At 36.3% G+C, this 72,089-nt stretch overlaps 2 protein-coding genes across 5 annotated transcripts; one reads left to right on the top strand and one right to left on the bottom strand.

Moving 5' to 3' along the window:
• The first annotated feature begins 23,677 nt into the window (after window positions 1-23,677).
• Window positions 23,678-42,258, top strand: LOC129279358 (2-acylglycerol O-acyltransferase 2-like). Of its 4 annotated transcripts, none has more exons than XM_064111137.1 (6): window positions 23,678-23,933; window positions 31,177-31,348; window positions 33,138-33,478; window positions 35,174-35,348; window positions 36,092-36,291; window positions 37,006-42,258. In XM_064111137.1, exons 2-6 carry the CDS (start codon window positions 31,206-31,208, stop codon window positions 37,158-37,160), a joined length of 1,014 nt encoding a protein of 337 aa, XP_063967207.1. In that variant the 5' UTR covers window positions 23,678-23,933; window positions 31,177-31,205; the 3' UTR covers window positions 37,161-42,258. The 4 variants fall into 4 exon arrangements, with proteins under 4 accessions (XP_063967207.1, XP_063967209.1, XP_063967205.1 ...); XM_064111139.1 differs by lacking the exon at window positions 23,678-23,933 and adding an exon at window positions 26,626-26,917; XM_064111135.1 differs by lacking the exon at window positions 23,678-23,933 and adding an exon at window positions 26,628-26,799.
• A 4,331-nt stretch (window positions 42,259-46,589) lies between these two features.
• LOC129278588 (cytoplasmic protein NCK2-like) lies at window positions 46,590-55,232 on the bottom strand. The gene is made up of 2 exons (XM_054914729.2): window positions 54,236-55,232; window positions 46,590-53,697 (listed from the first exon to the last, which is right to left on the bottom strand). The coding sequence occupies exons 1-2, from the start codon at window positions 55,223-55,225 to the stop codon at window positions 53,494-53,496; spliced, it is 1,194 nt and encodes a 397-aa protein (XP_054770704.2). The 5' UTR covers window positions 55,226-55,232; the 3' UTR covers window positions 46,590-53,493.
• Window positions 55,233-72,089: the final 16,857 nt, after the last annotated feature.

Below are 72,089 nucleotides of genomic sequence, written 5' to 3'. Positions count from 1 at the left end.
GTATACAGTAAATATATCAATGTAAATGTATAGTATCTGCATCGTACATTGTGAAGGACAAAAAGCAAATATAGACCCACTCTGACACGTACAATTGTCAAATAAGTGTTGTGGTTTTACTTAGTCATTTATCAGCAATTTGCATTGTTATTGACCACTATGAATAGAAAAGAGAAGACAGTTTCCTTTTGCAGAAAAATTATACTCGAAGTTTATAGGAATTTTCATTGTGACATCTGTACCTTGCATACAGTTCACTGAAAATATTTTTTGTTTGATTTAGTCAGCAATAATACATTGTTGTATTGTTGTGTAAAGCTGTTTTCAGCTTTAACTTTTTGTTCAAGGCTGGTGGTGATGTGACAAACAATAATTCAAAATTGTAAAAAAAAATAATAACAATGTAAAACGGTAAGCAGATTAAAAAACAGAATATGCAGTATTTTATGACGGACATTTTTTTATATATACATGTAAGGTTAGTGCCAAGTTTGTGGTTTGCACTCCATGTACATGTAGGCAAGTTCAAGATTATTTTATTCTGATAATTTTGTCAAGCAACGGTAAATAAATACAAACAAACAAGAAACAGAGTTAATATTAAGCAATTAATAATGGGGAGGCAAAAATGAAAATTTAGGGTGCCTGAGTTTTCTTTGTGCAATTCTAGAATAGCCTTCTTTTGAATCAGAGTGAGAAAGAAAAAAAAAATACTGGTTTCAGTATAAACGGAACACAGTAAGACATCACACTTGGGGAACAGATATAAATCAGGGGAAGAGATGGCAACCTTGGAATAACATTCTTAACCTAATTGAATGAGAAGTGCATACTGGTGGGCCATACAATTTCGGCAAATGGAAGCACAGCAAGAGACCGTCTGTACCCGACAGCCATCTCCTCCCCGCAACCAACGTATCACATCGCATGGCGTTGCATCACATTATTAAGTGGTGTTTGACCTCTATTGCTATGAATCATCATCATAGAGAAGCAAGGATGGCGGTCCACTTTTTTATGCTTGACCGTCTTTTGAATGTCTCTCATGCCATGGTCTCTCTCATTATACCGAGGGAGGGGACACACACACTGCTATTACATTGAGATGATTTCTGATGAAAGGCGATAGTCACATCAGTTGAAAATCCCGTTCACGACTTCAAAGACGAGTTTGGATGTGGTCATGTGGATCAAGCGCGGCTCGAGTCCTAAAACCATAATTAACAATAGAGGACTCAAATAATGTGGTGTATTCTGGTCCTCAATCTTTCATGAATTGAAATACATACGCATGTATCGCCACAGGATCCGCATCAGAGGACCGAGCCACATCCACAAATGAATTCCTGAAAGCTAGGGTATTGGTGACCAACTCTCAAAGTATTGTTGCCCATATTTTTCCTGCCTATTTTATTCTATAAAGGTGAACCTGAACAGTGCAACAAAGAAACTTTAAAGGTAAATGCCAGTTGTGGTAACGATCTCAAAATGACTTTTTACAGAATCCAATGTAATGACCACCCAAGTGTCTGTTGATATGAATAAAAAATATGTGCCGAAGGATTCTGGAAGAAATTGTGTAATTGCTGAGAAATAAGCAAAATAAGCGCGGATTCGGGCACTTCCGTCGGGTCTTTATTCCAGCAATATAATATACACTGTCCCACGTGTGCCTATCTGTGTTGGCGATCTTCAGTGTGATTGTTTTTCAGCTTAGATTTTATGATTTTACAAAGTTCAGTTTATGTAACTGTACCAGATCTAGATCGACGATGATATAGTAATACTTAACCTTGGTTTTACAGACTTTCTTTCGAAATCAGTGTTTTACTGCAACTACTGTAATTTACCTTTAATCAAGGGGCTTGGTGCAACCATGGACCTACTGAGGTCCATAGTTGCAACACAACATCAAGGCCTCATTCTCTTCAGGGCTGTGCTGCATAAAAGTAACTATTATGGTAACTTTGCCATCCAACGGTATAAACTTCCCTGAAATCCTTGATTCTGATTGGCTGCTTAGCACTGTTACCATGAAAGTTACTAAATTTTATGCAATGGGGCCCAGGTGTGCCCGTGGTGTATGGGGCAGGGGAAGGAGAATTCAGATTTAGTTTTCCAATATAAATGTAAATTGAGGGAAGCACTGAAGCTGTCAACTCATCCTCAACGCCCAGTTTTTTTATGCAAAGGGTTCTTTATTCTGAAAAATGTCTGTGCACTTTACATACTCACAGCATGGATAAACCAATTCATACTCATGTTCAAGAACTAGGCAGAAAATCCATTTAGTTTTTTAATACATGTACATGTACCTGTATACCACACAAAGTGAGACCATGAGATTCCTTGATTGGTGGAAAGTAGAGGCTGTGCTATTTGCATAAAAGTCACAAAGTTCAGACTCTAATGTCCAGTTTCATTGACAGCGTACATGTATGTATGCACAGGATGACTATAAAACGGATAGTATATACCATTAATGGGCCCTACCAAACCAAAAATTATCATATGCAATGAAATTAAGCCTTGATGGGGCTATTAAGAAAAAGTAAATTGATGACTGAATTATCATAATTTGATTTTTATGGGGAGCCAATGTCGTCAATTTGGGGTACCGTGTATGTAGGTCTATGGCATGGCTTCGCTATAGGCCTATGTTGTCCAATACTTGAATTGTAGTATTGTACTACATGATGGCTTTTTTCTTAATTTTGCCATGTGGATTTTATTTGTATTGTACATGGTTCACCATAGCCTTACAGTTAAAATAAGTTTGAATTGAAAAACGAGGATATTGTGATTTTTCTCCTTTATCAAGAATAAGAATTGACAAATTTAATGAGAGGCAATAAAGGGACAGACCTACATATTTATGTGTATCTTCTGTCATCAAAATTACATACATGTATATGGTGGGCCAAATGAAATTATCCAAGGTTTACATTCATGTGTTCAACAGATGAGATTTGTATTCTGAAAGCATTGAGTGAATTACCTTACATGTATTGCACAATGCACCCCAACAATGATGCCGTCAAGGTCAACAGAGATATGGAACCATTTCAGAATTTATAAAAAAATACTCTAAAGTCACAAAACAAGTGGAATATTAGAATGATTTTATGTAGATGCTCTTGTGTATTATCTTTACATTCAAGGCCGACAAACTGTACATTGAATTGAATTCAATATTCACTTTACATCATAAAACGGTCTTTAATTCAAGAATTACATGTAGTACATGTATAACCTCTCCCAGGGTATTTTTATTCATGGAACCATGCTTCAACGTTTCTTTTAATTTAAGTATAAAAGATCCTACTTGAAATTAATATCAATGAATACCTCTTCAGTATTACACGCAAGTATTTTTTCTTCTACATTGATGGGGAAAAATCAATGAGTCTTGGTTTCACATGTCAAACTTCCTCGATTATTCCATACACAACTCTCTTTCTCTCTAAAGTGCTACATGTAATTCTAATTAAAAATTTTCTTTTTTTTACTAACAGATGTTCAAAACCCTCAATTTATTTTCTAAAGTGATCCTCAAATTGACAATACTATAGCTTGAAAATAGAAAGCTCTTGAAAATAATAGGCTCTTAAACGTATGGATGATCAGGCCTAATTGGTTGGGGTTTTTTTTTTGTTTTTTTTTACATTTTCAGTTCTTCGCTGCTGGTCTGTGGCAAAACATTACAATGTCTCTCAATGTATGCCTACAGCATATTTTTTTAGTTCAAGGAAGCGTTTCATGAAAGGACAAGAGCAAACTCTCATTAGAGAAACACTGAAAACTGTAGTAAAAAATGGAGTATTTCACGAAAGCCCAGCATTTTTTAATGGCTATTTATCTGAATGAGAATACCACTACTTGAACTACTTGAATAATGTGAATTGTACCAAGATGCCAAGTATTTTTCACATAACGACTCATTAGTAATGATCTCCAATCCTCCTTATTCATCAGAAAGAGATCTCTTCACACTCCCTGTTGCTTTGACTCTATTAGAGAGTCAGGTTTTTCATTTCATGTACATACATGTAGGCTAACATTGTACATGCAAATCCTGTATTAAAATGCCTGTTCATGTACAACTGTACACGTTTCCCTATTAAAAACGGATGCATTAAATGACGTTTCCAAATCGTCCCCCTTTCTGAATATGAACACACCCACATCCCAGTGGCTTTGAACCTGGAAGAACCTGTGTTGCAAGGTGCATGACTCATGCTGAGTATCTGGGGTTAACATCACACTGCATTGCTAAACAGCTAATTTCTTACCGATGCAAACCCGTGTGCAGTGGTAAAATGAAACGAGAAATTCTATCTCGCTTTGCATTCATGAAACACAGTAGTGGAGTCATGCACAGACTCCGCAGGAGTTTGCCTTATCTCATGAATCATTCACAGAACATTCTCGACTACATGTACATATCCAATGAGACATGACATTGTTCACTATCCACCAAAGATCTAAAAATCCACTTCAACTGCAGCCATTTCATATATTCTGTTTTCTTCTCTCATTAATGTTTTATCAAATCATAAACACAAATGTAACCCCTCCCCCCCAAAAAAAAAAAAGTTGTGAGAGCCAATGGAGACATGACATTTGCCCCTGCGACAATTACTCCATGCTTTATACGGTAATTTCATCTAAGATGTAGGGTTAGAATTAGGGTTGCAACAGGGTTTTATGTTAGGTTTAGGGTAGGGTATATAATAAATGCAGGGATGAAGTTGGTCATTTGTTTGGTGTGTGGAATTTACAGCGGAGCAATTGCCGCCAGAACAAATGTCATTGGAACCGAGCCAATGGCCAATATTGCGCAATATCCATGAATGCACACACACATTATTGAAAGATAAGCATGAGGTCTACAATGATTTGAATTGTATTTTGGCCGGCAAAGCATTGTGTAATCAAACAATGTAGGCTATAAAGTGAATGTGTGTACATGTACATGTACATGTATGTACATGTACATGTAGTTCTTGACTGCTGGAAAACTCCAAGCACACTTTATTGTATTATTGTATCACAGGTGTTTGCATTTTAATAAAAATCATGACAAAAGGGGTGTTGATAGGGGGAAAACCAATTTAATAAAACAGACCCTATACATTGTAGCTATACTACATGATTTCTTACCAGATCAATCATTGTTTTTTGTATTCTGACTTCCCTCTCTTTATTACATTGTTATTAAAAGGGAATGTCCCAAGCAGGCCTATGTACTTGTATTTCAATGAGATTTGTGGCGAGAAATTTCATCTTGTGATTTCCTTTTGACCCTCTTTAGTTTGAGCACTCAACAAGATAAGACTAGTATATTTATAAACAGCCATTCACACTTATCCTGAAACCTGAATTTATTAGAGGTCATGTACAGATTTGTTAAGCAAACAGATCGTACATAAAAAATAAATGATAGATAAATGTCTATACTACATGTATATGTTTAATAGGCCTAGACCCAACCTCCCACCCTCACTCCCCATCCTTCCTCTACATCTTTCTTATCTATATCTCAGTGAGGCTGTTCACACCGCAAGGGGGGACCGTGGGCGGACCGTGGATCGCGCTATCGTAGCGCGATCCACGGTCCGCCCATTGGCATTCGCCGGATTCACACCGCAGTGAGATAGCGCGGTCTATCGTAGCACCCCCTTTTTTGAGAGGTCCTGTTGCCATGACGCGTGACGTCATGAGGTCAGAGCGGTCAAAGATTTCGCGCGCTATTACGAACCCGTACTAGTTAGTTGAGAGCTCGATATCGCTGTGCCTATTATGCTAGCCGGCCTACGTTTATTTCATGGCGTTGTAGAACGATGACTTCCGGCGTGCTATCGTAGCTCGGGTTCACACCGGCAGAGATAGCGCGATCTAGCGCGCGCTAGACCGCGCTATCTCTCGTGGACCACCCCCAAGAGGTGCTCCAGTGGCACGCCGTTTTGGCTCGCCGTGGCTCGCTGTTGGGCGGACCGAAACGACGTTGTACCTTCCACACCGCAGAGATAGCGCGATCTAGCGCGCGCTAGATCGCGCTATCTCTGCCGGTCTGAACAGGCTCTTTGTTATTTTGATCGCTAAGAAGGGAATTCCCCTTTACATTCTGAATGGTATCAACATGTATAGAGGAAAACTTTCTTCACTCTCCCCTCTAAAAAGGGTTGGTTCATGGCCCAACTTTGGATGAGAGACCAAATTTGGAGGGGAGAGTGACCTTGGATGTGAAATTGGTAGGCCACACCTGTTCTCCCCTTATGTGCGCATGCAAGCATGATATCCATGCAGGGATACATGTACAATGTACAGGTAAATAGTAATACCACAATTCAAAGCCGTGTTTAGACTGCCTGATATTTTACACATACATTATGTGATTTGCATATTCTCTCCACAACTCGGAATCTCTGTCCAAGATACGGAGATCAGATGGATGTGAACGGTCTGTGTCTCTCAGTATCTCTTTCTCTCCTCTCATCCTCCACTACCCATCTCCATCTCACACCTGTGGGACTAGCCCAAGATGAATTACATCAGGATCTCGATGATGAGTCATCCCCGAAGTACTGAATATTAGATAAATCACTACCCACTCATATCATACACAATGTCGAGATGGTCAATTTGCAATGTATCAACAATCCCTTCAGTCTATACACTGGGAATTGTCATTTTGCAAGTCTTTTGTACACATTGCATACTTGTACACAATGAATTAATCTTGAGACATTGTACACATACATTTGTAAATCCACATACATGTAGCCTGTACACTGTGCTTCTTTTTTTTTCTAGTAATTGTACATTTAGAAGGTGGAGATTATCTTTGTGTGCTGTACTGTACATCATGCATCAATGGTTAAAAATCCAAGAATATACATGTACACCTACATGTACATTAATATTTCACAACTAAAAAAAAGAAATACAGTACTACATGTGTAAAATGTATGTTTATTTTCTTAAAGCTGTTTAATAATATAAAATACACTTGAATTTAACTAAACCCAACATCTCATCCCTCTTCCCCCTCCCCAAGTATCCAACAAATCCTGCATGGCAAAAAATGATTCAATTATTGCCTACAATCTACATAGTATAAAATCAACACAATAGGGCAGTCTGAACCAGCCCGAGTTTTCAAATTAACATGCTTTTTCTGATCCGCCAAATTATCCCGATCTGAACAATCTCGAGATTATTTGTAATGGAGATGCAATTATCGCGCTAGTTCGCTGGATTAATCTTGAGATTGCAATCCCAAGTCAACTTGGGATTATTTGCAAAATAACATGCTATTGTACAAATTATTCCGCTAATTCTGGATTTTTTATTCAAGACGTCACACCATAATGCAGCGATGCCTCGTTCGAGCACGAATCGCTCTTCTTGCGATGGTGGAGACGGGGTTTCTTGAATCTCAAGATTAATCGCAAAGAGGGCTGATCGGTCTAAAATCTCGAGATTGAGCAAACTCAAGCTGGTGCAGCACCGCCTTATGGTGCAAAAACACCCTTCACAAGTTCACACCGCATGCACTGTACAGTAATATTCTGTCACACAGAAACAAACAAAATGCCCTTTACGCATTCACACATTATTAAAAATAAAGGCATACATGACAAGATGCATGAAAAGGAGAATATACAATGTACTTATCATTTTCAGAGGGGCGTATCCAGGATTTTCCAAAGGGGGGGGGCACATTTTCCTGAGAAAAAATTTGAGAAGCAAAAAAAAAAGAAAGAAAGGTCCCCACTTTCAAAAGGAGGGGCACACTTGTGTTTTAACGCATTTTAGAATTTTACATCACAAATTTTAATCCACCAGTGATTCTACATAAATGCCAAACTGTTTCATCAACTACATGTACGTAATTACAAAATCTCTACTTCATTTTTCATAGAGACTGGCAACTCGAAGTATAGTACCTTATCTTCTATTTGAACTTGGTAATCACAGCGTAATTAGACCGTTAGAATCAAGCACTGGTTCCTAACGATAAGTCATTTAGTTTTCAATTAATCAACTGATTATTATCAACTGATAATCTATTACAGAAACCTATGCTATAAAGCATTTCAATTCTAAACGTCATGTTTTCACACCTTTGCAGAAGATGGACTCTGTACCCCTCAGTAAAGAACATACTGGTAGTGGTACATACTGTATGTACATGTACATTGTAAATTGTATTTATGATTTAGTTTTTCATTTGTGTCCATTGTAGGCCTAATACTGTTCTTCTTTTACGTGTTTATATGTACTGTACTATACAATACATACATTTAAATCTAGTGCACATTATTACAGTAGGCATGAATGTTGTCATTCAGCTCTATCATCTACAGTATTAAAAGGTACTGACATATTGTCATCTGATCAAAACCAGTGGTTAAACTGCGGTCTACAAGTAGGCCTACACTGTACACCATGGAGCTACTCAATGTGTACACTACAATGACAAATACGCCAAACATTCATGTAGCAGACGAACATGATGTAGTTGGGGTTCATCTGTATTTGAGTCATGGACATGTACATGTACAGGTAGGCCTACCTATACATTTCTACATATTCATCATCGCATGCAACAATCATCCAATGTCCCAAGTTCTATGGAATGAATTTAAATTGAAACTTTTTGCACAGTCAACATGACAAAAGGGAATCAATTTTCTGATACGCGGAAAATGAGTAACACCCAGACTGAGTCACGCATAAAGCATAGGCCTGCATGATTGTATCACTTCAGCATAATACTCCCACATGTTGTACACATTGGATAAAGAGCAGATAGGATGAATCACCAGTTATCTGTCAATGCACACTGCATCTTGAAAGAGGATTGAGTGATTGATCATAGATCATATACATGTAGTGTTTCAAATAATAAAGCATATATGTACATGTAGGCCTACATGTGTAGTAAAACTCTCATCAAACAGCTTTCAAAATCGCCTACATGTACAATTTTCATACAAAGGTCCATGCGATTGAAAAATATGAATTGTGCACAAAGTACATAGGCCTAATACAGTTTGAGCATGTACAGTACATACCGGTACATGTACATGTACTGTCAACTTGAGAGTAGACAGACAAGACAGTGCATACAGTACATTCATTGTATTTTGTATGCCTTTTGGGTGTAATAGCTAGTCCACAGAATGGAACATTGATATGGCATATCAGAAGTGTACAGTATGTGAAACCTATTTTAAAGTGTGCATATTGATATCTACAGGTATGCAGGCTTACCGGTAATTCATAAATTCTGCACATTTCAATACATCACAACCTATTATAACAATAACATCACAGATACATGTACATATATACACATGTACTAAAGCTAGAGCTTCAGATTGTAAACTGTGTCTGTCTGGAGCAATGTGCACCTTTTTATTTACAGACAACAAACCTCCCCTGTTCAAAGTGGATGGCTAAACAGACCCTATTCATTACATGTACTATAGGTGTGGCCTTGTAAAGAACACTACACTACATGTGTACATGTCCAGGAATACATGGATACATCATATGTATTTATACATTTACATGTAACATGTATGTAAAATACAATGTAGTGAATTTATGCATGTGTTCATTACATTCTCATCTAGTGTAGGGCTGTAGGTTTATTACAAATGTTGTTCTTTACCATGGATTACAGTTACCCACAAAGATTTTACTTTATACAAAGTTCATAGGCCAACATGTACTTGTAGGCCTACATTTGTATAGGCCTACAACAGGGGCCGCGGAAGCGGGGGGGGGGGGGGCTGGGGGGGGGGCTTCAGCCCCCACTTTTTTCCAAAACCGTGTACAAAAACGTAAAAATGACCATATGATTGTGATTTTTAGCATGGTCAGCCCCCCCACTTTGAAAACCGTTCCGCGGCCCCTGTACAGTACATGTACATGGGCTACCTACATGTACATGTACACGTAAATTTTGACAACTGAAAGATCGACTAAAAAGCACATCCAATATTTTATTTAATGGAAACATTTTAGCCAATCAAGTATGAATCACATATTGCACACTACTACTACGACAAGTAGCCTATCTAGGCATGAAGAAATATTTTTATTCCTAATAAACCCACGCTCGGGTTAAAAATACAATCCTGCTCCAGTTCAATAAGCATGTTCTTTGACCTGTAAACATTCCATTTCTCTGCATCCATTCATTATCATTCATTTCCTGTATGTATTAAATAATGGATTGGTCTAATTCACAAATACTTGAGGCCTACATGTACATGTATCAGGAAATTTTCAACAAAAAAGTTGATATGGTAGGCCTACAGAATATGTCAGCATGCATACCAATCCGGGGGGGCCACTTCCATTGACGAGTGGATACCATGCGCGACCATGGGGTCTCGAAAAGCACCCTAAACACGTATTTTCAATATTCTGAAAGTGCACCCCTTAACAAGTATTGGCGTGTGAAACCCTACCCTTAATAACAAGTATTGGAAACAAACGATACTCTTGACAAGTATTCCCTGAAATGAACCCCTAAACAAGTACAGCGATATGTCACGGGTCCGTCGGTCGTCGGTTTTACCTTTACACATCATTTGGTTTAGTACGGCCCCACCTTCCACACCTCGCGCAAATCGGACTCTAAACACGTAGTGTTGGGGCAAAAAGGACATCCTTTATAAAACATTTTAATTTTGTTTTATCATCCCCGCAGATTTGACCCTAAATACGTACGTAGCTTTCCTAGCGAAATAGATACCCTTTTTTTTAATTATTTTTGTGTTTTTGACACCCTTATCACGTTACATACGTAACGTGCCCTATTAGGCTATCTTGAAAAAGACATCCTTTTTACGTATTTTTTTGGTCGCGCATGGTATCCACTCGTCAATGTACGGTAAGTGGCCCCCCCGGGATACCAATGTGCACAGTACCGGGTATGTACAAAATGTAGACCTACAGTACTCTAGATTTGTAGTTATGAAGTTGCATTGTGAATTTTAAGAAAATCATATAGGATTTGTATATGCATGTAGCGTACGTAACAACATACATGTATTCACCGTATTACAATGTAGGTGCTCAAGGCACTCACTAATATTGTATATTACCCCGGCTATTAAAGCTAGTGTACCGATTCTGGTGCTCACACCTTTGAGGAATTACTATCTGCCCGTACCCATTTTCTGAGCTTGGGTTGAGTGCAGCACAATATGGGTAAATTTCTTGCTGAAGGAAAACATGCCATGGCTGGAAATCGAACCCAGATCCCTCAGATTGAAAGACGAGAGTCTTGACCCACTAGACCACGATGCCCCACATGTACACATTTACAGTGTACATGTACTACTAAAATTTCTAAACTTCATTTCTTCAAATTCAAGTCTAGTAGGCCCTAACAATTTCATACTGTGATTATTTTTATTTTTACTACAACTGTGCAAGAAATCAATGATAATGTGAAATTGTTGCATGCCCCTGACTGAGTATCAATTTTTTTATGAATCCCCTTCACTTTTACTATGCTATATAATCTTTTTTTCACTGGCTGTCAAAATGTAGAGAACTGAAGAGTAAGTTAAATACAGAAGTTGCTCAAAGCTATTTAAATACTATTATTTATTCAAAGCAAATTCTGTCTATTCATCTCTGTGAAACTCTGCCCCATTTGCTGTTATGAGAACAACAGAGAAAGTTGCTTAGAACTCCATTCGATTGTGACCAGTGTTAAACTATTTGAAATGTACTCCAGCAAACAATAAAGGACCACTACAATATATATTCGGGTATGGCATCAATGAGCAATGAGAAATTGGAAGCAAGCAGGCAAATCCTTACTTCCCCCCCCCCCCCCTCAGTTTGCAAACTTTGTTCACCAGTGGGAGTCTTGCAAGGAAACGCATTGCAGAACCAAGGCTCCTTGGCAGAACTAAGCACGGCAGTACTGTACATGTGCATGTAGGCCTACGTGTGTTTTTGTACAATCAAATATTAGCTATATGTACATGTTGTTTGCTCACGATGAAAATACATGTAGCACAATATGACTCACCGCACATCTTCAATATAAATGAAGTGAGTCTTTATGATGTCTTAATATCTGTTTGTTCTAAACTACATGTACAGTACAGTAGAATCATTTACACTTGAAACATATTATACTACTACTAGAATCTGGGTATTTTCTTCATGCACAGAATGTCTCATGTGAACGGGGCCATGCTTTTGCTTGAAATGTTTTGCAAGTATTGTAGAATGCGAAACCAGGAAACCAAGAATTTCCTGAGAACAAATTCACAATCCGTTTTGATATGATGATCAAGGGCTTGAGATTTAAGGCCTACTTTTCAAAGGTTTTTACATGTATGCTATTCTCTATTATTTCAAAAATGAAAAGTACCAATTAGAATACAGAGCGTATACGTGTAGGCATACATGTATATAATTCAGCATAGTAGTACTTATTTTTTCTACCTGGCATGGCACTAGAAAATTGTTTTGAGATCCATGCGGAGGGAGGGGGGGGCATGAATTACATGGTAGATTTTGACAGGGGTGTGCCTCATGCCTGCAATGGGCATCAGAAACAGACCACAAAGATTTACAGGTACATGTCAGATTCGGACCATGATGAAAAACAGGGTCTATGGGACTAACGGGGAAAGGGTATACATGGAGTTTTGAAAATAAATTTTAAGTGTGGTTTATTTTCATAGTGAAATTTCTTAGTTTATCTTTGGTTGCAGCCCTTCGCTTTTGTGCTTTATTGCCGGTATGTACATGTACAGTTGTAGGCCTATGACGTATACAGCAAGTATCCCCAACACTGCCCTTTCGCTATCGATTTTCTAAAACTGGTTTTGTGAAGTACAGGTAGTGGTAAATCCTTTATACTTTTAAAAGTTACATTTCAAGTGTACATGTACAAGTTTGTCTTTTATGTAGTGTAAACTTGATTAATTTGAAATAAAGAGATCGGATATTATAGGCCTACATGTACATACATTTTAACATGCATTATTTCTTTATTTGTTAATCAAGAGTAGGTGACTGTGATTTCACTAATAATAATTATAATAATAATAGGCATTTATATATAGCGCCATCTCTCTAGAAATATTCTATTCCGAGGCGCAAGTTACTACCACAAGTTAATCATGGGAACTATTTTTATGCAGGCCTACATACATACATGTACATACATGTACATCACGCATACCAGATATTTTCTTTCATTCACATCTGCCGGAACCAGGTAAAATTCTTGTATTTCTGCAACAAAACTTGCATTATTATTTAATAAAAAGGATGCTCATTCTTCTTGCCTCACACAGTATACTTTGCTTTGCCTTTCACACTACAAATACATGTATCCAAGCAGCTTTGGAAAAAATTATTGCAAGAATACATACGTGTACGTACATGTACATTCATTTGCAAGCAGTAGTACTTAATTAATAATAATAATAATAATAATGATAATAATAATAACGGCAGTACTGTACATGTGCATGTAGGCCTACGTGTGTTTTTGTACAATCAAATATTAGCTATATGTACATGTTGTTTGCTCACGATGAAAATACATGTAGCACAATATGACTCACCGCACATCTTCAATATAAATGAAGTGAGTCTTTATGATGTCTTAATATCTGTTTGTTCTAAACTACATGTACAGTACAGTAGAATCATTTACACTTGAAACATATTATACTACTACTAGAATCTGGGTATTTTCTTCATGCACAGAATGTCTCATGTGAACGGGGCCATGCTTTTGCTTGAAATGTTTTGCAAGTATTGTAGAATGCGAAACCAGGAAACCAAGAATTTCCTGAGAACAAATTCACAATCCGTTTTGATATGATGATCAAGGGCTTGAGATTTAAGGCCTACTTTTCAAAGGTTTTTACATGTATGCTATTCTCTATTATTTCAAAAATGAAAAGTACCAATTAGAATACAGAGCGTATACGTGTAGGCATACATGTATATAATTCAGCATAGTAGTACTTATTTTTTCTACCTGGCATGGCACTAGAAAATTGTTTTGAGATCCATGCGGAGGGAGGGGGGGGCATGAATTACATGGTAGATTTTGACAGGGGTGTGCCTCATGCCTGCAATGGGCATCAGAAACAGACCACAAAGATTTACAGGTACATGTCAGATTCGGACCATGATGAAAAACAGGGTCTATGGGACTAACGGGGAAAGGGTATACATGGAGTTTTGAAAATAAATTTTAAGTGTGGTTTATTTTCATAGTGAAATTTCTTAGTTTATCTTTGGTTGCAGCCCTTCGCTTTTGTGCTTTATTGCCGGTATGTACATGTACAGTTGTAGGCCTATGACGTATACAGCAAGTATCCCCAACACTGCCCTTTCGCTATCGATTTTCTAAAACTGGTTTTGTGAAGTACAGGTAGTGGTAAATCCTTTATACTTTTAAAAGTTACATTTCAAGTGTACATGTACAAGTTTGTCTTTTATGTAGTGTAAACTTGATTAATTTGAAATAAAGAGATCGGATATTATAGGCCTACATGTACATACATTTTAACATGCATTATTTCTTTATTTGTTAATCAAGAGTAGGTGACTGTGATTTCACTAATAATAATTATAATAATAATAGGCATTTATATATAGCGCCATCTCTCTAGAAATATTCTATTCCGAGGCGCAAGTTACTACCACAAGTTAATCATGGGAACTATTTTTATGCAGGCCTACATACATACATGTACATACATGTACATCACGCATACCAGATATTTTCTTTCATTCACATCTGCCGGAACCAGGTAAAATTCTTGTATTTCTGCAACAAAACTTGCATTATTATTTAATAAAAAGGATGCTCATTCTTCTTGCCTCACACAGTATACTTTGCTTTGCCTTTCACACTACAAATACATGTATCCAAGCAGCTTTGGAAAAAATTATTGCAAGAATACATACGTGTACGTACATGTACATTCATTTGCAAGCAGTAGTACTTAATTAATAATAATAATAATAATAATGATAATAATAATAGGCATTTATATTGCACTATCTATCTAGAAATATTATTCCGAGGCGCATTGTTGTTATTATTATTACCCCAGCTTTAGCTCAAGCAGCCTTCCAGCGCATTGCAAGGAATTAATCCTGCTGGGTACCCATTCACCTCACTTGGGTTGAGTGCAGCACAATGTGGGTAAATTTCTTGCTGAAGGAAAACACACCATGGCTGGGATTCGAACCCACGTGACATCCCACCGATTGAGAGACGAGAGTCGGAACCACTAGACCACGATGCCCCCACAATACCGTATTTTCGGGATATTACATTGCTTTCATGCTGGCAAATAACATATTATTTTTCTATGATTTCTGAGACTGGATAGGTGTGAGAGCACCCATGGAGAATGGGTGAAAGCTCATATTAAAAAGCTTATGAAGTATAAAAGATTTCATAATTAATCCAATCCCCCTATCAATTCAACACTGTCAGACTAGTTCCCCTTCTTCTGAACAGCTGCCAAGTAAAGTAGAGCGACCCAAATATATGACAGGAGAGGTAGAGATCTGACTGACATGACTGACTGGACAGTTGGGGCAGAAATGTCTTTGGCATGTGGGGGGACTTAAAATGTCATTAATGTGCTGCACGCAAAGCTTGCTGTTGATTGTTCTGTCATCCTTTCCTCCATTTGTGGCATAAGTGCCAATACAAGTACTGTACTAGTCTAGTTCTAGACGATTTCAATTGAATTCTATTCTCCGTTGTATCGTACTATCCCGTACTTACGTACGCCCAAGCCAAGTGAGCGCACGAAGCAGAGAACCTGTTTGGGGTGTACAGGTTCTCGGCTTCGCCTGCTCACTCCGCTAGGGCGTACATGTGCGCACGTACGGGATAGTACAGCAAATTATTTGAATGCCCCCCCCCCCCCCGGGACAAAATTCTGGTACCTACTGTAAATGTATACCTGCAGAAAGAACACACCCAGTCTTCATATCGGCCACAATGCATTTAAATATCGCAAGATTAATATCATGGGTTCAAGGGTATGTATGAGCCCTGAATGAATAGTGGTTTTTTTTCACACTTCAAAATATTAAATATAGTTCACTTCCTGATTATTGTGTATACATGTACTATTAAATGTACATGTACAAACTTTAATGCACGAGTCACGTTCTAAAAAAGTCACTGGAGAATATAGGAAGGGGCTTTCCAAGACCGTGACTTGGGTGCCTTGGTTTTAATAGTGCTCTACTGATTGGATATTTTTGTGCTGTAAATATAATACTGTAATGTATCCTTTTGAAAAGTAGCCTAGTTGCCATAAAAAAAATATTAAAATCGAACAAAAGGACAAAGTCAAAGTGTGTAATCAATTTTTGCGAGTCTTTGTTGAAGAACCAGAAAGCAATTCCAGAAAAATGCATTCAATGCAAATGAGGCTCATGACTCAGGTGTCCATTGTCACATTACATCCAGTAACACTCCGTCCTTTAAATAACTGCCATCAATTTGTAAAAACTCCGATATTAAAGGTATCTGGTGGTAAATTGCAGATGGGTCTCATCTACACCAAGTTTGTATACTTTCCATTTCGTCCAGCTTTGTCTACTGACCATTTGGTCAAATTGTCTAATTTCCAGTTTATGGTATATTAAGTTTAATATCCAGTTGGTATACCACCATTCATTCTACATATATGTGGTTACTGGTCAGATGAACCGTTTATATACAAAATTATCATTTAAAGATTAGATCAAGTGGAAATTAGACCAAATGGATATCAGACTAAATGAAAAATAGACTACTGTACATGTACAAAGTGGGTATTAGAGCAAGTGTATTGTAGACCAAGCGGCATTAAAACCAAGTTGATAGTAGACCAAATGGCTTGAGCCTACATGTATGTACATTTATAGACCAACTGCTTGTACAGTAGACCAAGTGATAACATGGAGGTACCTCCATGGTGATAATCATACCTGTATAGGATATGATCTGAATTTACCTTGAGATGAAAAAGAACCTTGTCTCTTTTCCCCAGCAACGGAGTGATAGCAGGTGGAACCACAGATCTGATGAAGTCTCCTTCGGAACCTAGATTAGGATTACAGGTGAGTGGTTTCCTACGACCTCAGGAACCGGTGGTATTGAAATTCAATGAGTCGGGTCTCAGCAAAATGGCACCTACAGTTTCCTGGATGAAACGGAATAGGGGAAATGGGTTTGAAGAAACCACATTATAATTATTTTGTACTTTTTTTTTCATTTTACAGAAGTGTAATTACTGATGAACATTTTAATGACTACTTTATACAGACATACATGTATAATTCAGTACATACATGTATATGTACAGCAAAACAATTGCAGCCATTTTAAATTTACCTACATGTAAACAATGCAGGACAAACACGGTCGACCTTTTCAGGTCAATCTTTTATAATCGACCTTCCACCAGTAAATCAAATTTTTTTTTTTTTTTTATACCGCATCTACTGGAAAAATACAGTCGTGTCTGCAGTCAAGTTTCCAGGTCTATCTTGTACTGTACGTTGTCTTCCTAGCTTGGATAAATTGCTATCTGTGCTATTTGTGCTTTGCTGTGCCAATGCAGTGACTACTAATCCCATGCATGAACATAATGCCATGCAGACCAAAACTTGTTTAGTTTTGTTTTAAATGTATACACACAAGGTGCTTACCAGATAAAAGTATGTCCATATTTACTATTCAGTGATATTTTCCAATTTAGGTAGACTTTTTATTTTAATAACCAGGCAGTGAAAAAGAAACATTTCCAATTTAAATTTTTTAATTGAAATTTCTGACTAATACATGTGTAGATTGTTGTACAAGTACACTGTATGCTGCATCAAATGCAATGTAAACAACCGAAAAATGGCCTGATAATTGGTTGATAATAATTGAGAAATAACATGGAGTCTATCAAAATTATTTTCTTATATATAAAAAAAAGCAAGATATCAGATGCATGCATAAAAAGTAGCAACTGTATTTTCCAGCCTTTTGCTAGAAGCAAATTTTGCTTCTTGGAGAAAGCTTTTAATGGTCACACAACTTGACACAATCCTTTGATTGAGCTTGCAACAATGTGTTGTTGAAACCAAAAGCAAATCGATAAATTACTCAAGGTACTGTGTAGGCAATGGTTACACTCAAGCTTCAGTTCATTCCTTAAAAATATCTCGTTCTTAGATCCAGACAATTGCATTTAAAAAAGGGAATGAACTGAGAAATAATATTGGAAGAACCCAGAAGGCGTATTTCTGAACTTGCTTGACTTGGGTACACACCAGAATAATAAGTGCCACGATTTTCTTTCAAAGTTTGCGAGATGAGAAATCAAACAGCTATGTCATATCGAAAACAATTACATGTAAAAAAAAACGCAAGCAGACCAAGCCTAGAGTGTGTGACAGTATGTAATTGGCACCAATATTTGATGGGGTAAGAAATTGAGGGAAATTTGGATGGACTGAAGAACAAGAAATAATTTTGAAACATAAATTCATGATACTGGGTGTTTAGTTTTGATATAAACATCATGAGACCTGGTAAAATCTAAGACAATGGGGTTCTGAAAACTGTGAAACCCCAAAGTACTTGTACATGTAAATGACGATTCTGAATTCAGTCAAATTCATACATGTCCTTTCTGCAGGCTCAAATGATTGGCAGATTATAGGCCTAAACCTTTTGAAAATTCTGTAAGACTCTTATTTCCCCATGATTTGCCACTTTTGTTATAAATTATTTATTTCTCAGTTGTAAAAGTATATGTCTTTGAAAGCCACGAAAATTGTCTACAAATTTGAAAGATATTCTTGCTGAACCAATGACGTTATAACTTGATTGAATGCTTTAACAGATCTAAATCAGGATTCTATGACTGGTCTTTGTTTTCTGGTTCGGATATGCTTGAATTGCATGCAATCTGTGTAGACATTTAATTGTGGGTCAACTGCACAGTGGGTAGGCTTGAAAATGGGAGGATTAGCTTTAGCTTTGATGAAAAAAAATATCACTCAGAATACTGACTAGCACACTGTCCGTCTTTTGTGCAATGTCAACAACATTGTGCAGATACTCAACCAGACAATCCAAACACCGCATGGTTTCAAATGTCTGCAGGCCTTGGGATCAGCCTAACAATTCAGGGGCCGCAGAACGGTTTTCAAAGTGGGGGGCTGACTATGCAAAAAATCACAATCATATGGTCATTTTTATGTTTTTGCACACGGTTTTGGAAAAAAGTGGGGGGGGGGACCCCCCCCCCCCCCCCGCTTCCGCGGCCCCTGCTTGACCAGTGAACATTTGCACCAGCACCCCGCTTCCGCGGCTCCTGCAATTGCATGATCATTTTCCATTATAGAACTTCTATTAGAACTAGAAGCCAAGATGGTGGCACAACCAGTGGTTAATTTTTCTTGCAGTTCCAAAAATAATTTCTTAAAAAAATCATCAGATATCGATAAGCATGCTTTTATCAGAACAAGTCAAGTGAAATGAATTTATTTTGTTAGATCTAGACCCCTACTTGTATTTATAAATTCACTTTTACCATCTGCCAGCAGGAAATGGTTTTCCAGGCCTTATATTTATATGCAGTTAATCGAGGACATGAGTGCCAGGCACTTTGATGATAGATTAAACATTAGGTGGTTAACTAGTTAGATCTAACGTCGTTAGATCTCTAACTCTTCAGACACTTTTTTTTGACAGCTTTCTTTACTCTTCAACTTCAAGTTCAGTTCACTCTGATCATTTCGCTCTCAGTCTCAACATTAAAACATGTCGATCAAGCTTGAATTTCTTATCTCAATCATCCTAGACAGCTGGCAGCCGTCTGTTTCGAGGAGTTTTTTAACATTTTTTTATTTTTTAAATTTCTCCTCATACACAGACGGCTCGCTATCATGCAGCCACCATTAGGGGACTTACAATGCAAAATCCCCCCGTCGGGGCTCTTCAATTTTTGTCTTTAATGAATCAAACTTTTGAAAATTAACGCGACCGAAATGCAAATTAATATTCCCTCTTGCCTTGGCATTAATTGCCAAAAAACGGGGAAAATCAAGTTAAAAGGAACAAAAACAGTGACTTACCTCGGCAGTCGCGCAACTTCACTGCCCTATTTTATCCTAACTTAATACACATAAACCAATGGCAATTGAGTCCCCTGTACAGATCGCGCTAGAACTTCGGTCTCTGTATTTGGTGAGTGAAGCCAAGGGAGTTCAGCTGAACAAATATTAAACAGAGACCGAAGCTTTTGGTCTACAAATAGTACAATCATCCCTGCTGCACTCATGCCTTGTATCAATAATAATCTAGAGCTAAGCCTAACATTAATTGTTCGTACTTCCCATTTAACCATGGATCTCTAGTAGGTCCATGATTTAACACTCAAATTAGGCAAGCATGAACAGCGAACAGAAGTGCCACTGCCAGGCAGTGGCCAGCGAAGTGCCAGTTGCCTGGCGCGGCGCTAGCAGTGCGCTGTAATAATACGGTATTACGGCTATGCAATTGCCAATGAGCAAAAACTGTGCAAAAAGTCAATTATCGGTGGAAACTGGAATCACGACCCAATTCTAGACTCCTAAAAATCTAACTTAAACATATGAACCACCCACTTTCAACTTCTGATTCTATATGATCACAACATACCTGTCTCCACGTTAAACTTAACGCAAAAAGTGAGAAATTCCGTAAATAATTATCCTGGAAATCGGCAGAAAATGAGGGTTGGGCGTCTTACTTTCGCTCTGTGATTTGTGATTTTGGGCCGAGGTTAAGGTTTGTCTGCCATGCCGCGTGGGGGCGCTAATCCAATGCTGTTTTTCTGCATTGACTTACAAAAAAGTAGCATGAATTACAGCATTCCAACATACCGGCAATGTAAAACGCTTTAAGGGTATTTATTCCGCTGTGATAATAAGATATGATAAATTAAAATCAGACTAACAAAACATTGAAAATTAATATTTATTTCGTTGAAACAGATAGGCCTATGCATGTCTTCATGAATGTGCGATTGGGGAGCTGATCGTTATCTATCCACATTTGCAATTTATTATTATCTTTTTTCAAATTTTGTCCTCCAAGAATTGTGGTTTTGCTAATTTGACTCTATCATCATTTTCAGCCTGGTCCCTTTAATAAAGAGAATATTCCAAGCAAATTCTATTGATTGTACACTCCTCAAATGGACATGTCATTATTCTGATGGTAATTACTAGCATGAGTATATCCCTTGGTGAATATAGGCCTATCGTGTCCGACTTGAGGAGATAATGTGACAAAAAGTTTACAACATTATATGACGACTATTAGACAATAATAGACGCATTATACACCAACGCGTCTTAATAGTTCAAGTTACTTGAATCCACTGGCGTACAGAGGAGGGGGTCGGGGGATGGGGGGGGGGGGCTTGCAGGCGCGTATCCTACAAAGAATTTGACGGGGCCCCATCGTCTGGGGACAAGTGATTCTGTTATGCTTTTTCATTGGCCCATACATTACTTTGTCAGTTGCTGCTGGATACGCGAGTGGCTTGCATGGGCTCTTCCCCCCCAAAAAAAAAAAACAAAAAAAAAAAAAAAAAAATAATAATAATAATAATAATAATAAAATTAAATAAATAAATAAAAAAATGAAATTTTTAAAAAATTCACGACCCAAAAAAAAAAGAGATCAGGATAGAAAAGGATAAGGGTAAGATATTGTATTATTTTCTGAATATTGTATCAAAATCTATTACAAGCATGGATTTTAAAATAAAATTGTTGAATTTTTGCTAGCTCATTTCGCTCCCTCACAACTTTTTATTGATTTAATGGCGATATGTCGTATCAAGCCCCCTCAATTTTTTGGCTCATTACGCCACTGCTTGTTCTAGGTCTACTTTGACAACTGCGTCGTCGGACCATGATTACTTAATTAATATGATTCCTGAAAATAAAACGAAACTGGGACTGACCCTTTTTAATGAATATTATTAGTTCGAGATCAACAAAATATCTCTCAAAAAACATAAATGACATATGACATCAGTGAAAGTTAAAACAAAGTTGGACTAACAATGATAAAATTAGGAGTATAAATGTTACGATCCTCTTATTTTGAAGATGTAATTTCAAGGAAGAAATCGGTTATGAATAGTAACCAGCCGAATGTTGGATTTACTTTTGATTTTTGTATGTATTAACTTTAAAATTTCAATAGATCTAAATTATCGTTTATAGATTTATATCTAAATCCACAAGATTATTCGGCTGGTCAATATTTTCAGCCAATCAGAATCTGAAGGGACAGGACTGGGATCTAAATCACTGAAATGTAGAATACATTTTTTTTAAATTATATTTTATTTATTCATTTCTATTTATTTATTTGTTATTTATGTACGTATTTAGATACATTTTTATTCCTTTATTTATTTATCACTCTTGAGCTTGATGGCCCTCGTCAGCCACAGGCTGTTCGTCCGAGGGGTCTAGCACGGACCTATTAGGTACATGATCAAATCAAGCGCCCCCCCTAAAAAAAGCCATGCATATACCCCCTAAAAAATATGACCTTTTTAAAATTTAACTCTGATTTTGCAACACACCTAACATGATATATCAGAAAATGATTTGATGTTTTGCTTTTAACCCCCCCCCCCCCTTTTTTTTCTTTCTCTCTGGGACTGGAGTCCTTCAGTCATGTGTGTGTGTGTGTGTATGGGGGGGGGGGGGGGGGCTATAGATAGTTCTTCATCCAAATGCAGGAGGCCTACTACAGTTGGTGGGGGCATTCATTGGACATTGGACATGCAGAGAAAGAGAGAAAGAAAGAAAGAAAGAAAGAAAGGAAGAAAGAAAGAAAGAAAGAAAGAAAGAAAGAAAGAAAGAAAGAAAGAAAGAAAGAAAGAAAGAAAGAAAGAAAGAAAGAAAGAAAGAAAGAAAGAAAGAAAGAAAGAAAGAAAGAAAGAAAGAAAGAAAGAAAGAAAGAAAGAAAGAAAGAAAGAAAGAAAGAAAGAAAGAAAGAAAGAAAGAAAGAAAGAAAGAAAGAAAGAAAGAAAGAAAGAAAGGAAGAAAGGAAGAAAGAAAGGAAGAAAGGAAGGAAGGAAGGAAGGAAGGAAGGAAGGAAGGAAGGAAGGAAGGAAGGAAGGAAGGAAGGAAGGAAGGAAGGAAGGAAGGAAGGAAGGAAGGAAGGAAGGAAGGAAGGAAGGAAGGAAGGAAGGAAGGAAGGAAGGAAGGAAGGAAGGAAGGAAGGAAGGAAGGAAGGAAGGAAGGAAAGAAAGAAAGAAAGAAAGAAAGAAAGAAAGAAAGAAAGAAAGAAAGAAAGAAAGAAAGAAAGAAAGAAAGAAAGAAAGAAAGAAAGAAAGAAAGAAAGAAAGAAAGAAAGAAAGAAAGAAAGAAAGAAAGAAAGAAAGAAAGAAAGAAAGAAAGAAAGAAAGAAAGAAAGAAAGAAAGAAGGAAGAAAGAAAGAAACGAAAAGATGTACTTTCTTCACAATCATTTTAGAATGATTAATCTGGGCCAACAAAAAAATAATAACTGTATGGGGTATGAAACAATTATGATCTATGCCCCCGGCCGGCGATATGCCCAATTAAAATACCCCACCCCCAAAAAGCCCAGCGCGCGTTCAAATTAGTCTGCTATGCAGACTCTGAATGGCTCGTGAAGTCTGCTCTGCAGACTCCTTGAATCAGCTGTGATACACACACTGCAGATGTGGGTCTACAGTTGTAGACTACGTTCAAATCGGGATCAGCTGAGAGCAGCCTTCTATACCGGCCGATTACATAATCTGCCGATCAGCTGTTTTGCAATTTTGTGTAGGCCTAGCTAGTTCTATAGTTAGTTGTAAAGCTTGTGTGAGTACGATAATTACGTTTTTCTGATAACATTTTCCTTTTCTTTGATAAAGAGTGTGTGGATGGCAATCCCTAACTTTAAGTGTTGTTTGTGTATAATGGTACGAGTGTGAGAACTTGAATCATAAGCGATTAATTGATTCGGAAATGCAAATGGTTGGTTGCCTTATTCCCTTAAAAAGTTTCGGCGCGGCGCCACGTCCAGCTGGTCCCCCTCAGCTCCCGGAGCTCACCCGACTCTCCCGGCGGAAGCCAATGCCATGTGTGGGTCGTGTTGGTTGGGCCATGGACGTGGACCTAGTAGTAGTATTTACCCTTTACCCTTTACCCGAGATTCTGGAAGAGTGCTGTGGATCCCAGCAGTCAGGCTTCCAGTTCTGTGCCATTTTCATCCGTCTCAATGATTGGTGTGGTTAGAGATGGACACTCGTCAAATAATTAATGAATTTACTAACATGTGATCGTCATTGTGCTCTGAATAACATTCCCTTCATATTTTTCTACTTTCATCCTACCGAGTTCCCCTGTCAATTGAATTAGGCCATGGCATGAGTTCAATTACCCCACCATCTGTTGGAACCTTTGGTCCTCCCGTTCTCCTGATGAAAGGAAATTTATTGACTGTCTACGTGATTGTTTCTTGCACCAGCATATCACAGAAAGCACCCGGAGTAGGGATGGGCAGCATCCTAGCACCCTTGATCTACTGATCACAAACAAGGAGGAAATGATCAGTGATTTGACTTATCTCCCAAACCTAGGATTAAGTGACCATGTGTGCTTGCTGTTCACTGTAGATCTTTATGCCAATACTTCAACCAGAAAACAAACAGGATATAGGTACCATAGAGGAGACTATGCAGCTATAAACAGAGCCATACTAGATGTTGACTGGGAGGAAGAGCTCGAGGATATGAATGTACATCAAGCATGGGACCTCTTCTCATCCAAACTTCAGAAAGAAATAGACAAAAACATTCCTAAGGCAGACTCTAGAATGAGAAGAAAGAAAAAGATATGGATGACAAGAACTGCAATGAGACAACACAAACTCAAGTGTAGAGCCTGGAGGTCATACAGAAATAATGGTACCAGGAGAGATTTAGAGAGATCAAAGTGTGAAGCAAAAAAACTTCGGAAAATGCTCAGAAAACTAAGACGAGACTTTGAGAAAGATGTTACAAGAAACATCAAGACCAACCCAAAAGCATTCTGGAATTATGCCAATAGTTCACTTAAGTCTCGTAGAAGCTTGGGAGTCTTAAGGAATGAACAAGGTGTTACTGCCAACACTGACAAACAACGTGCTGAGCTCCTCAACAGTTATTTTTGTAGTGTTTTCACTGAAGAAAACATCAATCATATTCCTGATCTGACGGAAAGACACAATGGAAGTTCTCTGGCTGACATTGACATCACCTTCAGCACTGTGAAGAATAAACTCAAAATGTTGAGGAGTTCTAAATCTGGAGGACCAGATGGATTTCATCCAAGAATACTAAAAGAAACTGCTGACACAATATGTACTCCCTTGACTATCATCTTCAGAAAATCTGTGAGGGAAGGTGCACTCCCGCAATCATGGAAAGATGCAAACATCACTCCTGTGCATAAGAAGGGAAATCGAAATGCTGTTGAAAATTATCGCCCAATTAGTCTCACGTCTGTTATCAGCAAGATTCTGGAATCTGTTATTCGAGGCATTGTAATCCAATACTTGTGCGAGAATGATATGCTCTGTCATGCTCAGCATGGGTTTCTTCCTGGCCGGTCATGTGTAACTCAGTTGTTGGAAGTTATGGAGCTCTGGACATCAGCATTAGACAGTGGACATGAAGTTGACACAATATATCTAGACTTTCGCAAAGCTTTTGACTCTGTGCCTCATGAACGTCTTTTAAGCAAACTCAAAGCATATGGAATATCTGGCAAGCTAGAGGACTGGTTCCGTGCTTTTCTGACGGAGCGTAGACAGAGAGTTGTTATCAATGGCCAGATGTCAAAGTGGAGTAGAGTAAAGAGTGGAATACCGCAAGGAAGTGTCCTCGGGCCAACAGTATTTTTGATTTTTATCAATGACCTGCCAGAGATAGTTACAAGTCTAGTCCGAATATATGCAGATGATACCAAAATCTTCAGAGAAATTGTAACAAATGCTGATTGTGAAATCCTGCAAGCTGATCTAGATAACCTTATCAAATGGTCTGAAGAATGGCAGCTTCAATTTAACATAGTGTAGGGATTGATTTTGAACTTATATTTCTTTCCACTCTTATTCAGGAATCATCCCCTTTTTCTAATAGAACATCCCTCATTTATATTCACCCTTTTCATCCTAACTTTCTATTCTATATGTACAGCTCTCTATACACTATCTGCTGTACACTCCTCACACAAGGTTCTTTTGTATTAAATCACTCCACCATTCTTCATACAGCTTTCTTCACTCCTCTCTCCCTCTCCTTCCACCTCTCTCCTTCTGATTGGTTATAATGTTAAGTTGATGCACTCAAGCTTAGATAATAATTTGCATATTGTTTGAATAGTCAATATATATCTTTTGTTGTGTATTTGAATATTCAGTTATACTTTGTTCTATTGATTTACATTTATATGAATATTGATATGCCTTCACTAATTTGAATGGAATGTTGCTTAGAATGCAACAAGGCTTTAATATATTAAAAACTGGGAGTTGGCCAGTAAGTTATCAACCTGACAACATGTCTGCTGGGCTGCCTCTGTGTTTAGAGAACTAGGAATGAGACATTGACAGAACCCCGTACTACACTGGTGGCAGCGGTGGGATAGGATGGGAGTCTCTGACTGTGATCGCATTTAATGCTCGGTAGTCTACACAAAACCTGTAGGTATTGTCTTTTTTTCTCACCATCACAATTGGGCTGGCCCATGGACTGAAGCTTTCCTCAATAATGTCTCGTCTTAGTAGCTCATCGACCTGAGTCTGTATTTCAACTCTCATAGTAGGTGAAGTTCTGTATGCTCTTTGTCGAACTGGCGTCTCTGTTGTTGTGTTGATTTCATGATAGGCAAAATTAGTCTGTCCAATATCCTCAGATGTGCTGCTGAAAACATCAGAATAAGAATTGAGTAGACGTTCAGCACTTTCATACTCAGTTTTGGACAGGTTCGAAGTAGGGAGCATTGAAGAAATGTCAAGAGGTGAATTTTCCTGTGTGCCGGCTACAACACCGTCAAGAATTTCATACTCTTCCTCTTTGTCTCCAGTAGTAGAATAGAATTGCCCGAGCGCAGTGTTTGCTGACAATTCTACCATCTCAGAAGTAGGGTTTATCAGCCTGAGTAAGATGATACCATCTTGTGGTCGAGAAAGGGATCTCGCACCCGCAATATTGAGATGTTCATCAATAGAGGGCTCAAATATTCCATTGTAGTCTTGTGGAACTACATCAGGTTGTGGTGATATCAATCGACCTTGAACATGCACCTCACTCATTCCAGGGAGAGTTGTCTTTCCAATCAGACAAACATTACATTTGAGTGGTACTTGGTGTTGATGTCGTTCAACAAGTGGAATACTCATACCAGGCATATTGAATGTTGATGTACGAGCAGAGATGGAGGCATCATGTTGGTCCATGAAGTCCCAACCAAGGACGAAAGGGTGAGTTATGTTTCTCGCTACTCTGAACAGATGCTTGACTGTCTTGTTTCCAAGATGGATGGTTGGTGAGGTCGTTCCAATAATGTCAATACCTTCTCTGGTTATCGTTGAAGCCAAAGTTATTGTCTTGTGCAATGGACTTCGCTGGCTCTCTGGGATTGAGTAGTAGAAATCTGCACTCATCAGCGATATAAAGGAACCACTGTCGATGAAAGCTAAAATATACTTGTTGTCGACAATTGTGGGAATGTATGGCGGTGGAGGAGATGAAGACCTGCGATCGACAGTCGAAATAGATGAAGGATGACATTCATTTTCGGTTTGGGTCTGTTTATCAAAGAGGGATGAAGTTGATGGTCGACCCTTGTCATCAACTATGAATAGTTTCCCTGGTTGTGATCAAAGTGAACTTTCCTCGACTGAGCACTGTTCATCTGACGATAGGGTGAATCTCTCACATCAGAGGGATGGCGGTCATCAGAAAATGAAGGTTGCCAGTTTGGTCGACTTGAGTATCGGCTTTGGTAAGGGCTAGTCGATCTGCCATCGTAAGTGTTATATCTGTGTGGACTTGATCGGGAAGGGCTGCGATGAAAGCGTTGAGGGCTTGGTGACCTAAATCGTCTATGGTGTGGAGAGTATGGAGTGGGTGACCGATGATGTCCAGACGACAGATGCCAATGATCATCTGAATTTCGGTACCTCAATCTAGATTGGTGTTCATGTCGGTTGCGTACAGGGCTTGGTGATCTAGACTGCTTCTGATGCCCATCGTAGTATCGATGTTTGGGTTCAGATTTGTATCCTTCGAATTTCAGTTCTAGATCGTCTAATCGTTTCATCACTTTCTCCAATAATGCTGAGTTTGGATCAACTCTTTTCGGTGAAACTGTAGCTACCGTCTCATCTAGCGGTTGCCCAAGAAGAAAGGGAAGGAAATGAAGAAATGGTGTTTTAAACAGAAAAATTGTTATATTCTTTTATGAAACAAACAAAAAAATAACAAAGGAAAATATAAAAGGTAATTTTTTAAATAGATCTTAAAGTTGAATCATCTGTTTAAAAAAAGAAAAGAAAAAAAAAGAAAGAATAGTTCCATCCAGGTGTATGGATAGTATCGTTGATAAGTCAATCACTTGGGTACGTTTACATGTATACAAATGAAAGTACTGCATTTGTTGAATTTCATTGTTTTTATAGCGACTAATGACAATTTTTTTTTTTTTTGTGAAAAGGACATACTTGTAGCTTGATAGTCATTTTCCAATTATTACAAAACAATGGTACATTTTCAATAGCTATGATGTTATAAATTTTCGAAGTTGTTAAAGATATTTCGTATTATAAAATGAGGACATTTTATTTGTGAAGGAAAGTCTAGTTTGTAGGGATTGATTTTGAACTTATATTTCTTTCCACTCTTATGCAGGAATCATCCCCTTTTTCTAATAGAACATCCCTCATTTATATTCACCCTTTTCATCCTAACTTTCTATTCTATATGTACAGCTCTCTATACACTATCTGCTGTACACTCCTCACACAAGGTTCTTTTGTATTAAATCACTCCACCATTCTTCATACAGCTTTCTTCACTCCTCTCTCCCTCTCCTTCCACCTCTCTCCTTCTGATTGGTTATAATGTTAAGTTGATGCACTCAAGCTTAAATAATAATTTGCATATTGTTTGAATAGTCAATATATATCTTTTGTTGTGTATTTGAATATTCAGTTATACTTTGTTCTATTGATTTACATTTATATGAATATTGATATGCCTTCACTAATTTGAATGGAATGTTGCTTAGAATGCAACAAGGCTTTAATATATTAAAAACTGGGAGTTGGCCAGTAAGTTATCAACCTGACAACATGTCTGCTGGGCTGCCTCTGTGTTTAGAGAACTAGGAATGAGACATTGACAGAACCCCGTACTACAATAGCAAAATGCAAATTCTTACATATTGGGAAAAACAGCCTGCATTACAACTACAGCCTTGATGGAACTGCTCTTGAGGAAGTTTCAGAAGAAAGAGATCTGGGCATTATCGTGGATTCAGAACTGAAATTCCACACACATGTTGCTTCAGCTGTCATGAAAGCTAGCCGAGTACTTGCAATCATCAAGAGAACCTTCCTCACCAGGGATAGGGATACAATTCCAAAACTATTCAAGGGTCTTGTACGACCAATCCTCGAATATGGGAATGCAGTTTGGCACCCAAGACACAAGACAGACATGAAAGAGATTGAGAAAGTACAAAGAAGAGCAACAATACTCATACCATCCTTGGCAATGCTTGACTATGGAGACAGACTTCGAGCCCTAAAACTACCATCCCTGCAATACAGAATGAGAAGAGGTGACATGATCCAGACTTATAAAATAATGCATGGAATTGACTGGCTTGACAAGGATATGTTCTTCTCGTCAATTACTGTTGAGGCAACCCGAGGTCACCCATATAAACTCTTCAAGAAAAGAAATAGACTGGATGTAAGAGCAAATGCCTTCGGAGCCAGAATAGTGTGTGACTGGAACTCGCTACCAAATGAGGTTGTCTCTGCTCCATCTGTAAATTCCCTCAAAACCAGGCTTGATAAGTTCTGGAATAAAGAATGGTACAGTCACCCTTGGGAATGATTTGATTTGATTTGACAAAAATGATTGCAAATGCACCATGTACACTGGACACTGTCACACATATTATACATGTGGAAGAAGATTAAACTTGGACGAAAGCTAGACCTGGAAACTTGGCTGCAGCTTTCTGCATTTTTCCAGTACATCCGGTAATAAAAAAATAAAAAAGAAAGAAGCAGTTTGTGATTAGAGTACGTGAATGATAGGCCCTAAACTATTGCACAAACTGTATGCGCAGAAGATGATAAATCACTTAATCCTGGAAAATCAATGTGCATTTCTGGTTACCCTTGCTTATTGGCAATCTTAATTCCATGTGTTTTAAATTGGAAAAATGTATGTAATTATAAGATAGAGGCAATATTGTGAATGATTGTCTATTATTTGTAACTTAGATCTAATCACATTTTCCCAATTTCCTCCGAATATTCCAGAGATACATAGCTCATCTCTAACTGTTATCTCTTACTTAGGTCATTATGTGTGTGCTGAAGCGTGTGGATGAAATAATAGAATACTTTATGTCACAAAATTGCTTCTTAATTTTGCTGCTCAAATCTAACATTAAAGCATGTTGATTAAAAAGCATTTTCTAACATAGGGCATCAGCCAACAAAACCAAAACCAGGAAAGCTGTGCCTTTATATAATCTGATACGCCTTGGTAGTCGCTATTGTCAAAACATCTGTATCTCATTAAGATGCACAGAATCACAAGGGAGTGGATCTTGTTGAATCAAAGAAATGAGAGCACTGAATGTCCATCTCTAATAGATCCATGGTTGGGCACAAACCTTATGAAGTTGAGACTGCCAGACTCGACTTTTATCAACAAGAGGGGGTTTTAGAATGCACAGATGAGAATGGTCATAGTTACTCTCAAGTATCGATGGCTGTTATAATAGATGTCATGATTTTAATCCTCCCTGAATATATATTTGACTTATTTTCCAGCTCAGAAAGGACACATCACAGAAAGTCAGATGTTGATGTTGCCAAAGTTTGCTCCCATCAACATTCCTCTCCATCGGCGTTTGGAGACAGGAGCTGTTCTAATATGGTGGTACATCTTTATGTGGATTAGAATGACAGTTCAATTATTTCTTGTAGTTCTACTCTTTACAAGGTAATGATATTTATGGTAGTATCATGACTGGCCTTTAGGGGAACATCAAATATATTGCTCGCATAAGAATCATATTGGCCCAAGTTGTTAGACAAGAGCAGTATGGTCATTTTATGGGCAATTTATTTGATGTTCCTCAAAAGATAATGAGCCAGTCAATCTTTAAATTATGATCTAAATCGGACATCTGGAGCAAAATCATGAAAATTTATACTACTATATAGTATAAAGAATGTGATTATATTATGTCATGTTGAGCAGGGCCTCTGAGCTTTCCCATTGTGACATCATTGTGACGTCCCTGGCCTGATGATGCAATATTCAGCGTTTTCTCATTATTAACATCATGATGTATGATGGGGGGGACCTAAAGCTACACACTTTGTTTACAAGATATAAAAACTATGCCAATGTTAATATCTTTCACTTATTTGTGGCAAACATTCTAAGGATCATTAACCAGAAGAAAATATCACAAAACTCACTAATACGAAAATCTCGCCATGTTTTCCGAACACCTCTTGATTTTGCTGCCCGATGCAGAAGGGGTCCTAAAGCTATGCGCTAGATTTATCATGCAAAAAAAAAAGTATTTCCTGTGCCTCAATTTCTAAAATATGTTCATATTATTATAGGATAATATGAAATTAAAGCAAATATGACTAAAAAAATTCTAAACAGTTGTGGGTTTCTCTGCTTTTAGAGATTTACTGCAGCCTCTGTAGAAAAAAATTGAATAGTCCCGTTCGTCACAGTCACATTTCCAAAAAAGGGGGTCTAGAATCGTCCACTTGTAATAATAGTTGTCTGAGGCTGGAGGGCTTTCATTCATTATGCAAAGGAGTAATTTGTTTTCAAATTTGGGGAAAGGTAAGGGATTCATAAAGATGTAAGTATTTAATTGATCAATCGAACCTATTGGATAATGAAGTAACAGTATATATGCAACCCTTTTTCTGATGTAATAGCCAATTTTCACCAAAACTTCATTACATTTATCCTCATTTGTCTTGCTTTTATCAATATTATTATCTAGGTGACCTTATCCTTCAAGGTAATTGTCCTGTGACATAAACTTGTGATGTATGTTTCTCAATGGGTGATTTCAAGTCCGGTGTTGGCATTGGTACTGGTGTTGGTGTTGGAATTTGGATTGCTTCCCCTAGCTTCAAAATCTGTTCTTAGTTTGTAAAACTGATCCAGGTCATATTATTGACATTTGAAAAACTAGTGAGTGACTTTTCAGGACCATCTTCATTTTATGTTTGGTGTTATACTACTCGTGTATAAATTGACCAAACACCAACACCAAAAGGTCAACACTGAATTTGAAATCATCCTATGTCTTCAAGATTATGGCATGTCGTAGGTACAATGTATAATGATTACAACTTTACAGTTTGCAAGTGTGAAAAATTGTACCTTTTTTGTTGTTTGTCTGATATAGTTCTAACCAGAACCATATGGTTTAATTTTTTTCTTCAAAGTTTTAAAACAATTTTCCACTTGAGTTTGATCCCCCTTAAGCAGAAATACCAACCTGAACAAGAACAATTTGGTATTTTAAAAGCGGGAAATCAATATTTTGGTGAGGAAATAAGTATTTTCATAGAAATTTCAAAAGGAAAACACGTATAACTGAAATTTAGAAATCAGTATTGGCATGCAACCATCAGTATTCTTCTCATGTTTCAGCATTAAATACTAAAATCATAACTTCTTGGCAGCTCTGCCCTTAAGGTAATGCTGTCCTTACACTACAGGTAGTCTCATTACTCTTTCACTCTAGATATTTCTGGGTGTCTTTCGTCCTGATGGGTTGGGCCTACTATGACAGACACACCTCAAAGAGAGGGGGTCGCCGTAGCGACTTCATGCGCCGTTGCCGCATCTGGAAGAAAATGGCAGACTACTTCCCGGCTCATCTGGTGAAGACCGCGGAGTTGGATCCGAACCGGAACTTCATCTTCGGAGTGCATCCCCATGGCATCATGAGTGTTGGTGCCTTTATCAACTTTGCAACGGAAGCGACGTTCTTCAGCGAGGTCTTTCCTGGGATAAAGCCCCATCTTTGCACCCTCTCCGTCATGTACACATATCCAATCGCAAGGGATTTGATGATGGCTGGGGGTAAGTTAACCCATTCCCAACCGTAAACTGGTTTTCCCTATACAAAACCTATGACAATTCCAGAATCCAGTGGTCGGTGTGTGATCTTTTCTTGTTGTACATTCAGACATTCCATTATGCTCGACACATCCCTTCATTTGCTCTGCCATTCAATCATACAGTAAAGTCCCCCCCCAAAAAAAAAAAACGAAACTGAGATTTAGCGGTGATTATCATTTATCATAACTTAATCACAAATACAGTAGACAAATGACATATCACTGTAAAGCTTAGAATCTCTTCTTTCATCTGATACAACATGGGTGGGAGCATACATTGACCGAAAGCTTCAGTCTCGGTTTCGTTCGTTGTTCTGCTGGACCATGTCTTGCTTCACCACACCTCCTCCATAGACTGAAGTCATTCTTACACTCTGTACAGGGAACTTAGATCCCAAAATCAATGCTTGATTTTTATTATTTTTTTAAATACACATTTTTAAATCAAAATACAGGTCTATGAATAATTGAAGTTTTGAAAATAATCAAAATATAGTTATCATGCCACCTGCGTGCATTTTCAAAAACAGTATTTGTGGGGAATTATACATTGAGCTCTTTGGGTATACGTGTAGGTCCCTCACACATGTGCGAGATGGCTAGCAGTTTGTGTTGAGGGAGAAACCCCCCCAAAATAAAATGTTTAAAAATTAAATCTCCAAAGAGAGGGATTTCAGCTGGCTAGGGCCCATGACTAAGATATTCTTGATACTCCACGAGAGATCAGTCCATTATCATAACATAAAATATTATATACTGTTATTTAAGCAATAGCATCTCTTATATATTATTGATCACCATTCTAGTTTATAATTACTATTTATAAATGCATTTGGTGATTTCAAGTTCAGTGTTGACCTTTCGGTGTTGGTGTTAGGTCAATTTTTACATGATTATAACACCAAACGTAAAATGAAGATGGTCCCGAAAAGTCACTCACTAGTTGTTGAGATGTCAATCATGTGATCTGGATCAGTTTTACAAGCTCTGAATAAGTTTTGGAGCTAGGGGAAGCAATCCAAATTTCAACACCAAGGCCAACACCGGACTTGAAATCACCCAATGTCTGAGAAGTAGTATGGATGATATGAAATAATTTGACTTCCTATGAAAAGTGTCAAGTCTCGGCATTTAGAGGAAGATGATTTTTAACAGATTTGCTTCATGAATACTATGCTTCTGAAAATAGGCTTGAAGATAAATTCCAGTTTTGGTAACGATCTCAAAATGACTTTTTACAGAATCTAATATAATGACCACCCAAGTGTCTGTTTGTATGAATAAAAAATATGTGCCAAAGGTTTCTGGAATAAATTGTGTAGTTGCTGAGAAATAAGCAAAATAAGCGCGTATTCGGTCACTTCCGTCGGGTCTTTATTCCAGCAATAATAATACACTGTCCCACGTGTGCCTATCTGTGTTGGTGAACTTCAGTGGGAACATTTTTCAGCGTAGATTTCAAGATTTCACAAAGTTCAGTTTATGTAACTGTACCAGATCTAGATCCTCGATGATATACTGACAATTAAGCCTGGTTTTACAGACTTTCTCATGAAATCAGTGTTTACTGCAACTACTGGCATTTCTCTTTAAGCCTATGTATTCAGATCCTGCCTTCTATTTTTTGACGTTCTTTCTGTCACTTTCCCTATTCTAGGTATGTGTGATGTGAACAAAGAGAGCATAGACTACCTTCTAGGCCAGTCAGGACCGGGGAATGCGGCCGCCATCGTGGCAGGCGGGGCGGGCGAGTCTCTAGAAGCTCGGCCGGACAATCATGTGGTCTGCTTGAGAGAAAGGAAGGGATTCATCAAAAAGGCTCTTCAGCATGGGTGAGGTATATTCCTTAACATTATCGACTTAAATTCTTTGGCCCAAACTCACAAAGGTGGTTTTGAAGACCATCAGTTGAACCCTTAGTTTATGCAGATTTACTGTATGATTTATACTTTATTATCATATTAAAAAAAAATATCCAATGCAGATGTAGGTCTTTGTCACCGTATGTAAAATTGATGCCTATTGCCATGGTTGAGTGCACCATTTTTATGTATGTTTGTATGTTTGTACAGTGTATTCATTAATTAAAAACAGTGGACTCATTAGTAAAATAGCATGCTCAACCATGACAAGAGGCGTCAATTTGGTGCACTGTGACAAAAACGTGATTCAGCATTTGACATCTTTTAATAAACATGATAGTTAAAGGGTCCTTCATAAAGAAATCTGTATTTACATGCCATGGGTTCAATCGATGGATTTCAAAACCACCTTATTGAATCTGGCCTGTTTGTTTGCTAATGCATGATTCTCTTCATAGACACTGGGACTGGGGTAATATAATAGTGCGCTGTTTAATAGGCAACTGTATAAATCAGCACTTTATGTTTACTATATTATTATTAGCGAGTTTTCGTTCAACACAGAGGTGAATGTGAAATTTGTTTGCTTTAGAGAGCTTAAATGAATTATTATATGACAAAGTATGCCCATCGATCCTTTGTCGAAATTTGAAGAATTTCAATTTCAAGAACGGCTGTACCATGCAATAGCCCCTATCTGTTTTTTATTTCAGGGCGCATCTTGTTCCCTGCTACACGTTTGGTGAAAATGAACTATACCACCAGTTTCCAAACACGGAGGGATCATGGACACGATGGATACAGCAGCATATGACCAAGATTTTCGGCTTTGCCGCACCAATCTTCTACGGGAGGGGCGTATTCCAATATAGCTTTGGATTTCTGCCTTACAGGAAAGAGCTTAATACAGTTGGTAAATTGGTGAAAACTGCAAAATAAATTGGATGAATTGTAATTTCATGTAATGAAATAAAAAGGGAACATAGAGACATGACATCATCCACTCACTCAGTGCTTTAGGTACCAGTATTCATGACAAGTAGAACTGTTTCAATGAAATGGTGCTAAATTTTATATTTCGGTATCATTTGTATTTTTGACTTTTTTAAATGTTTTTTTTTTGGGTCTAATGCTACTCTATTTGTGTCAATTCTATTATTTTCAGTCTTGCTCACAGTCTATAGATATATACAACAGACAATATCAGTGTTTCAATACTCACTTTAGGGTACTCCAAGCTTTAAACATCCTCTAAGGTGCTAGGTGAGGGGGGGGGGTTGTTTCATGAATCTGCAAGAACTGTTAAAATCAATTTTACAATTGACAGGAATATGAAGTGTCAATTTGCTTGCCAAAACTTTTCCAAAATTATTTTCCTTTAATAGTCCCCGAATCTGATATTTTTGTATTTAGCAGCTACATGTATTTTGAAATTGTGAACAAAATTTGAGACATGCAGTATCGACACACAAGACACACAACTTAAACAGAGTCACATCTAGCATGCCATATTTATTTGCATCATATATTCGAATAGGATCTAGAGTCAGAACTGAACAACTTTATGAAATAACCGAGTACCAGCGCTGGTAACTCTTGTATTATATTCTTTCATTCCCCTTTGCAGTTGGTAAGCCCATTCCTGTGGAGAGGATGGACACACCCACATCAGAGGCCATTGAAGAACTATGGCACACCTACATCAAGGCCCTGCAGGAGCTTTTTGAGGAGAATAAGGTCAAGTATGGGGTCAGGGGTGACCTAACCCTCCAGGTCAAATGAGGTCAAAGTTTTAACAATAAATTATTACCTTAAACTACAACCTACAGGTCCAATGAGGTCAAAGTTTTTATAAAAGGGGTGTAACCCTTTTGATGAAAGGAGGTTTCTTTTTTTTTTAGGATGACCTAACCCTTCATGTCAAAAGAGGTCAAAGTTTTAGAAAAAGGGTGACCTTATCCTGCGGGTCAAATGATGTTCAAGTTTTTAAGAAAGGGGTATCTTCCCAAATTAAGACCATTGTCGTGTAATCCTTGTTTAAACTTCTGCAGATTCTTGTAAGGTGAATTAAGGTAGACCATGCAGGTTTGGGTTACATTACATGGCATATTGTACTTAATAGTCTTTGAACTGATTCATAATGTTGTACAGTTTTATGATGGGTGGGTGGGGGGGGGGGGGGTGGTTGCATTTGGGCAGGCACCTAGGGTAGTACTAAAAAATAAAAATGCTCTGCCTGTCACTTACACCATCCCCCACCCCGCTACATTGATTTGATTTTAAGATGCCGTTTAACATCCACTTTTGGCTACGCTTTTTACATGTAAATATTTGAACCATGTATTTTATCATAAATTATGAATTATAATCACAAAGATATTATTTAAAAAAGAATTTATAATCTTGATTCTAGTCAGTAATACCTTGTTACATTTGAAATATGTATCTTACAGTTAAGTCAGAATGCCTTCATTCTAAAGATCTGATAAAACATTTGTCAGCTAAGTTTTATAATAATAATATACAAATATACCAGGCTTTGAATAGTATAATGGGATTTATCCAAGGTTGGACTGACCCAAGTAAAATAACATTATTTTATGCAGGGCCCACTGGTAAAGCAGTTTTATAACTTAAGTAGCTACCCTGGGTAAATAAAACATTATTATTCCTCATATCCTACCTCAGGTGTTAGCCTTTTTTCCTTATTTTTGTTTCTTTCAAACAAATAATGTTATTATCAATATTAGATTCCCCTCTCACAAAATTTGACAGTCTTCCACTACCCATATAAAAATTTAACAAATGCTAAACTTTGCATTCAAATACTTGCAACAACAAGGCTTTTAAGCTATGAAAAACATATTCTGATTATAATAGTTGATGGATATCAATGTTATTGAGATTGTGATTTACCACCAGAGAATATATGGTTGATATGAACACCTTGGATGATGGTTCGTGTTCGCTATACTACACAAACTATTGGGTTGTGTCCATCATGAATAGACTGTCGATTTAGGATTTGTTTGAATTTCTGTAAAAATAAGCATAATTGATGCAAAAAATAACTTTCCAGGCATCTATAAGATGTACTTGAACGATAAGCATCTAGTTAACTCCTTTTTCATGGTTATCAGTCTCAAACTGCAGGTTTTAAATTGACAGTCAATGTAGTACATTGGAAATACCTCTACAGGTTTTTTTTTCTTCAGTATTTGTACGTTTTGGACAATTTATTACCTATGTAAGTATCATTGTATTCATAGTGCGATGTATTCAAACTGTTATACATCCGAAATGAAGTGTGCTTTTGTATTGTTGCAATTTTATGGGCATGTCAGGTATGTGAAAATACTTTGGTAATATGGATTTATACTCGCAGTATGGTGTGTTTTCACATTTTTTCTAATTTTCTATGGTCAGTGTCCCTATGTACTGTATCTCAGCAATTCTTTGATGCATGTAGAGGCATGCACTCGAGGTAAACACAAGTGCCTGTATTCTGGGTTTATTTCCAATTCGTCTAATGCCAATTCGTTCAATTGCCAACTTGTCTACTATCATGTGGTCTACCATCAGTTCGTCCACTCACCACATGGTCAACTTTCATTTAGTCTAATGCCATTTCGTCTAATAAGCAGTTGGTCCAATGGCCATTTAGTCCATATACCATTTGGTCTAATTGGACTAAGTGTTAAACTGTGCAAAATTAATGAAAATGAAATGGATTTTATACCAACTGGTTATGAGACGAAGTGGTCATGGACGAAATGGTGATTAGACAAAGTGATGATTGGACCAAATGGTTATTGGACCAAATGGTTGTTAGACAAAATGTTGATGGACAGAATGGCATTAGACTATATGAAAGTAGACTATGTGGTGAGACGACAAGTTGGCAGTAGACGAATTGGCAATTTACCGTATTCTTAACCCCAGTTTAACTCTAGACCATGGTCTAACTCTACGGACAATATCAAATGGTATTTCATAGCAATTGTATAGTTAACCTGAGGTCACAAACTTTTACTACACTTTTATGGAGTGCAAATCATGCCTCAAACTTCAATTATTGCAGCAATTGTGTGTTAATTTACTTAATTGAATATGAGACGGCACCTATGAATGTTTTCTAACAGAAATATGGTACAAGATATGTGTGCTGTGGATCATCATCCTGTTGCCAACTCATATACAAAGTATGAGATATTTCAATCCTGAAAAGTCTTCCATAATCATTTTTTTTTAATGAAATTGTGGGAAACGGATAATAGGAGTTTCTGTGTATATTAGATTTCAATGACTCATTGTGTACATTAAATTTGTCATGAATATTGATGAAGTACGATTAGCCCTGGCATTTCCATAGAAGAGTAGCCTAGATGCTTATGTAATTATCATACCACCCAAAGAAGATCATGGGTTGAATCTGAATGGCTCCCTCTTGTGTTAAGGTCATATTTTGTCTCTGATTCATCACAATAATAATGGCCCATATTCTGAAGTCGGGTTTAACTTAGACCATGGCCTAACTCTGTGCTAAAATTATGGGATGCCAAAAACCTCTAAATCTCTTAGTCTGGTATATTTCTAATGTTTACTAGATTTCTCCCCCTTATTGTGATCGCTATACTACACAGACTATCAGGTTGTGTCCATAGTAAATAGAGTGTCAATTTAGGATTTGTTTGAATTTCTGTAAAAATAAGCATAATTGAATGATGCAAAAAAACTTTCCAGGTATCTATAAGTTGTACTTGAACGATAAGCATCAAGTTAACTCCTTGCTTTCATGATGACGAAAAATACGTCACTTAAGTCTTATCATGATTTGATTTTCAAATGAATTGATAAAATAATCATCTACTCGCAGAGATTTGTGCCACAATTGGTTTTCTTAGTCTGGTATATTTCTAATGTTTACTAGATTTCTCCCCCTTATTGTGATCGCTATACTACACAGACTATCAGGTTGTGTCCATAGTAAATAGAGTGTCAATTTAGGATTTGTTTGAATTTCTGTAAAAATAAGCATAATTGAATGATGCAAAAAAAACTTTCCAGGTATCTATAAGTTGTACTTGAACGATAAGCATCAAGTTAACTCCTTGCTTTCATGATGACGAAAAATACGTCACTTAAGTCTTATCATGATTTGATTTTCAAATGAATTGATAAAATAATCATCTACTCGCAGAGATTTGTGCCACAATTGGTTTTCCATAGTTAAACCACAACTTCAGACCAGATGTTGAAATAAACCCGAGTTTAGAGTACGGGCCATTTGGTTTCTTTTTATAATTGGTATTATTACAATGTAGTAAAACCTTTTCTGGCAATAACACATTTTCATGATTATATTTTTATTTTCTTATATGCCGAATGGATGCTGGCAAAGGTCTGCTATTTGCCAGGTATTAATGAATGTTATTATGCAATAATTTATTATTGTACTATTTTGTTGATATTTTGTCTGATTCAGGCTTGTACTTCTACCTTCAGGTCGACTGAAAACTGTAGACAGCTGCATATTTGGACTAAATATATGTCCTTACAGATCGAGGCACAATTTATTATACAATATCATACATGATTAGTTTTATATTGATAGAATGAGTCTTTTGGGGTAAGGGTTTTGTTCACAAATATTGAGTCTTATTCTAATCGAAGTCAATGTTTTTAAAGTATTTGTTGGTATTATATTAAAGTAAAGAGAGGAGTATTAACTCACAAGTTGCAACTGTAGACATTGTGATGTAACTTGCCTCTTTAAGCTATTAGTTTCACTTCTAATTGAAAGTACTCACAATAGATAATTCACAATCCAGATACCGTGATCTGTGGTTTCCAGTTGGCCTGTGCTTCCCGTTTCTATTACGATTAATTGCTTTTCTCAGGAATGTGCAACTTTTATTTTTGCTTTTTGGTTTGAAATGCCCTGTATTTGACAATGTTAAATGTTTAAATATGTATGAATGGTCTCAGGAAGGCATTATCGTTGAACAATAAACAATTTTCAAATCAAAACTTACTAGACACATCTATTTAACAAGCATTTCTGGAGTTCTTGTTAGTACAGTAGAATGTATACTTTCTCGTTGAATACTTCCTGTGTTCTATGGATTGTCTACTACTATCAACATTGTGCAGAGATTCTTGGAGAGATCACTTTATATATGACTGATTTTCTCAATAATATTTGACAAGCCCACCTACATGTACCCCCTCTCCTAAATAAAAGAGGTAAAGGCAAGAAATTACCCAATTGTCAGAATAATTATGAAAAAAAGGGAAATTGCTATCATGAGAGAGGGGGTAGTATATTCCTCTATGCAGACAACTGGAAATTCAAATTCAAATTGTATGTTGATATTAATCAAAACAAAAAGGAATATTTGTGCAACAAATCGCTGAATTGTAATTGATTGCTAGTCTATGTCTTGTAATTGAGAGTACAAATTTATTTGCTAGATGAAATTTACCTCTCATTCGTAAATTTGAAATTGATACTTGTAATTGATTGCAAATGTAGTTCTGTGGCCATCACTAGCTCAATTGACTTGATGGACTCTGAGGTTTGAGCCTCGGTGACATAAAGTTTAGCCATTGATCACAGAGCTGATTTCTACGATCGATTGCATTGATTATTGTGCATGATCAGTTGTAAAATATAGCCCAACAATCAATCACAAAGTTTCTGTTTCAGGGCCCAGAATGATAATATACCAAAGATTCAACCTTTAACCATGGAGCTCTATGCTTTAACCATTGCAGGTAGTTCAATATGTTGGACATTATATGTGCATGTATGATCCGTCTTATGTGACAGTATTAAGAGTTTGAGCTTGTTTTTTAAATAAAGTTTATCTATATTTCATATCAGTGAGATTTGTTATTCGATTGTGTGCAATGAATTAAGTCATTTTAAGTGATTAATATATTAACAATATCTATATATGGCTTAAATTGAAAGCCTGAATCTTTAAACTCCAGGCATAATGAGATAATCCTCATAAGTGTTTTTTGTAGTATTCAAATATGGCGAGTCAAGTCGCTTGTCTTTAATATGAAATGTCCACTATGCCTGTCAATTGTGGAAGAAAAAAAATCCTTCAGGAGTTTGTCAATGTATGTGGGGGCATCGTGGTCTAGTGGTTAAGACTCATCTTTCAATCTGAGGGATGTGGGTTCGATCCCCAGCCATGGCATGTTTTCCTTCAGCAAGAAATTTACCCACATTGTGCTGCACTCAACCCAAGTGAGGTAAATGGGTACCGGCAGGAAGTAATTCCTCAAAAAGCTGTGAGCACCTGAATCGGTAGACTAGCTTAGCCAGGGTAATATAGGAGCGCCTTTAGCACCTAACAAGGTGGATATGTGCACTGTACATACAATCCTAAATTATTTATGTGCAATTTTGGAGAAACAAGATAATGTGCACTAACTTCTCTAGAATGGGACCGGTCTACCATATTTCAAACAAGATGGCGCTAGACTGTCTTGCACCGTGCTTAAACGAGCCTGTGCAGGCTTGAATGAGTCTTCACACCCTGAAAATAGGCTAACGTTTTTTGCTTTTGTTTTGTTTAATTTTTAGGAGATGATTGAAAGGAAGTGAATGGTGTATATTTCTGCCAGGATTTTTGCAAATTCATTTCTAAAATAGCAAAGTCTGATGACAAAAGCACAGTTTTAATTCAATTTTCTGCTATATGAAAAAAAAAGATAAACAATGAATCAGGCATGATAATGGTCAAAGCTTATTCCAAAGCACCATTCTTCTTGAAATTAGGGCAATGCACTAAAATTAGGACGAAAAATAAGACAATGTTAATTTAAAAGAAAAATAACTTCTAAATACAATACGTATAGAAAACTAAGAAACACAATAGTGTCACTCATAGCAAGTTGTCCTTTTCTAACATTTGTTCCTTGCATAAATATTGGCAAAATATTTTATTTATCTCAAGATTTTTTGTAACATATGCATTATATAAAGTCCTACACAGCCAGCCGTGCTACAGTTTACATAAAGTTATGAAGCATATGAGATGACATTTGAATACCCCTCATTTTTGTTTTTCACTTATCACTTCTTAATCCATTGTTGACAACTGTTTCATGTTCACCCACTTTTATTCAAAGGTCAAATAATGTAGATCGCCTGTATATTCATAAAAGTTGATAAAAAATCAGGAGCGGTCTGGGGGCACAATGGGACATGTACATTTTATATGCCCCCTCCCCTTTCATCCAAATATTGGCATTGTGTCTACCCTCTGGAAATGATTTTTCTTTTCTTTTGCTTGTCAGATTTTCTTTTTTTGCACGATGTTCTTTTTAGTGAGATTTTTTGTATTTTGATTCTACAGAAAATGACCCACTTTTTGTGCTGTCTTATTCATGAAACCTTGAATCACTCTGTGATAGAAATGTTGATTGTCTTTTCCCTAATATCTCTGTCATTTCTCCCCCCCCCCCCTCTCTCTCTTTCTCTCTCACTCTCAAAGAAGATAGGACGCAACAAGCCACCCCTTCTTCACCACATCTACATGCATCTGATTTCTTGTGTCTGGCTATGTAGACTAGCAGGACCTCCTTCCCCTTCCTCCTCACCTCAAATCTCACCCCCCCCCCCCTTCCCTCATTCCTGCCCCCTCCTTTCCGACCCTCTCTGGGGGTAAAGGCAGTAGGGTTTTGTAACCTGCCAGAATTTCACCTGCTTCCGTAGCCAGAAGTGAGTCATGGATCACTAGGGGGTGCCCGAGGGGTGCCACGAAGGGGGAAAGTTTGGGGATTGGGAGGGTAGCAGAAGTCGTGTTCACACGGGATTCACCAGACTTATTAGGGGTGTTGCAAGAACATATTTGCAATCAAATCAAGTGTAATACGTATTTCAGTTTTACAATTGATGGATCGCTATTTTAACCACAGCACATCAATTTACTCCCATAGTTGCTAGAACCAGGACACCAGTCAAGTGCAAATTTTCAAGAGTAATTAGTAAAAAAAAAAATTATGATTGATTTTGGGTCCCAAAATTGGCTGGCAATTGATTGCAAGTTGATTGATTGCAACTTTCATGCAATGTTCCATTAAACGTAAATATGAGGTCCTAATTGAACTTTGCCATATGTGCAAAGATGCTATTTTAATATAATAAGCGGAATTAATAATAAGTTGAATAGTATTCATATAATTATTTCATCTTGTAGTAGTGCACATAACTCAGGGAAGGGCCGGTTGGATGAACATACCGCTTACACCAGGGGGTGTCTAACACAGACTTAGGTATTAGGTCCGTGGCCATATGCAGTGGGGGCAGTTGCCCTCCAGAAATTATGAAAACACATTTTTCTACTAAAGATTTTCACGAAGATGTCAAAACTTTGTACATTGTATATATTTATTTTTATGGTGCTCATCCCTAATTCTACAATGGTGAAGACAACTACCTTATTTAACCTTTTCCAGACAGTTAAGAATTTGAGAGCTGATACTATAAAAACCTCTCCTGTTCAAAATTTACTATTTGCTATCCATAGTTAACCTCAACTTAAGACCAGAGTTTAGATTAAATATGACTTCAAAATATGGACCTTTAAAACTAGAAGTGATCAGAAGATGGATAGAAGTTGTGGTGAAAATGTCAGAGATTTACACATGTTAGGAAATGAAGTCAACTCTCAGTCTCGGTTCAAAACCAAACATGACTTCACAGTTTCTGCTAGGAAAATCAGAAGGGGGAAAAGTTGGGGATTGGAGGTCGGAGTTGCACAGTAGCTATGTTCACATGAGAATGTCATTGTGGAGCGTTGTGGCCCAGTGGACAAGTCTTCTGACTTTGAAACAGAGGGTCGTGGGTTCGAATCCCAGCCATGGCGTAATTTCCTTCAGCAAGAAATTTATCCACATTGTGCTGCACTCGACCCAGGTGAGGTGAATGGGTACCCGGCAGGATTATTTCCTTGAATGCATGAGCGCTGAGAGGCAGCTCGAGCTAAAGCCGGGGTAATAATAATAATAACAACGCGCCTCGGAATAGAATATTTCTAGATAGATGGCGCTATATAAATGCCTATTATTATTATTATTATTGTGTTCTGAAGTCGTGGTTTGAATATGGATAGCCAATTATGGCGTAAATCTCTAACAGGAGAGGTTCAATAAATCAGCTCATTTGACTTTAAAAACATTCATAACTGTCCGGGAAGATAAAATAAGATAGTTGTCTTGACTACTACTAAAGAATTAGGGAAGAGCACAGTGAACATATGAAGCAGACAATGTGAACAAAGTTTAGACATGTTTGGCTTCTCATAATTTTAGCACAGAATTTCACCATGGTCTAAGTTAAACCTGGCCAATAAATTTAATTGAGTTTGAGGTTTTCACCTGGAAGTGTTGTATTGGAGAAAACAACTGTTTTTGGATGCATTTGTTGTCTTGAATCACAAAGTTTACTAGTCACTTAAACCACAAGGTATGTCTGTCCTAGTTATTTGAAAAACAAACCAGGTTACTCACTCAAATGTACGTTTCTTGTAAATGTAATTCATTATAATATGCAAAGTTGATTTTTTTAATATTGCTATATTTTGTTTGTATCATAAATGAGTTGCTTTGGAATCCTCTTTTCAAAAATGTTAAAAAAATTCTCATTAAATTAACTTCTTTCTCCTTTTAAAGGTAAAATGTACAACGTGACTTCCTAATGAATTCCTATATGTAATAATATAAAAAATTAGGACTTATTTCTAATTCTTTTATTTTAAAACTCCATATCCTTTCCGAAATAAATTCCTTCTTTTGATTTCTCTGAATTAAATGTCTTTATGATGAAATATCTTTTAAGTTTCTCTTTATTTAAAAAAAGTTTTGAAACGTCACTGTTCAACAGGATATTCAAGGGCGGTTGTTTTTTAGTTCAGTCTTTCGACTGTTGGACTTTGAGTAGGCTCATATTACACCGATGCCACATATTTTTGTTTTTTACCATGGCAACTAAAAGGAAGTAATGTGTGATCTTCCGAATCCTTTTTCCCATTTCAAGGGAAAAGGTATATATATATAATTTATTTGAAGTCACAAAATTACCTCTAATTTCAGAATTCTTCATAAATATAGCAAAAGTACTGCTTTTTTTCTCTTTCATAACTAAAACTAACTTTAGAAAGACATAATGACAATATCACGCTAAATTGAAAATTCCTTTGAAAATGAACATAACTTTTATTCATCATCACTCATTACCATAAATTCAAAATCAGCATATAATAATAGTATGACATAAGCAAAGAATTATTTTCACATAATTGCAAATACATCAATAATATCTGCAGAATTATTTTTACGTTTCATCACTATATTCCCAAGTATAATGTTTCATACAAGAACAATAACATGAAAATATCATAATCACATATCATCGCGTCATTGATATATTGCCATATTGTAGCACTACATATAATAGTTCAACATTATTCCAATATACCATACTTCATCGTGAATAAGAGACAAAGTATGATATGACAATTCCGACAAGGACAAAATCATGAATAGTGCAACAATTCATGTTATGCCTCCAACATAACAAATTAGATTACCAACTGAAATAATCATTTTCCATACGAAATTTCCAGTTTGTTATGAACAAAATGTGTTACTTAGATATTGGATGACATACAGGTCAAATTAATAGTAATGGTAAAACAAATACATTCATGTATAAAACAAAAAGGCAATTTGGGGATTTGAAAAGACATAGCAGTGTTAGCTTTTTGAACACAGAAATGGAAAAAGGGGCTTTGTAAATGAGTCCTACTTAGTATGTTTTTTTTTCTTCATATTCATTTACTGTTTGAGTTGTATTCAATTGTTTCAATACCATATCCATCATCTCTATAGTAAACATAAGAAAGGTCAAACACTGGGAAAAGGGTTGAAAAACATAACATAATCAATGAAATCTACATGTACTATGTAAGACTCACACTGAGTGATAGATGTATGTTGCTACATGAACCTCTCTACAAAAATTGACATTAAAATAATACAAATATTTGGTTGTATTTTCCGTCATGTACACAAACTAGCAAATAGAGCGAATTAACCTACAATAATTGTCCTCCTCCAAACCACAAAAAGGAAATGTCAAATTGCACATAAGTCTAATATTTGTTCCAACAGCATGGTTAAATTTTAGCACATATGATGAAGGGCAAATTGTAGGCTTAATCATTCGTATACATCTGTACAAAGTTTAAAAACTTATTTAATGATGAAGGTTGATTTTTTTTAATTGAGAAAATTGCATCCAAGACTGCTTCAACCGTTCTCATTACACGTTAAACTAGTTCCCACGAAAACTAGTTTTTAGTAAACTAGGTTTAGGACGGTAGTGAGAACAGTGTCTAATTCATTTTCCTTCTTTTTCGATAGAAAGAGATCAGTTCTGATAGTGATAGAAAGAAGAAAGTTTCTATGGTAATAGGATAATCAAAAGACATGCACACAAAAATTTAACCTTACTCCATCAAAATGTTGTGATGGACACATGCATCACTATAACACAACTACATGGTTAGCTCATTAGTTTATAGATGTTAAGTTTGTCGAAGCTTGAATTAATAACTTCCTTGAAATTCTGAAGTGGAAAATCAGGGATAATTACTGTACTGCGCTTGATGTGTGATATCTCACAGATACATGTACGAGGGTTTTATAATACCGTAACTCACTATTATCATTATCATGCAAGTTTTGTATTCCTTTGAAACATTCATGATACTTAGAGAAGTGGACGAGAACAAGGGAGAAAAAATAATATGTAAAAACGTTCAGTATTGATAATCAAATAGAGTAATAATTACTTGTGTAATATGATTTAAATAGGAAAAGAACTAGATGTGATAATTTTCAATTATAACAAGACTAGAGGAGTTGGATGATAATTGGAAATTTACGAGATGGTCATTATATACATGTAGAGAGAGTCTTACAAGCATGACTTCTCTTAATATTGAAGTCGATTGAATAACCTATTAAAACAAAGCCCCTTGAAACACACATGAATAAATAACAATATCCTCTCAAACGAAATAAAGAATAATTGTAATGATGTCTGGTGTAATTTTACTTTTACTATTAAAGAGATATTTCCTTATTTCAAAGTTAAACATAAAAATAAATATAGCGAAAAACAAAGCCCTTGAGATGTATGTATTTGGATTACAAAAAAGTGGATTTGAATGGGAATAAATTTGTATACACGAGTAACTCAAAAGAAACAATGATGGTTATTTTTAGTTCATTTTTCTGATGTATATTTTTACTTTTTCCCTCATGATGTCTCTTTTGCAGAGACTGAATCCGAGAAAAAAAAAATGTACATTTAAAATAAAATGATGCCCCGTCAATTATTGAATAAAATTAGCAGCGTTATAATAATTTTAAGTCACATTATCATGTATGTACACAGTGTATTTATGAAAACCTGTCGTGTGTATATATATGATTTGAATATACAAGGATACCGGAGCAATAAGATTTGCGTTATGTTACAAATACATGTACAACAAAATAAATTACCTTTTCTACACTTTTAACACTAATTTACAAGAAATTGTACACACTATTTTACACACAGGAGGGTCACAGAACAAGAAATCATATTCCTTCAAGAACTACGTACTCAGCATTTTTTTTACTTCTTATAGCAGCAATTTCACAGTACAATAAAAACATCCAGTAGCACCTTTGATAATGGGGTGAATTTCAGTTCAGGTGTTAAGTGTTTGGTGTCAAGTGTCAAAACCAGTGTTATACTGACACCATTAAGTTATACACCAGTGAATCTCAGTTTATCTAAACCATATGACGTAATCAAATTTGAATAAGCACTTAAGTTATACACACCAGTGAGTGCAAACCTTGGCATCCAATGTCAGATCCAGTGTTATGCAGACACCATTCAGTTATGCACCAGTGAATCTCAGTTATATAAGAAAGCGTAAACCTAATGTCATAATCAAATTTGAATAAGCACTGAGTAATACACCAGTGAGTGCAAACTATGGAACAGTGTAAACCTTTTGACACCAAACCATTTTGAATAAGCACTTGAATCTGTTTAAAAAAAAACTATACTGAGATTTCATAAACACCATAATTGTTACACCAAACTTGATTTAATATCTTCATGTCAAAACTGAATTAAAAGACATAGTATTCTTATACATGTACTGTCTTTGCATGATTGATCAAAAATATGATGATGGATGACACAATGATTAAACTGGAGCAGTGTTAATACCATACTGAAAGAAATTTAAAGTGGACCAATGACTATTATCATTTATATACTGTAGATTGACATTCTAATTATTAGCAATCAGTTTAATGAAAAACATATCTTTTGCCACAAATTTACTACCAATACTGGTAGTATAATAGTAAGCATGTGAAAAGCTGTAAAGCAGAACTTGGAGAAAATTGAAATCATGATATCTTTTCCATGTAAATGCAAGGACAATAATAAAGTATCTGCCTTGCTTTTTATAGAACGCACGCCTTTGAAAGATGGTTTACCAATTCTGGCATAAAATCAACTCATGTTTTCAATAAACAATTCTTGTGAGAAATATTCACATGAAATATGTTTAATGAATAATTTGGGGAGCATCTCTCAAAGGATAAGCCTACTGGCATGAGTTATTTATTCATAAGACAAGACTTCAAACACCAATCATTAAATGCTTCAAATTCACCACCTCATATCAATATCTCAAAGAGTTCATTAAACAAACCTTCATAGTTTATGTCTGATCAATGAATAATTACTACATGGCATTGCTTGCATATCTCATTGCACTCGCGAACAGGTACTCTATGTGAATTATTCATTCCTAACAGCAGCCAATGCCTTCCAAACTGCGCGTTAATGATAGAGGAAACATCCTATAAAAATGTGCCACTGCACTGCAGAAATCCAGGAAGGGGTTAAAAGAAAGAGGAAAGGGGGCCTCCCGTCGGAGGTCACGGGCGGGAAGCGTACAGTCATCGCGATAACTCATCGAACAAGGGGGGTGCCTTATTAGCAGTTGCCAGAGTACGTGAGCGTGTGTGTTGCAGCACTGAATCGAATAGTGTCCTGCAATACATAGCTTTATACACAGGGAATGAAGTCACTTCCATCGAGACTAAACATGAATTGAAAGAGTACAGCACAAATCAAATTTCTCACAAGAAATAAGCATCAAAGCCAAACAGAAACCTAACAATTGCCAATTATTTTAAGACAAATACTGACATATATTTTTAGGAGTAAAACATCCATAGAGAATTAAATAAGCAACGTGAGATTAGAAGAATAAAGATTGAAAAGGCAGTCAGTTAAAAAGCTTATCCAATTATGACCACTGATATATTTGCAAGCATTGAGTACATCAAAGTGAGTCACAACTAATAAAGAAATGAACATATTAAGGAATTTTACTCTGTCACCTATTTCTGTTTGAGAATTGTGCATGTTTGAAAAAGTATAAAAGTGAATGTTACATTGCATATGAAGGCGAAAATTCATACTACAAAACTTAAAATAAAAATATTACTAAGAGCAAAATGAACATGGTTTTGCAGATATTTTGAAGAAGTGATTTTTTTCATGTGTTTCTAAACAAGTTTTCGATATTAATTCCCTTTTTACAATTTTCTCTATATCATGTGAGAGTAATTTTGTTCTCAAATGGAATTAGACAACCATTCAATGGCCTCCCCTTGTACACAATATAACCTCCATAATTACGAGTGAATCATCCGTATTGGAGGCGTTTTATCACCGTTAAATGTCAAACATCACAGATGTTTTGGGGGGAAGCTTGTTTGTTTCCAGGGCGATAATAGCAGTCAAAACTTTGAATGCATGCCAGAAAGAAATCTTTGAATAAATTCAGGAAATGACGATCATGTTAATAATTACTATTCATTTCCTAATTTCATTGCAATAACAATGATCTAAACAGAAAAAAAAAATTCAAACACAAAGAAGGAAATAGCTTGAAGGAGATTACAAATTATAAAATTTAACACTTCACCTAATTATGGAAAGCCAATAGGTAAACATGGTTTGTGTATCTTTTGAAATGAAATGAGAAACAAAACATGTGTTCAGTGCTTCACAAAAATACATGTTGCTTACCGTAATACTTCTTCCCATACAGAGTAGGTCCTATCATTATGTTTCAAGAGCAAGAGAAGATATAAAGCAGGCCTTGGGGTCACAATCTGCCATTCTTGGTCTCGGCCTCAGACCGAGTCACTCGAACAAAGTCCAAAGGAGAAGCTAATAACTGAACTGTGACTTTAACTCCCAACTCTCTAATCCACCCAACATTCTGAAGTTTTACGTTCGAAATTCACCAAAAATATATCCTTATACTTCGTAATGGTTCACTTTGATTCTGATGTTTTCATGGTGTTATGAAACAAATTATGTGAGAGTTTTGAAACAAAGGCATACATGCTATGACACAACAGAAACGAGAAGGAGGAAGATTATACCATCCTTTCCAACACTGAACGATCAACAGGCACAGAATTTTTTTTAATGAACTTTGATGGCTATATTTTAATGCAAAAATAATTATTTAAATGAAATATGTTATTTGGCAGTGTTTTTTGTTCTGAGTTAAAAGTTTAAACATGGCACATACTGTAACCTAGCAAATAAAAAGCAATGAAAAATATTAAATAACCTATAGAAGAGAAATATAAGGAGTTTTTAAAGGTAATGATGGCCCTTTATTTCTCCCCATTGCAGGTCAGTTTGGAAGGGCTTAGTTGGGACACTTTAATAGCACACTTGTCTATGTATTGATCAGTCACTATTGAGATGGGTAATGGAATCTGTTCTTCTTGTATAGACCATACAGGTTCTGCCATAGAGTGTAAGCAATTGTAATACTCAACATTAGTACATGTATACCTTAGTTTCACTAAAGACCAAACTTCGAGGAGAAGACAGTGAATTAACAAAGAGAGAGGGAGAGGGATTGTACAACAAAATGGCTAACATTAGAAATAAGTGAAAGTTGTGAACAAGATTGAAATTATCATCAATGCTACATGTAGCTATTGAATTCTTTTCATTTTATTTCCAAAGAATATCGTGAAAAGGGATATTCCTCTTCCAATGTTCTTGGTTTCTAAATCACAACAAATAATTGCCGCAATTGTTCAACCGATAATTTTTGTGTAGTCCAATACCAATACTTTTCCGTGTGCAGTCTGCAGTGAATGCAATTTTTGGAAGAATGTAGTCAATTTGTTATCACTTGGGCCATTCTCTTTCCAACTAAACCAGTTCGTACATGTTGGTGCATTACAACGAAAACCTCTATGGCTTTGAGAAAAGGTGAAGTGTACTAACAGGAGAAAAGGACACTTCTACTCAGTAGGATTACACAATTACGTACAAGTACTTTGTTAAATTCAAACCAGAAAGTTAACAATATTAGGGGGAAGATCTTGGACAAAAGCAACACTTGGAAAGTAGACAAAAGGTTTCCATAAGTTTCTTTGAAGGTCTGAAATAAAACTGACATTAATGCTTTTTTTCTTAATGCTCGATGATCCCCAACAGCACTTCATTCACTAGTCTGTTGAGTCTTGCAGCTATCACAAAGCCTGTGTATGAAGCTCATCCTATCATGATTCATATAGCACAATGTCCTAAATGAGGAGGCTCTTGCTGGTCAATAACTAACAGTCCAAGAGCTACATGTACATCTCAAGCATTCTTCATGTGGTTTCTTTGAAAACACATGTGCATGTACATTGGAATCTCACTTTGGTACATGTATATCAACATAGCACGGTGAGTCCCACAAGGCTCCAAGTTGGGACCTATGCAGTTCATTCTCAGAGTTTATTCATTCTTTACTGTACTCTCACACTCTCTTTCTCCCTCTCTCTCTCTCTCTCTTTCTTTCCTCACTCAATAAAGAAATGTAATCCCTCACAGGCGAATAAAAGATATTAATGCACACCCAGGCAGTTTTTCTTCTGTTCATGCTGGGGTATTTTCAGCGTCCATTAGAAATCACCCTTGACATTAATTTCTCTGATTCGGCCGTGTTAAATACAGCTTGAGTTCGCCATCGTCTGAGCTGAATATGGGTGAGCGTTTGTAGTGGTCTACGAGGTCATCTAATGACTCAAACTTCCGCTGTCCGATACAGAACTTCTTATCTGACCGCGTCACTTTGAAATGCTTCACTCGATCTGGAGCCTTCACAGACACAGCAAAGTCACCAGGCTGCGAAAATGAATAAAAGATAATAATTGTTCTTATTTCGTTTTTCCAAGGAATCATTTGATTTCAACCTTCTCAACTACTTCCTACATCATACTATGATACTGATGATTAAACCAATATTTAGAATGTTTTATATTCATAATTAAAAGTTTTATTGATTTCATGATTGTTTGTTGATAATTAGATTTAAGGCAGTGCTAAGGTTGAAATTTTGCTTTAATAATGTGCAGATTATCCCTTGAGACATTGTATTGAGAGATAATATAGAATCTTGAGATTACATTGCTAAACCAAACCAAAGTCCTAAAAATTTTGCACTGAACCAAAAAGACATTAAGGGTTGATGTATCTTATATATCTCAAACATGTACATCAACTTTAAAACTTCTGAAGAAATATATAACATGATAAATACCAAAGTCCATTGAGATTAAATGGCCCTAGCATGTATTTATCAAGGTATGGTGCCCAAGTGAACTTGGAGCGCACCCAGTTTAGACATTAAAATAACCACTTCTTTAGGGTAGCCTGTTCTTACCATTGTTTCACTCTCTCGTATGAGGAATAATCCACTTTCTCCAGGACAGCTCAGAATCTTCTCTGAATCCCCTCTGGTAATTCTTCCATGGAACCAATCCCTATCGTAAAATCTATCAGAGGGCGGAGCAAAGTTGTTGTCGTGCTGCGGCAAATCAATGGGTTTCGGAACAGCATCCTCAATAAAAAAATTTGTTGGGCACACAGGGTCCGCATTCTCTACAACCTTCACATAGTTGCTCGGAACTAGTCCTGTATTACCTTTCTTGTTGCGTGCTCTCCACCAGTCCTGATCGTCGGAGGGATTCGATATAATGTCCAGCGACTCGCCGTTTTCAAAATTTAATTCTTCTTCAGTCCTTGCCTTGAAGGCATACAGAGTTGTAACACCCAACACAAAGTCATCTGGGATGGAGTTGTCGTCACCTTTTGAACTCGTGCTGGAACCGTGACTATTTGGCATATTGGTGTCCTCCTCGCTCACATAATTTGAGGGGAACCACCCACTCTGTCCATTGCACTCTCCTCGCCACCATCCGTCCCCGGACTTCTCCAGAACGTTCACTTGCTCACCTTTGACCAGGTTGAGTTCGTCGCCTTGTGCGGCTTTATAGTGGTACATGACCCTTGCGAGTTGTGAGAATGGCATTTCGCCTCCGGTTTGGGCCGGGTGTGGATGTGGGCTTTCGCTGTGGGGCGGGGAGATCGGACGCGATGCCGGTTTCTGTACAGTACGCTTTGCAGAGATCCCCTTCCGGATTCTCTCCACGAGGCCGAGTTTGTCTCGCTTCACATAGTTCGAAGGGACATAGCCACATTTGCCATTCTGTTTCTCCACCCTCCACCATGATCGGGAATCGTCGATCAGCTTGAGTTTCTCGTTCCGTTTGATGCTGAGCTCTTCTTCTTGCTTGGAGTCGTAGTCCCATTTAGCGACTACCAACACAGCCTCCTCATCCGTCATCTCTGTAATAAAGATAGAGAAACACATTAATACCATCTACGATCTCTTCAAATTATTTGCCTTGTATACATTGTATATATCCTTTCGGCTTTGCATTATCAAAGATCCCATGAAATCGGTCTTTGGACTATGATTACACATTTTTTACTGCACTTATTGCAAGATATCCGGGACACATGATTGTTTTGAATAAGGATTGACTTATTTATTCTTATTTGAAATATTCATGTACATGTAGGACTTACATGTGCATGTAATAGTTTCTTGGTTGAGCTTTTATCATAAAAAAAATCAAGTACCAATATGTTCATAGCAACAGAAACCACGATATCTGATTGAAAACAAAAATAATCATTATCGAATTCTAGTACATGATGTCGATATTGAGCTTTCGGGACAGGGGATACATGGACATGCTTTTATAAAGAGCATTCAAATACATGTATGCACTGAAAAAAAATTGATAAGGTCACGTGTGCAGTTTACATGTACATGTAATCTACAAGCTGTTTTCCTTTTTTTCAGATAACCAAATTTTTGGGAAGGGAGGAAAAGGAAAAAAAATGGATCCTGGTTTTCAGGAACTGTAATGTAGTAATTTTTTCTACATGTAATAACCAAATTGTTGTTCCAAGTACCAGTCTATTTTTGTAGTAATCAATGAATTCATTACATTGTACATTCATAGTTCACTAATTCTGCAAATTCTTCTCCATTGTGTTTGCCCCTTCTGCCATACCTCTTAATGAATTTTTTTTTCTTTTCTCCTGTTTTTACACAAAACCCCATTCCCATCGCCCCCCGCTCTCTCTTTCTCTCCCTTTTCTCTCTTGTACATGTATGAACGCCAATCCTTCATTTTACTTTCATATGGACTGCAACACATTTTGATTGAACCAAAATGGGTTCACACTTTTCAACCCATAATCAATTAATAAATTCAACACTGTATCTCTTTTGTTCTTGGCATTTCAAAGTATAAAATAATTCATAAATCATCTATTATTCATTCCATCACCATCTTCGAATCGATCGTGGACTGGATTAATCATATTTGGATTACACCAATAGAATGTTAAAATGAGTCGAAGCTACACAATGTGTGCTCAGAGTGTATTGATCACAATACACACACAAACATACATTTACACATGTATGATATATGCATTGATCACTATATGTACATGTATGTATTGATCAGTACAAAACATTCATAGAGAATAAAAATATAAAAACTAGAAGAATTATGGAAATGTAATGTACTGAAGCATGCTTTATTTGGAGGGAAGTCTTCCAAATTAAAATATAGGCTAGGCCTACAGTATACTGTACTATACATGTACATGCATTTAATGTCAGCAGGAAGTTTATTTCACAGATTTGAGTAATCATGAAAAGTAATCAACTGCATATTAAAAGGGAGTACTGTACTTGAAGATTTCAGTTACAATCAATAGCACCCACTCTGTTTATTACACTGGATGTTTGTTTCATGTCAAACTACAGTATTTTGGAAATGTACATGCACATGTACATGAATTTGTGCAATGTTTGTGTTTTTAGTGTTTACTTGTACGTCTAACATTTCTTTTCAGCTTTAATTAATGTACTGGAATTTGGGAATCTAGAGTCCCACTGGATAAATGCTGTACACTATACATATGCCATCGACCAAGTACATGTACCAACAGTGGAGCATAAAGCAAGGTGATTCATTTTGTCACAGCTCAACAAAATGACCCTCTCTCCCATTTGTTCTCATACAAATTCCACAATAACCTACATGTATATATCCCCCCCCCCCCCAAGTTACATGTAATACCAGTATAAAGCAAAAAGAATACATGGCAACAAGTCTTGACACTGACTGCAATGCATATAGGCCTCCAGTCATACAGTACATGTAACTCCTTGGTCATACATGTACATCTGCTCTGCTCCATATGACCGTACATGTACAGCATTACATCAAAATTTGAACTTTACTTTTATAATACAGGGAGATTACACATGTATGTGCCAGACTGAAAATAGGCCTCCAACGTAATTGATCCGCGGCTAATCACGGAGCCAAAAATAATAATTCCTCGTTACATAATTTGCAGAACTAGTTTGTGTGAGTCGAACCCGCCCTGCGATGAATCATCGCCGCAGCTCGAGATTAACGCTAGCCTTGTCGGCAGACTTTCAAGCCCCTATTAAGCTCACCCTACGCGATCATGTGCAATGATGGAATGGCAATAGAGTTCTTTTTTTTATAAACATGAGGGATGCAAGTATAATGCCAACATTCAATGAACTCTAAATCCATACAAGAATAATTTTGCTCTATATCAGTCTCACTAGCACAAAAAAGAATGAAATCAATTTTTTTCACTTAAGGATCAATATCTTTCAGTGCCTCCGCTAATACACTTAGTTTAAAAATATATATATTTTACACGGATTCTGTGTAAATGATTAATTTGATTTCGTTCTTCAAATAGTCAACATTTTATCAATACCATTTTGCATTTTGAAATTTGTAAACTGAGAATGTCTTGGAGCATTGAAACTTCCTAATGAGTAATGTCCATTAAACACAGTAGTATTGAGGTTTCCATTAATCATTATCATCTACATGTATACTCATAATCCACTATATAAATGTGCTCCTGAATACTTGGAATCATTTTACCTCAATAATTCTTGCCTTTACAGTGTACGCTCCTTTCAAATTTTCTCTTTTGTATCTTACGAAATTACATGTAATAATACTTGCCGTTGTTAAAGTTAAACATTATCCCTTGATGAAAATACTAATCAACCATCCTTGGGAGATCCTATTAACACATGCTAATCCAATATCTCTATCGCTCATCAAGCACTTCACACAAAGATACTTTAACACAAATCCTGGTATAAGTGTAAGTCCAATATTCCAATTTCCTGGAAACGAGCGATGGGGAATTCTAGTCTCTACAATGTACATCCAGACAAAGTTCCATTTCCGTGCTATTAGTATTGTTTGATGAGAAATGGCACTATACTCACAAATCCAGAGAGCTTAATAAAACTGTTAATCCAAGCCTTTCACAGCTCTGTTTTAAGGCAAGAATCTTCAGATCCTGGCTAGCAAAGGGAATAGCAAGATACATGCAAGTGCACATCATTAAAAACCAAACGCAAAGTAACGGTAATGTAATAGCCAGAATCTGTAGGCACTACATGTACATGAAAAATTTATCAGTTGTCTCGTCAAGTACATATATAGCCTGGAAGGAGTGTCTATAAGTAATGAATTTTGCAGCGAGTTCCGCTCGTCCTTATGAAAAATAGTCGATGAGCCTGTATGGCCTATAAACTACCTCACTCTCACTTTCACTGTGCCGACACTTCATTATTACACACACGATGAGCGACCTAGCCAAAGTCTGATTAGATCGCAACTTCGGGAGGAACTTGAAGTTCCTGTTCCCAAGATCCGATAGGGGGCAGGGGGTGGGGGCAACGAGGGAAAGAGGGCACTCAGGGAGGGGGAGGGGGGTATTTTGCAACCACTTCAACAGGCGGTACTGAGTTTGTACACTGAAGACACTCGTGGACTTGATAGTCTAGGCAATCTAACCACGCTTGAGCCTCACGATAAGTTAAGTGCCATAATCAATACCAGATGTTAACACTGTACGGTAGTTCTTTTTACCTCATTGAACATAGGCTTATAACATGAAAAGATACCAGTATAGTTCACATTATAAGATGTACATATGTATATGGCCAAGTTTAGAAATTCAAACAAATTCAAACAAAATTTGATGTAAACTGAATTGTAAAAACTAAACTAAAAAGAGGCCATGTGGACTTGATCATTTGTTAGAATAAAGTTAATGTGCATGAGTTGACCTCCCATCATTAATTCAGAGCCAAGTTAATTTTTCAGACCATGATCTGCAAATCATGTGGAATATGTATGTACATATAATATACATACAATGTAAAAACGCGGTTTAAAATTTTAAGCACGTTGTTTAATTAAGCCCGTCACTCTAACAACTACTGTTTAAACTTTTCAAACAACTGTTTAAACTTTTTAAAGAACTGTTTAAAGGACTGTTTAAACAATTACAAAAAAGTTTAAACAACTTGTTGTTAGAGTGACAGGCTTTAAACAACGTGATTTTTTTTTAAATGTGTACATGTACCTTTTTACTTTAATAGTCACATTTCTTGTAATAAAGTCAGACAGATGAGTGGTCCAGACAAATTTGAATAAGGCAGAGTCCTCTATTTACATATTATTATTGTTATCATTTTTGTTTGGTTTTTAAATACTGTGCATCAAACTTCTTATTTGTACAGCATTTTTATTTAGTATTTATACTGCAATGTGTACATGTACCTTTTTACTTTTATGGTCACATTTCTTGTAATAAAGTCAGACAGATGAGTGGTCCAGACAAATTTGAATAAGGCAGAGTCCTCTATTTACATATTATTATTGTTATCATTTTCGTTTGGTTTTTAAATACTGTACATCAAACTTCTTATTTGTACAGCATTTTTATTTAGTATTTATACTGCAATGTGTACATGTACCTTTTTACTTTTATGGTCACATTTCTTGTAATAAAGTCAGACAGATGAGTGGTCCAGACAAATTTGAATAAGGCAGAGTCCTCTATTTACATATTATTATTGTTATCATTTTCGTTTGGTTTTTAAATACTGTACATCAAACTTCTTATTTGTACAGCATTTTTATTTAGTATTTATACTGCAATATTTTTTATTTTACTGCAAACAAAATATCTGTCTTGTGTCTACATCAATTCGAAAGCAAGTGAATGATACAACTTAAATTACCCTTTCCAAAGAAAAGTGAATAAGACAAGTAAAAATACAAATATCATGGTACAACTTTTGTACCCAAGACTTTATTAATATGAGACAGACTTTCCAGTGCTTGGTGTACTCTACATAACCAAAAGCTTGAATTTGATTAAATTATCAATCATAATAATCGAAATTTTAGAGCACAACCAAAATAAACCTATGAAAATATTTGAGCTGAAATAGGAGTATTGGTCCAGACACAGCAGACACTCTAGTATAGATCTGACATTAATTAAAAATAAAGACTGTGTCGAAGCTCGCAAAGTATTTGTGTCATATCAATCCCAAGGTGTTTATAAAGACATGAGAATAAAATATCTAAAATAAAGTGAATCTAAAAGACCCATTTTCAAATACAGGTAGGCCTACAATACATGTACAGGAATTTATCGATTATAATTTAAATACATGTGTACAAGTAAGAAATAACTAACAAGTGGAATGCCTCTGGCGGTCTCACCTGCATCACGCGATTCAATATAGCAGCAGTGCTGACTTTGAAACCTACTTTAACTCGCACAAGATGTTCAGTGATACTTGGTTACTCTTATGTCCACGTTTTATGAACTAGACCAATACACTTACAGAGATATGATGGTAATTCAACAAATACCCCCAATTGGCCAAAGTTCATTGACCTTATAATTATATGACCTTTGACCTTGATCATGTGACCTGAATCTCAGGCAGGATGTTCAGTAATACTTGATTAACCTTATGGCCAAGTTTCATGAACTAGGTCCATATACTTTCTAAGTTATGCTGTCATTTCAAAAACTTAACCTTAGGTTAAGATTTGGTGTTGACGCCGCCGCCGCCGTCGGAAAAGCGGCGCCTATAAGACAAAAATGAAAGTGTGTCAAATGTTTGAAGCACTTTTTTTCATGCACGGACAAGTTCAACAAACAAAAGGAGGAATAAAAAATGAAAGTCAGTCCACCGGTCCAGGGTTCATAGCTCCATGGTTCATCAAAAACTAAATAGAGACCAAACACAACATCCTGTTCACAGTAAATGGCCATTGCATGAATTGAATAACAGGAAATGCTCAAATAGACTCTGAGGTAATGAAAGATCCTGAAAAAAACCCAAGAGCTACGGGGGGGGGGGGGGCTTTTGTAGAAAAGGTGGCAGATCCAGGTAAGGCAAATCTAACCTGTGCCCACCCCCTTTTGGAAGCCATAAAAAGTGGAAAATAAAACTCCAAGTAGCAACTCCACAAGTAAACTTGGTTTTGATTTCAAGACTGCTGAGCTCTGTTTAATAGTCCATTGTCATTACCATAACAGAGAAACTCGCCCTATGGCACCATTTTGTCATGTGCAGTACAGTATACAAATTATTCCTATTAACAGTCAGTCCGCAAGCCCCTGCGTTAATGAGCAAATGAGCAAGATTTATCCAAGTCCTCTCGTGGCTGAATTCATGTCCCTGCAAAATCTCGTGAATTGTGAGACTTTCTTTCTCAAAGAATTTAACCACTTTCTCCTTGAGTAATATTGATTATTTTTGTACCATGGGCAAGAGTAAATGTTAATCTTTTATATTGGTCATTTCTTTTGGATGAAATATTTTGATAAATAAGTGAATTTTTACCTGAAAAGATGCATCAAACAGAATTTTCTTCCTCTGTTTTCACTTGCAAATTGTGCAACATTTTGTGTTTTATAGGCACCAACATTATTTATATCATCAGAAAGCTCAAACTCTATACTTTCTTACAATGTCACTCTTGATATGTGGCATCTTTTAGATGGGTCAGCAGCCAGCTTTATCCATCAAGATGCAAGACGATATTTCTGAAATTTCTAACATAAAATCCAGAGTTCTGATTGGCTGAATACTGTTTTCAAAACAAACAGGCGCGGGTAATTTTAAGAGATTACCACATGGTGAGTGTGACCTTGCAGAGGCCCAGTGTGGGGAACATTGGAATTTGCGTGGGTGTGTGGCTCTATGACCAATCAGAGCGCAGTATTCTTGTTTTTGAGCTGCAAAATGTACTTGGCCTATAAAAAGCTGGCTGCTGACCCATCTAAAATACATCTTCTTATAAAAATTATATCATATTAAAGCTTAGCTTCAGCTTTATCATGATCTAAAAATCATTTGTGCCCAAACAGAAATTAAGTGTGAAAACAACCACTTTTGTTGCATGAAAAAAAATATTTTGTTTCATGTTTTAGATCAAAGTTTTTCCTATATTACAACATTCTTTAAAAAATCCAAACACATGACCTGAAAGAATGATTCTTCTTCTTTACAAAGATACCAAAAACATGAAATTTGGTCAATATTTAGAGCAGCAATGGCCGAATAAAAAGAGGTGTTTTGGTTCGCACCAAGCTCATTAACTATGCAAAAACCCTCTTGTCATGAATATCACTTGGATAAAAGAAGCTACTTTTTCAGGGCTTGCGGACTGACTGCACTGGGTGTTGCAAGAAACTTGCAATTGCTTGCAAGTCAATTTTAGGTCCAAAAAAATCAATGAAAAGTCAGACATTTCATTGCAAATTTGCAATTGATTGATGGTCTGCTTCTTGCATCAAAAAGTAGGCTTATATTGATTGGCTATTGTTGAAATTGATCTATCACTTGTAAATTTGCATATATTTGCAATAGAATGCAAATATTTAATTTCAACACCCCCTAAGATTGATGCTTGAGTTACAAGTAGGTGGGAACATAATATGCCAAGGAGATCATCAAGAGAGATTGACATTCAAGACACGTCCACATGCATATTACCACACGACCTGGGGCCCCGTAACACAAAGGTTAGCGATTCATCGCCAATATGAAAGAGAAATTCTGATTAGTTCCTTGTCAGTCTACTGAGCAAAACACGCATGCAACGATGGTCTTGATGGGTCATTTCATTTTATAGTGATTAATCGCTAACCTTTGTGTTATGGGGCCCAGATGCATTACTAGCAGTTGCAGCCCAAGCCATTAGTGAACGAAAGGTCAGAAGAGCGTGGTGTAACAATTACAGGCCAATTAACCAGTCTGTCATGCGCTAATTACCAATGAAAAAAGGAGTACAGTCTTGGGAGCAATTCCAATTTGCCAAGTCTCCCCAAATGTGCCTCATGCTATTTGGAATTGCACAGACTTACAATACATTGGCCTGGCATTGTATGAAATTTTGTAGGTTGCAGTATTGTTCTGAAGTTCATTGTATTTTAACTGGCATAGTTAATGTGTTTCAGTTCTACAACTAATTAGACCTGAAGTTTGGCATACATTTTCTACCTGGTTCACATCATATTCCTAACAATATTGTGCAATCTGTGTTGTTGTTGCTGTTTTTTTATCATACAACAACAATCCCTCCCCTTTTTTTTGCGTAAAGTAAATTGTTAGTAAGGCGGAAAGGAGTTTGGTGCAAAAAAGTGAAAATATATTTTGACAACAATGGGCAAAAAGTTATTGAATTGTCCAAACCTTTACATTGTGATGATGTTAATAAACAATCACTTCTGGCCAGGCTTATGATAGGCCTATATATACTGGATTTTTTTTCAATGTACTAGCCCAATATTTCAAATAGACCTATTTAATTCATTAAAAACCTAAACATTCCATGTTTACTAAATCATCTTACAATTAAAATAACAATCAGATAGAAAGCTGAAATTTCACTTTCTTCTAGAGCAAATGTACTCCATAAACATCAATGAAATACTTTCAATTCTTTCTTTTCCATGCTTCGATCTCCGCCCCCTACACTCATAACCTTTCAAATTTCAACCGCCGATTTGACAGATGAAACTGAGAGATTACTCAAATGTCAACTCCTCTGCTGACTTTCACTCTAATATTAGTAAACCCACAAGTTGCCAAAACCTCCCAAACAATGACGTCAGCCGAGCAATCTTGAAGCTACAGAACTGCAGCGCAAGGCCGACCACTTCCCCATTGTTTGATCTATCAATGAATCTTTACAAAACAGACTCCCACATACTTTCAATTTCAAAATTACACAATTAATCCCCAAATGGAAGTTGATGATTTTTGTTTTGGTTTTGTGATAGATAGTTGTAGAATTACTGTTGTTGTTTTTCTACTACACATGTAGATCTGCAGGGGCTTTTGTGTTTTTTATGTTGAGTTTATATCCTGAATAAATTGTATACAAATATCTTGATAGTGAAGACATTTAATAGGTGCATCGAGTATAAGGAATGGAATATTTCTTGTCAACATTATTCAAATTTGTGTGTTTTTTGTAGGAGTTAAATAGGAAATCAAAGTTTACTTTACACTTTACAGTGTAAAGAATACCTGAAAATCCAACAGATAAACATACTGTGTACATGTACATCATCAGCTTGTTATGTACTAGTATGCCATTCCATTGTAAACTGTACGTGTACATACAAATTAAATGGCATTAAATTTGGTAAACAAATAATAGCTTCATATCATAATAAAGAAACACATGTTCTACCCAATGCATCCAGTAGTATTGAATAATTCACTATTCAATCAATCCTTCAAAAAGGCATTTTCACATTTAAAAAAATGTCCAGTGCCATACATGTATTGTGGATATATCCCAGACAGGAAACAGCAAAATCTTGGAAAACTTTTTGTATAATACCAGTCTAGATACCAAAACAGAATAATCAATTTAAAGGGATGCTCCGGGCTGAAAATAATATGATAAAGACAAATCAAACAAACAAAACACTGAAAATTTGATCAAAATTGGATAAGGAATAACAAAGTTATGGCATTTTAAAGATTTGCATTATTCCGGTGAACCAGTTCTACATGTAGGCATGTCTTCATGAATATTCAATGAGCAAATGAATGATGTCATATACCCACTTGTTATTCAATTTTTGTTTTAACAAAACTGAAAAATGGGATTGACATCTGATTTAATGCATTAGATATTCATTGCTACAAATCATTTCATTATAAAGGAGATAATTGTTCACACATGTACATGTATGAAAAAATGAAACAATTACATGTATGATTTCATGTAATAACATTAGAAAAAGGAAGGTGGGGATGTGAAATCATCAGCCCATCTATGTGCATACACACAGTATAACTATTTTCTCAAAATATTGATAAACTTTGAAATTCAATAACTTTATTTGTTATCCAATATTGATGACATTTTCAGCATTTTGCTCTGTAAATTTTCAGCCTGGAGCATCCCTTTAATATCTATTTGATGAGAAACAAAACTTACCTCTCTTCATAAAATTATGCAAGCCACCTTCATACGATCCAAACTCTGGCATTCTGATTAGATTTTTCATTGTGAAAGTCTACTTCTCAGTTCTCACAGCTTTATTCAGTTTCCACCAACAACACAAAGGAAAAATAGGCCTGAAAATCTTGAGAAAGTTGATACAAATGTCCCCAGGTATTCAAAGACTACATGAAGAATGAGACAACTGAGCTGAATCGTAGAAAACCTAAAATAACCTAGATATCTTCAGATCTAGCCGAGGCTAACCTAGTGAAATAACCTCGTTGCTCTGCAGCTGCTTACGTTTCAAATGAACCGTCAGAATTTAATGACCCTCTTTTATAAAGGCCGAAGCTCTCTGTCAGAACAGTAGCAGAAAGGACTTCCAGGATATCAACCCAACTGGCTCCGCTCTACAACCTTGTTTGTTTCCTATTTTCAGTGCAGTTTTCTTTTTATGTGTAGCGCTAGGAAAACCCCATGGATTGTATTTGGGTGAGAGTGACGTAACCTTTCAGGCAGGCGAGTGAAGTCATGCATGAATCCAGTTTCGTTTAGACCATACATACAGCATACCAAGCAATGATGAGGATGGTGAGAGTTGGTGTCCCTTACAATCAGCTGTCTTAAATGTATCATCAATGGAAAAATATGATCCACTTTCCCTTCTCTCTATTTATGTCTATTGTCTCTCTCCCCTTTTTACTTACATGTATCTGCCTGTCTCTCTCAACATCTCTCTTCTTGTTTTTAATGTCAAATATCTGATTATATATTTTACTTTTCTTTAGTTCATTTGCCTTTATACAGAACTACTAGATGTTTTGAGGTTTTTTTTTTTCTATCGGTCATATCTTTACCCAAAGCTGTTTAATACATGTAACATTCCGAACTCACATAGAGACGTAATCGTATCAATTTTCATATAAGCTGTTTCTATTAAAATGAAGTTCAGCTAATAAGATTTATTGATAAATATTTCTTCCTTTTGATTCAAACATTACTTGAGCTAAATGTAGAATCCGGTGATTATACACTCGTGCTAGAGTCTACATCTTGAAGACTACTGGGAAATATGATCATGATGATGAAGTGATTAAGTATGAAAATGATATTCAAAGTATGTGAGTCAGGCTACAATACTAATCCTGTAATCATGCTCCAGAGATTTGAATTACAAATATGTGTAATGTACATGATATTATAAAATGTTACTGTAGAAATAACTGCACATCTATTTCTCTAAAATAGTATATTTTCCAGTAATCTAAAATGGGGACATGCAACTGTATGTGAGCCCCCCCCCTCCCCCACAAACGCAACAAAAATTGTGAATTTCATTTGTTTTTCTGGACATCCCAAATCTTCAAAATCAATCTGAGTTAAAAAAAAAAAAAATCGGCTCCAGCATGATTCGTTTCAACGATGAAATTCGCAAATTCCCAGTTCCATTCTGATTTGAACCAATGCTTGACAATACTGACATTACCAACACATAATCTTTCCAACAACCATGTTGAATTTTCAGTCTCAGTGATAAAATTCATGATGATGCTTTTTGTAAACTAGCTGATGCAATTCATTCATTTTATTTGGGGGAGGGGGTGGGGGATCCAGGGTGTTTACAAAGACAGTGGGGCTCCTACACAGATGGCTAGCCATTTTGCATACAGGGACATGCCCCATAGGGACATAGGGCAATGTATCATTCCCCCAAAACAAGGGCTTTGATTTTTTTATTTCTTATCAATTATAAAATTGCACTGAGGTAGTGTTGATATTTACTAGATTCTGATTATTTTCATAACTTAAATCAGTCACAGACCTACATGTATATTTTGATGAAAATGTTGTACTGATGGTAAAAATCAAGAATTAATTTTAGGGCATAAATTACCTGTACAGAGTGTAAGACAGACATCAGTGTATGGAGGAGGTGTAGAGAAGCAAGACACGGTCCAGCAGAACAACGAACGAAACTGAGATGAAAGCTTTCAGTCTACTCAACAAAATGCCATCTTTATTTTACTAATTACTCACACTTTTCTACCAGAATTACTCTATGTAATTATCTATTTCACATTCAGTTGGGTGGACGTTTTGTTGGGTTCTGTTTGATCTCATTTCATGTACATTACTACTACAACTGCAGGCTCTGCTACAGAACTTTTCAGAAACACTTGCCCGGTAGGGCAAGTAAATTTTTAAACAGTTGGAATATACTTGCCCAAAAATCTATTTCACTTGCCCGAAAAAAATCCTGAAAAAAAAGTTTTACCTCTTCAAAGGAAAGTTTTGCGGTTATTTAAACCATCGAACTTTTTATTCTTTTGACATGAACTGATCTACCTTCTTATTGCATTTCTTTGTCCAAAGTGATTTTATCTTGCCTGCCATGACCAAAATTAGGGTCAATATCATATTATATCGACCCAAACTTTGGTCATTCTACTGTGAAAATTTTGCTTGCCAAATTTGGGCAAGTGGTTTTGGTTTTTACTTCAAAACACTTGCCCGACTCTAACTTTTACTAGCCCCGGGCAATCGGGCAAGTGCTTATGTAACACCCCGAACTGGAATGTTTCAGGAAAATAAACAGGAAGTGAATAAAACTGAAAAAAATAAATAAAAATGGAAATAATCAATTGACGCATAAAGTACAAATCTTTTAATTGAATCAAAATGTCGAATTTTGAATAGTCATGTTCATATGCAATAATAACAGGTTTTACCTACACTGTATTACTAGTAACTTGGATCAAAAAAATGAAAAAGAACTATAGTATACTATAAGTAATATAAAAAAATGAAACATAAATGGAACTTTAATATATGAATATAAAGTGGTAGAGCTCAGTTGGAAGATCGTCCGTCTCACAACCAGGAGGTCGTGGGTTCAAACCCCGGCCACGTCAGACCAAAAGACATTAAAAGATGGCAGTTGCTGCTACCCTGTTAGGCGTTCAACGATTAAAGGGATAAAACCTCGTCGAACTGGCGCTGCACAGAGGCTGTCGGGCCCACGATCAATTGGGCAAAACAAATTTTTGGAGTATTTCATTTCTGGTGTCTATTTTGAACAATAAAATATTAATTTTTAAAAAACTATACCAAGCTGTCAAAAACTGAAAAGGTCAGCAGAGCAGCTACATGTATCTTATAATGCAATTTGTGTGCTTGAAGATGACACATATGTATACATGCCTGTACATTGTCCATTTACATACATTACCAACTACCTTCCCCCCCCAAAAAAAAATAATAATAATAAATAAATAAACAAACCAATACTACTTGTATGGCAGTGGGAAAGTCTACTCCCAAAAGGGAGACAATTTTGCTGTCCTGGGTTGTATACTGTGTTGCGTCGTCTTTTTGTTTTACCAATGTCTACCTTGAAATGTTATTACAGTGTTAATAACCAGGAAATAATTTTGCTTTACAAATTTGAATAGCATTTTTGGTCATACATGTAAGAGAAAAGCTCTCAACTAAGTAATGTACAGTCCTATGTAAAAATATGCTATACAAATGACTTAATATGCATATAGCAGTCTTTCAAAAATGTGGACCACATTGCGATGCGATACCAGGAAAATTATTCCCTGGTGGCCTGGTGTACAAATTTGTTTCTTTCTATTAATATGTTTGAAACTCAATAAAAACAAAAATACAAATAAAGAAATAAGTAATGACAAAATAGGACTATGAAAAGGGAAACAATTGATGAATAGAATGATGAATGAACATAAATGAATAAATATATAAACAAACAAATAATACATAAATAAACAAATAAATAAATAAATAAATGAACGAACAAACAAACAAACAAATAAATAAATGAAGAAAAAATATTCAAATAAATCAATGAACATTTAGTTAGAAATATCAAAATACATTTACATAATTTTCTATCAAAAACAACAGATACAGATTCATACATGTACTGTCACTTAATACCATGATGAACATGAAGTACCTGTATTCAAGTCAATGGTATATTCTACTCATGAACATTTTATGTTGTATGATCCATCGGCACACATACAGAAAATGCAAAAAGCAGAGCAGGATATATCAGCAAAAAGAGGGGAAGCGGTGAGTAATGGTGATTAACTCCACTGCAAATTGGCAACCCAATGGGAACCATAAACAGTGACATCTTTGAAATCAGATCTGTTGCCGGGCAGCCCGGGTATGTAGGAATTCAAGATTATTGCCATGTCAAAGGAAAGCTTGAAAATATCAACCGTGATCCCAGGAAGCCTGTTTCTTCTTTTAGCTTTCAAAACTAGGTGGGTGGATATGTAATACATAAAACCAACAAACAAGTAGCATGGTTGCTATGGTTACATACAACACTTAGCAGAATTTGGGAAATTGTCTTTAGAGAGTATACAATGGAAAGCATCATCATCACACTTGACCTGAACTTGGTTTTGTGTTTGTATTTGTTTGTTTGTTTTCATCAGGCTTTATTTAAATGTAAATTCCAGTTTTGGTAACGATCTCAAAATGACTTTTTACAGAATCTAATATAATGACCACCCAAGTGTCTGTTTACAAGTATGAATAAAAAATATGTGCCAAAGGATTCTGGAAGAAATTGTGTAATTGCTGAGAAATAAGCAAAATAAGCGCGGATTCGGTCACTTCCGTCCGGTCTTTATTCCAGCAATAATAATACACTGTCCCACGTGTGCCTATCTGTGTTGGCGATCTTCAGTGTGATCGTATTTCAGCTTAGATTTTATGATTTCACAAAGTTCAGTTTATGTAACTGTACCAGATCTAGATCCACGATGATATCGTCATACTTAACCTTGGTTTTACAGACTTTCTCACGAAATTAGTGTTTTACTGCAACTACTGTAATTTAGCTTTAACGATGATCACCATGATAGTGCTAGAAAATCGATGAGTTGTAACACAAACTGTTGTTTTATTTGTAAATTTACACTGCTCACTCACTGTAACTGATAATCCTATGTTTGGATTGTAAGTTGTTGTATTGATCACTTTCATAAAAGATGCAAAAAAATTCTCTCAGCAAAACAATGACTATGTTATTACAAGAAAGTGCAAGTGGATGTACGTCAACACAATCCTGATAGTGGGAACTTTCAAAATAAAATCCCTGGAATATTGATTAGAATGTAGAAATCACAACACTTTTAGGAACAGGAAAGGCAGGCTATTACACATGTTTTGTTTTCACTATAAAATGAAAGTAGTGGCAGATAACACTGATTTCACAAGATACATGTACACGTAAAATGATGTAATACCTGTACGTAAAACCAAGGTTAACTGTCACTACACATACGTACATGTATCATCATAGATCTACATGTAGATCTGGCACAGTTACAACTTACATAAACTGAACTTTATGAAATCATGAAATTTAAATTGAAAAAAAAAAAAACGTTCACACTGAAGATTACCAACACAGATAAGCACCTGTGGGACAGTGTATAAATTACTTGAAAAAAAAAGTTCTAATAATTTGCTCAAATTTCATACTTGTTTTGCTGATTATCAGCAATCAAACAATTTCTTCCAGAATCCTTGTTGTTGTTTATTTTTTTATTTTTTACGGTGCTCTCGTTAAAAAAAGAACATTATACGCCAATCAAAATTATTTTATCATATCAAAATAATGTTTATATTTTATAATTTTGGGTAGATAAGGCCTTATATTTTAAGATTTGAGAAATATAAGGCCGTTAATTGCACAGAAGAGATTTCACAAGCGCATGCAAGCTTTGTTACATATGTTTTATTTGTACAGACACCTAAAGTGGTGGTTTGAGTGGATTCTGTACGAACTCGTTTTGAAATCAAAATACCGGTACCACACCAATCAATTTTAATGGATCCAATGATCCATGCTAAGCAACTACATGTACCGGCAACTGTGTACCGGTACATGTATGTGTGTACCGGTACATGTATGTGTGTACATGTATTTGTACATGTGTTTCTTACACTGTACACATGGTACAAATTCCCTGCTTTCCACAAGTGGAAAAATGTCTAATTTTGAATTTTCTATTCATAACTTTATATAAAAAAATGTGTGACTATGCGTGATAAAAACAAATTAGTGCTGTTATCGAGAACCTCTTTATCGCTAGTCCTGTTGATAATTGCATGTTTTTGCCACTTAGCGGTAATCGATAACCTGTCTCTCATTGTCGACAATACCCACTATTATGTAGGAACAGTGTTTTTCCGCAATCGCGGAAAACGGACGAAATTCACGGGAACGGCCTTTTGGCTTTTCAAACAGAAAATCCCAGAAAACACATTTTTCCTCAAAATGCAAAATATGAACAGTCATTACCGTATCAAAGTAGAACACCTCTGGCAGTCTGATTTTGAAAACAACTAAAACTGATACATGTAATTCTTCAAATCGGAGGGGGGGGGGGAACAACCATTCACTTCACGATAATGAAATTCTTTATTAGTTCATTGACCTCAAATGACTTTGACCATGACTGAGTATTCATTTTATATCAGGTAATTTTTGTTTGATTTTCGGGGGCTACTTTTCACAAAGTACTGCCTAGATCTGCAACATTTGATAAAAAGCAGTTTTTTAACATGGGGATTTTCCGGAGCATCTTTTTGAGTTTCCAGGGCTGTTATGAGCATTTTGGGGGCTAAATCGGCTCTAAACCCCATGTAATTTTTCCGTTTCATATTATTTGCAATATCAAATAATAATCTCATAAAATAAAGTTTAAGTATCTTTAAAATAACATAAATTCTAATCCAAATTTAAATGAT

Source organism: Lytechinus pictus, chromosome 16, assembly GCF_037042905.1.
Source record: "Lytechinus pictus isolate F3 Inbred chromosome 16, Lp3.0, whole genome shotgun sequence".
In the NCBI taxonomy this organism is placed as follows: domain Eukaryota; kingdom Metazoa; phylum Echinodermata; class Echinoidea; order Temnopleuroida; family Toxopneustidae; genus Lytechinus; species Lytechinus pictus.
The sequence above is the reverse complement of the archived record's forward strand: the minus strand, read 5'-3'. Positions and strand labels throughout refer to the sequence as shown.

Bases quoted from the DNA above. Each gene is read 5' to 3' on its own strand.
- LOC129279358 (XM_064111135.1), top strand. From the start codon at position 26,775: ATGCTCGGTAGTCTACACAAAACCT. The intron at 31,349-33,137 runs GTAATGATATTT...CTTTCACTCTAG, and splicing joins GTAGTTCTACTCTTTACAAG to ATATTTCTGGGTGTCTTTCG. The intron at 36,292-37,005 runs GTAAATTGGTGA...TCCCCTTTGCAG, and splicing joins GAAAGAGCTTAATACAGTTG to TTGGTAAGCCCATTCCTGTG.
- LOC129278588 (XM_054914729.2), bottom strand. From the start codon at position 55,225: ATGTGTTTCTCTATCTTTATTACAGAGATGACGGATGAGGAGGCTGTG. The intron at 53,698-54,235 runs GTAAGAACAGGC...TCATTTTCGCAG, and splicing joins TACGAGAGAGTGAAACAATG to CCTGGTGACTTTGCTGTGTC.